This window comes from Trachemys scripta, chromosome 23 (assembly GCF_013100865.1).
Source record: "Trachemys scripta elegans isolate TJP31775 chromosome 23, CAS_Tse_1.0, whole genome shotgun sequence".
Taxonomy (NCBI): domain Eukaryota; kingdom Metazoa; phylum Chordata; order Testudines; family Emydidae; genus Trachemys; species Trachemys scripta.
The window spans coordinates 3,687,659-3,758,808 of record NC_048320.1 but is presented as its reverse complement, the minus strand read 5'-3'; the positions used below and the strand labels follow the sequence as shown (position 1 = coordinate 3,758,808).

The 71,150-nt window shown below is 48.1% G+C and overlaps 2 protein-coding genes across 7 annotated transcripts in view; both read right to left on the bottom strand.

Moving 5' to 3' along the window:
• The window catches only part of LOC117869360 (zinc finger protein 773-like), a 12,229-nt gene extending 2,287 nt beyond the window's left edge, over positions 1-9,942 (bottom strand). For 2 of the 4 annotated variants that reach the window (XM_034756155.1, XM_034756157.1), the window contains exons 1-6: positions 9,860-9,942; positions 7,453-7,521; positions 6,090-6,302; positions 5,451-5,473; positions 3,874-3,989; positions 3,565-3,597 (exon numbers count right to left, since the gene is read on the bottom strand). In XM_034756155.1, coding sequence (XP_034612046.1) covers positions 3,565-3,597; positions 3,874-3,989; positions 5,451-5,473; positions 6,090-6,302; positions 7,453-7,521; positions 9,860-9,922 — 517 coding nt within the window. In that variant the 5' untranslated portion in view covers positions 9,923-9,942. Of the gene's footprint in view, positions 1-3,564; positions 3,598-3,873; positions 3,990-5,450; positions 5,474-6,089; positions 6,303-7,452; positions 7,522-9,589; positions 9,738-9,859 lie in introns of those variants that run through there. The other 2 variants (XM_034756156.1, XM_034756158.1) reach the window with 2 other exon arrangements.
• An 18,115-nt stretch (positions 9,943-28,057) lies between these two features.
• On the bottom strand, positions 28,058-54,969 carry GOSR2 (golgi SNAP receptor complex member 2). Of its 3 annotated transcripts, none has more exons than XM_034755918.1 (6): positions 54,825-54,969; positions 48,578-48,642; positions 45,939-46,047; positions 37,711-37,843; positions 33,300-33,440; positions 28,058-28,699 (listed from the first exon to the last, which is right to left on the bottom strand). In XM_034755918.1, the coding sequence occupies exons 1-6, from the start codon at positions 54,851-54,853 to the stop codon at positions 28,538-28,540; spliced, it is 639 nt and encodes a 212-aa protein (XP_034611809.1). In that variant the 5' UTR covers positions 54,854-54,969; the 3' UTR covers positions 28,058-28,537. The 3 variants fall into 3 exon arrangements, with proteins under 3 accessions (XP_034611809.1, XP_034611810.1, XP_034611811.1); XM_034755919.1 differs by lacking the exon at positions 54,825-54,969 and adding an exon at positions 50,399-50,568; XM_034755920.1 differs by lacking the exon at positions 33,300-33,440.
• Between the last annotated feature and the right edge of the window lie 16,181 nt (positions 54,970-71,150).

The window sequence follows — 71,150 nt, the reverse complement described above, 5'->3', positions numbered from 1 at the left end:
GTTCCGTGTAATGGGAGAGAGTATGAAAATCCCCCAGGGAGGGGAGAGGGAATTAGAATTTGGGAGAAACAGACTGTAATTCTTCTGGAAAAGGAGAACGCGAGAAATAAGACTCAGATCACGTGACCTAAAGAGGAACCAGCTCAAAGATCCAGGGAGCCTGCAGGGAAGAGAGATTGTGGCTGCTGCAGATGGGGAGGGGGAAGCAAGATCCTCTGAGTTCCCTGAAGTCTTGCTACCATCCTGTGACATCACCAAGAAAGTGCCCCTTTATGCCGGGGAAGGGGTTGTCCCGTGGCAGGGATGAAATGCAGGAAGTGTCCAGGGTTTCAGTGAGTAGGGATGAGGTGGGCAGGGGGAGGAGCGAGCAGTGGAGGGAGGACACGAGTTATAACAATATAAAAAATACGTAAAAGAAAGTGAAAGTGGACTAAAAAAATGGAGGGTAGGTTCCAAAGCAACGGAGCCTGGGTAGAGATTCTGTGTTCATGGGCTGGGACTCCCCCAACCCCAGATCCCCCCAACCTGCCCTCCCTCCCTGGTGGCCATTAGTCTTCTTCCTCCACAGTCCTCTCCCCCCGCCCTCCTCACATCCTGGGACCACAGCACCTACTCCTTGTGTTCTCCTCCCCCGGCCCCAACCCCCTTCGCTTCCAGGTCCTCGACCGCTTTCTATCCCACCCTCCCACTATTCCAAGCCTTCCCCAATCCCACTTCCCAGGAGCTCCTTCCCCACAAAAATTTCCTTGCCTCCCACCAGCACCACCACTGCTTGCACTGCACCCTCCCTTTGTTCACACCACCACCAGCCTGCCACCTCCTCAGAGCTCCTGTCCTGAATGCCTCCCATTGTCCAGCCCTCCTCGACACCGCGACTCTCCAGAGCACCTGCTCTACGGTAACCCCCTCCCCACAGTCCTTCCAGCTCCCAGGAGCTCTTCGCCCCAAACCTTCCCCTCCCCAGCCTACCAGTGCCCAGCCCCGGACCCTTCCAGAACATAGAGTTCAGCCAAGCCCAACTCGTGAAAACCAGCAAATACAGAGTTATGGTACCTGCCCACACAGCCGAACATTGAGTGATGGCCCCGTGCACCCTTCACGCATTCTGCCTTGGCCCTGTACGGGCCAGGAGCTCCCTACACTTAGCCTGCCCCACAGGAGAGCACCACAGCTACTCAGTGATACAACTCCTTCAGCCCCTTTAGGGCCCTGGTGCGCACAATACCATTTACTTCCCCTCCATTAAACCCACACCGCACACATCTCCCCCATAGCTGCTGACACACCCCTTGGCAAGATGGCCCCTATGTCCTGCTAGTGACAGTGCAGTGCTGAAATCAGGCATGCTGGATTGTTCCAGGTCCACACGCACCTCTTTCCTCATATCCCACAGGTTGGGGAGAGAGACTCACACACACCCCGACCCCAGAGAGCCACAGCTCCCCAGATCACCTCATAGCACAATCACTGTGCTGCCAAACTCCTCCACACACTTCCACTCAGTACTGCGACACTGTATGGAACTGAGAGACATTTGATATTATTATTAATACCAATATTATAAAGTTGCAATGAATCGTGCCAGATATGCCGTGTAAGGTGTCAGTGATTTGCCAGGCAATAATGTTGTTTGTATGTTTGTATCACCTTTGTATACTGTGAGTTCTAGATATGCGTGGTACATCTGTATTTCAAAACTCATGCCGTGGTTCTGGGTGACACCCCCAGACAGATTGGCATCAGAACTAAGCCTGCTTGATGGGCCATCGAGGGACATCAGCTGTACAATGAACCCATTAAAAAAGCCAGGGACTACACCTTATGAGTCAGCAAGACATGTAGGGGCAGGCCTATGGACAGAACTCTAAGGCTTTTCCATGCCACGTGCTGTGAAGTTTGTGTTTGGGACAAAGGAAGTACCAACCACATGGCAAAAGGAATATAAAGGGCAGCTGCATCTTCTCCATTTTGTCTTTATTCCTGCTTCTTACCTCTGGAGTAACTTTTCTACAAACGAAGCTCTGAACAAAGGACTGAACGACCCATCCAAGCTGAGGATCTGTTCCAGAGGGACTTTCAAGCCGCCAAACTCACCAGTACTGGTAGGAACCTGATATATGGACCTTGTAGTCTTGTATATATCCGATTGCTTTACCACTTAACAACTCTCTTCTTCTTTTATAATAAACCTTTAGTTTCAGACACTAAAGGACTGGCTGGCAGCGTGGTATTTTGGGTAAGATCCAAACTAATATTGGCCTGGTGATGTGGCTGACCCTTTGGGGTCAGAAGAACATTTTGTATAGTGAGCAGAGGTTTTAAATGACTTCTCACTGTACTGGACCTAGATGCTGATTGGAGGCCAGAGAACTGGAATGCAGTAAAGGGGGCTGTGTGATTTCTTTTTTAGCTTCTAGATAACCAGAGTGGGGAATCAGGAGCAGTTTGCAACTGGTTGGTGAGTCCAACTTCAGTGTGAACGACCAGTTTTGGGAGAATCTGCTCTTCTTTTTGCAGCCTGTCCTGACATTTCCAGTGAGGGCTGCCCCAGGCACACCGAGTCACAATTTCAGCTACTCCTAAAGCAATGAATACAGCTGGAGTACCGGCCGACAATAACAAAGGACCTGCCAGCTCCAGGGGCACAGAGATGGGTTGTGTGGACATTCACCCAAACTCTCCCTTTCCTGGGTTGCAGAAGTTTGAATTTGGCTGAATTCAGCATTCTGGAAGGGCAGGTGCTGTCATCGGGCCTCTGCATTAATGACGTTTTTTTCCATTTAATTTCTCCTTCAGTGTCTCTCTCCTATCGCCCTTTCTATCTCCTTCACCCTCTCCCCTTCCTCTGGTTGGACGACGGGGCCACCATCTATTCCTCGGTTCCTTCACTCGCCTGCAAATGCGAACAACAGCAAATGCCATTTTGGCTCCAAACTTTCTGTCTCATCCCCATCTCTACTAACCATTGCGATGGTTTCAGGCTCTCTGGCCGCGATAGGAACACCGCAGTGAAACGGTTACTGTGCACAGCTGCAACCTGCCCGAGTTCACAGTCGGGTTTCAGAAGGAAAAGATTATGAAATGTGGGTTTTATTGGAATTAATAGTTCCCAGGGTCAGTCCACATATGCTATAGTAGCCAGCTGCTCATCCAAACTTGGGCCATATACAATGCAGTGCTCTTCCCTTCACAGCCAGTCTGCACAACGTATAGCAGCCCCATTTCGCATTCAGGATCAGTCTAGACAAGGGTTCCAATCCCTCACTCCCGAGACTCTGCTGCCGCCCTGTGGCGACACCCATTAAAGCTGCAGGCTGCACCGTGTAAGGATGTTGCAGCCTCGTCTCCCCATTTCACACCACTCAGGTTCTTGTTCCTTCCCTCAAAGGGAAATGCACCCGTCAGCTCAGGATTCAGTCTGACCCCCACCAGACCTCACCGCAGGAGTGACCTGGGCAGTTGCTGTCCCACCGCTTTCAGGTTTATCTCGGGCTGGAGGCAGCAAGCCCCTGCCGCTAACATGGTTCTTGGTCTGAAACCTCCCCATGAGAGACAGAAACGTACCTGTGTTGTTCTCCAGCTCCAGTCGCAGAGTCTCTGGGGAAGGAGAGGATGGGAGAGGTGAGAATTCAGGCCCTCGCATTCATGGGCATATTCCTATTGGTTACTAACATACCTGCTTTTCATTATGAGATGGTGACCCAGAGCGCGGCTGATAACTCAGGCAGAGCCAGCCCCACAGGCTACTCGCATGGGGAAGGGAAACTCCCTGAGCTGGAGCCCAGGGTCAGCGACACACTATAGCCCCTGACTCCTTCCCAGGGCGAGGGGCCCTCTAACCAGAAGGGACATTGCTGCCAAACTCCAATTCACCTTTGAATCCCAGCAGCACCTCCTGCAGGATGGCACTTTTCAGAGAGAAATCGCTGAGTCTCTTCTCCAGCTCCGCAAACCCCAGCTCTGGCTTCTGAAACGGCCCGTCCTCCCTGCTGAGGAAAGCAGGAAGGATGAGACATGGGTCTGATCCCCAATCCCAGAAGCCCCCAAACTCTGGGAAACCTGCTTCTGAGCTTTATCGTCTGAGATGTCACCTGCCCACAGCCCTGTGCTCTCCATGGGCCCAGAGAGATGGGATGTGGGGAGCCTTTGGGGCCCGGAATGGAGACAGGTTCTGGTGCCCTCTCTGGGACACAGTGGGGTGCTGAGCCACCCTCCACTCTGGGTTATTCCAGTAACAAGGGGGCACCAGCATTGGGATATGTGGAAAGGGAGGAGACAGAGACCAGAGAGTGGGCGTGTCCCATGTGCTCACAGTGGCCACAGACAGAGTCCAGGTCTTCCCCAGGCATTGAACCTGGACCATTTAATGCCAAAAGCCCTGAGAACTTCAGCTAAAGCAGTGACCTCCGGGGTGTCAGCCCCATTGGTGGAGAGGCCTGTATCCCTTATCATTGTCCTTAGGCTAGGGCATAAACTGGGGACACCCAGGCACAAAGATCCAGGTGGGGAATCTGCCATTTATATAGAAAGCTTTTAATTACTGTTATTTATAAAGTACTTCATTGTCACAACTTTTTTCACTCACTGGGAAAACAGCCACTTCTCTATTTCTACCCTGTTTCCCTGCCTTCCCCCTGCTCCTCTCTCTCTCTCTCTCATCCGTGTCTGTGTGTCTCTCCTCTGTTCTTCCCTCCCTACAGCAACTCCCTATTCCTTCCACTCAAGGGCTTCACTCCTGTCCCCTCCCCATCCCCCGTGCTACAGAGATCAGCAGTGGACATTCAAGTGACATCATTTCAGCTACACACCAATGAGACTCCCAGGGGAGTTCACACATCTCTGAGCCGGGTTTCAGGCTGTTTCACAGACTCAGGCCTGGGCTGCACTAGAATATTAGGTTGTCTTAACTACATTGCTCAGGGGTGTGAAAAATCCACACCTCTGAGCAGCATAGATAAACCATGAGTGCCCCGGCAGACAGTGCTAGGTCGAACGAGGGTCTTCCATCGACCTAGCTCCTGCCTGTGGGGAGGTGAATCACCTACGCCAATGGGATGACCCCTCCCATTGCCATAGGGAGCGTCTCCACTGAAACGCTGTAGACAGGCCCTCAGGAAGGCACCATCACCTCCCTTTGCATTTCGGAAGGTTTCTTTGCAACCGCGAAGGCCAGAAACCTAAGCTGAGATTCTGCACACTGTGAACACGTGATGTGGCCACGTAAACACATGAGCCAGGCTGGGTCCGGCCCACAGGCCCTATGTTTGCCAGCCCCCATTAGCTGTCAGATAGCAAGAGGCTCTTCTCCTTCCTGAGGCAGCCACTAAGGAAAGACGTGATCTCGGGCACTCAGCCAGCGGGTCACAGCGGGGGAAGCGCCGCAGTCAGGAGAATTCCAATTCTAAACCATCGCTTTCCACACGAACGGTGCCATGGAGCCCAGGACGTACCTGCTCTCAGTGCGTCCAGCACCCTGCACAGGGGGAGAAAGGAGAGGCAGTCAGTGGGCCTGTCCCAGGCTGGGGTGGCCTCCTGCTCTGCAGGGGAGTCACCACTGGAGCCGCGGGTATTTGGGGAATTTCAGACACTTGGGTTCACGTTCAGAGAACAGCTGCCATCTCCCTTCCCCACTGCTGAGACACCTGCCCTCAGCAACCCCAGGAGTCCCTGCTAGGTCGCCATCGGGGAAAGTCTCTCCCCAGGCACTTGACAGGAAGAGAATATTCCCCCTAGTGCTGAGAGCCCCCCCAAGTCCCCTCACAACACTGAGCCCACTAGCCTGAGATGACATGAGACCTTGGGCCTGGTGGGGGGAGGGTGGGCTGGGAATTTCACCCTCAAAGTGCAAACGCAGATAGACATTTACAGGGCAGGAGAGACGGTCTTGGGGTTACAGCACCCAGGACTCCCAGGTCCCAGTCCTGGCTCTGCCACAGACTCACTGTGTGACTGGGGCAGGACTGCGCTCCGTCCTGTGCCTCACTTTCCCCTTTGTACAATAGGGACAATGTCCCTGACCCACCTTGTGAGGGGCGTTGGGGTCTAGGGCTGAGAAGCAGCGTATTAGCACTGCCATAAGCCAGTCTGACCTGTGGGGATTGGCTCCCTGGCTGCTGCTGCCCCTCCTCTCCGAGCAGGGAAATCTCCCCGGACGGTCTGGAGACGCCCTTGTCCCGTCTCCTGACGATGGCTCTGGCTAGCTCTTCCAGCTGGGACAGCAGGAGCTGCTCCTGCTCCTCCAGAAACCCTCGCAGCTCCTTCCACTCCGCAACGATCTTCTGCCTCTCGGCTTCCGTCTGTTTCTGCAACCCAGGGAGAGGGCGGCTCGGTAATGGGAGAATCAGACCTGTGCCCCCAGCAGATGGGGGTTATTTACCAGAACACAGCGTTGATGTGGCAGGTGATGGGAGCTCAGTTAGGCCAGGAAGGCTGCAGGAAGGAGGGTGGGGTGAGCTGCACATGGCTAACGGGGGGGGGGGGGGGTTTCCCCCCAAAACCCCACCAAATTGCCCTTAGCCAAACCCTTCATCTCCCCCCCCCCATTTCCCCCCCTCCCCCCCCCCCCCCCATCTCCCCTAGGCGCTAGAAAGGAACCCTGGTCACTATAATATCTGAGCAGCCCTTGGGCAGGGTCTCTCCAGGCCACAGACCGACACTGTCCTGCACAGCAGCCTCTTGGACCTAAACACATCATGTTGCTCCCAGGTCTGACCCTGCCCTCTCCCTGGGCTCCAGTGGGGATGTTTCCTGGCTGAGGCTGGCAGGACAGGCCCTGTATTTGCTGTGTCATAGAATCATAGAATAGCAGGGTTGGAAGGGACCTCAGGAGGTCATCTAGTCCAACCCCCTGCTCAAAGCAGGATCAACTTGTTCTGTCATCTGCCACCACTGAGAACAGCCAAGCTCCATCCTCTTTGGAACCCCCCTTCAGGTAGCTGAAGGCTGCTATCAAATCCGCCCCCATTCTTCTTTCCTACAGACTAAACAAGCCCAGTTCCCTCAGCCTCTCCTCATAAGTCATGTGCCCCAGCCCCCTCATCATTTTCGTTGCCCTCCGCTGGACTCTCTCTAATTTGTCCACATCCCTTCTGTAGTGGGGGGACCAAAACTGGACGCAATGGTCCAGATGTGGCCTCGCCAAATAGAGGGGAGTTATCAGTTCCCTCGATCTGCTGGCAATGCTCCTATTAATACAGCCCAATATGCCGCTAGGCTTCTTGGCAACAAGGGCACACTATTGACTCATATCCAGCTTCTCGTCCACTGTAACCCCTAGGCCCTTTTCTGCAGAACTGCTTCCTAGCCATTTGGTCCCTAGTCTGTACCAGTGCATGGGATTCTTCCATCCTAAGTGCAGGACTCTGCACTTGTCCTTGTTGAACCTCATCAGATGTCACTCAGGGCACTCTGATCCCAGGCAAACCTGAGGGGCAGGGGGCTCTGGGCACCTACCAGCAGCTCTGCACTTTGCCGCTCCTCCTCAGCTTTTCGCTCACAGGCGAGATGCTCTCCCGGTGCCTCCTGGAAGAAGCGGGGGCAGGGATGTTACAAACTGCTCGAACTGCCCTGTACATGCCTGTGCAGAGCCCCTGGGACTCAAACTTGCTTGGCAGATACAGTTCAGCCTCAGTGAGGAAGATCTCAGGGGGGCAGTGAGAGCGGAACCAGGTTTTCCAAGGAACACACAGGACACCCTGGCGAAGTGACAGGGCTGCAGCCCAAACCTGAGCCCCAAACATTCCCCAGCCCCACCCACATCCCAAACAACCAACTTCAGACATTTCCCAACTTCCCCAGCTCCAACCCCAACATACCCAAAGTGCTGGATCTGAATATGGACCCCCTCAAACCCAATATCTCCCAAACCACCCCCCCAATACCCCAGCTGTGACCCCTGCATACATACTGGCACACCCCCAAGCCCCAGCTTTAAACCTCCCCCACATCTACAGACCCCTCAGACCAACACATCCCAAAGTCTGGCTCTGACTCCCCCACTGACACACCCCAGAGCCCAGCTCCAAACAGCCCCCCAAACCCAAGCAGCCCCACGATCCCTGGCTCCAGTCGTTCCTTCTACATAAGAACATTAAAGGGCCAGACTGGGTCAGACCAATGGTCCACCTAGCCCAGTGTCCTGCCTCTGACAGTGGCCGGTGTCAGATGCTTCACAGGGAATGAACAGAACAGGGCGATTAGCACCAGATCCGCTCCCTGTCATCCAGTCCCAGCTTCTGGCAGAGTTTAGGGACACCTGGAGCTTGTGGGGGAGGGGGGAGGATAGGTGTCATAGACTCATAGAATATCAGGGATGGAAGAGCCCTCAGGAGGTATCTAGTCCAACCCCCCGTTCAAAGCAGGACCAACCCCAATCAAATCATCCCAGCCAGGGCTTTGTCAAGTCGGGCCTTAAAAACTTCTAAGGATGGAGATTCCACCACCTCCCTAGGTAACCCATTCCAGTGCTTCACCACCCTCCTAGTGAAATAGTGTTTCCTAATATCCAACCTAAACCTCCCCCACTGCAACTTGAGACCATTGCTCCTTGTTCTGTCATCTGCCACCACTGAGAACAGCCGAGCTCCATCCTCTTTGGAACCCCCCTTCAGGTAGTTGAAGGCTGCTATCAAATCCCCCCTCATTCTTCTCTTCTGCAGACTAAACAAGCCCAGTTCCCTCAGCCTCTCCTCGTAAGTCATGTACCACAGCCCCCTGATCATTTTTGTTGCTCTCCATTGGGATCTCCAATTTGTTCACATCATTCTTGTAGTGTGGGGCGCAGAACTGGACGCAATACTCCAGAGGTGGCCTCACCAGTGCCAAATAGAAGGTAATAATCACTTCCCTCGATCTGCTGGCAATGCTCTTACTAATGCAGCCAAATATCCTGTTAGCCTTCTTGGCAACATGGGCACACTTCTGACTCATATCCAGTTTTTCATTCCCAGGTCCCTTTCTGCAGAACTGCTGCCTAGCCACTCGGTCCCTAGTCTGTAGCAGTGCCTGGGATTCTTCTGTCTTAAGTGCAGGACTCTGCACTTGTCCTTGTTGAACCTCATCAGATTTCTTTTGGCCCAATCCTCCAATTTGTCTAGGTCCCTCTGGACCCGATCCCTACCCTCCAGCATATCTACCATTCCCCCCAGCTTAGTGTCATCCGTGAACTTGCTGAGGGTGCAATCAATCCCATCATCCAGATCACTAATGAAGATGTTGAACAAAACCAGCCCCAGGACCGACTCTTGGGGACTCCGCTTGATACCGGCTGCCAACTAGACATGGAGCCATTGATCACTACCCGTTGAGCCCGACGATCCAGCCAGCTTTCTATCCACCTTACAGTCCATTCATCCAGCCCATACTGCTTTAGCTTGTCGGCAAGAATACTGTGGAGCCCGTATCAAAAGGTTTGCTAAAGTCAAGCTAGTCTACGGTGACCAGACAGCAAGTGTGAAAATCGGGAGAGGGGATGGGGGGTAATAGGTACCTATATAAGAAAAAGCCCCCAAAATCGGGGCTGTCCCTACAAAGTCGGGACCGCTGGTCACCCTAAGCTAGTCCCGGACTAGCCTGGCTCAGAGCCACTCACCAGCCGGATCTGCAGCGCTCCCGGTGCGGGCGCAGCCCGGGTTTCGTGGCTCATTCCCCGGCGCTTCCCCACGGCCCCGACACCCCGATGCTTCCCCGGCTGCGGGGCGCGCGGAGCAGGTGTGTCCCCAGAGCCGCCCCCGGGACCCGCTCCGACCCCCGGCTCCGCCCGGGCTCCCCGCGCCGCCGGGTCCGGACCCTCCCGCCGCGCCCAGCCCGGACCCCCCACGGGCCCCCCCGGCCCGTGTCCCGGCCGCGCGGCCCCGCCCACCTCACCGCCCCGCTGCCGGCGGGGCCGGAGCAGCCGCCGCGCTGGGCCCCCGGCCCCGGCCATGGCTCCTCGGCTGGACAAAGGGCTGCGGGCGGGGCGGGGGGCGGGGCCGCCCCGGATTGGTCGGGCGGCGGGTGGGGCCCGCGCAGGGGGGTTCGTGACGCTCGGGACTCGAGCTCCCGAGAGAGGAGCCCGGAGCCCAGGCTCCGCGGGGCGGCGGGGGGGAGCTCGGGGGTCTCGGGCTGGAGCGGGGCCGGGTCTCGCTGGGGAAAGTCCCCGAGCTGCAGCCCGGCTGTGGGGCCGGGGCCGGAGCGGCTGGTGCTGGGGGAACATGGAGCAGAGCCGGAGCAGCGGTTACAGGCTGGTTTGGCTGCTGATCTCTGTGTCTGTGGACATCAATGCCCGCGGGAGGATAAACTACAGCGGAGCTGCTGCCTCCGCTCCAGCCTGGCTTGTAGGTGAGAAATCGAAGAAAACTGGTTCTTTCCTATTCCTACCAAAGCACAGAGTCCGAGATCCCCAGGGCAGAAAGGGATCATCTAGTCTGACCTCCTGCATCACACAGCCCGGAGAACTTCCCCGGAATAATTTCCAGGGCTCTGTTAGAAAAACAGCCACTACTGATTTAAACATGGTCAGTAACAGCGAATTCACCACCCTCCTTGGTAAATCGTTCCAATAGTTAATTACCCTCATTGTTAGCAATGCGCGCCTTATTCCAGTCTGGATTTGCCTAGCTTCAACTTCCAGCCATTGGCTCGTGTCACACCTGTCTCTGCTACATCAAAGAGCCCATTATTAAATATTTGTTCCCCATATAGATACTTATAGACTGTGATCAAATCACCCCATAACCTTACCTTTGTTAACCTAAGCAGATTGAGCTCTCCATGTCTATCACTACAAGGTATGTTTTCTAATCCTGTATTCATTCTCGTGGTTCTTCTCTGAGCCCTCTCCAATTTATCAACGTCCTTCTTGAATTGAGGGCACTAGAACTGGACACAGGATTCCAGCAGCAATTGCATCATTGTCAAATACAGAGGTAAAATAACCTCTCTACTCCCACTCAAGATTCCCCTATTTATGTCTCCCAGGATCGCATTAGTTCTTTTGGCCACAGTAGCATGTTGGAAGCCCATGTTCAGCTGATTATCTACCATGACCCCCAAATCTTTTTCAGAGTCATTCTTCCCAGGATAAAACCCCCCGTCCACCAGTAACCTGTCCTCTCCATTATTTACCACTCCTCCAATTTTTGTGTCATCTGCAAACTTTATCAGTGATAATTTTATGTCTTCTTCCAGGTCATTGATAAAAATGTTAAATAGCATATGCCTAGGGCCAAGAACCAATTCCTGTGGGACCCCACAGAAACTGACCTGCTTGACAATGATTCTTTGTTTACAGTTACATTTTGAGATCTATCAGTTAGCCAATTTTCAATCCATTTAATGTGTGCCATGTTACTTTTATATTGTTCTAGTTTTTTAATCAAAATGTTGAGCGGTACCAAGTCCAACACCTTTCAGAAGTCTAAGTGTATTGTATCAATGCTATTACCTTTTATCAACCAAATTTGTAATCTCATAAAAAAGATATCAAATTATTCTGACAGGATCTATTTCCATAAATCCATATTGATTTGCATTAGTTACATTACTCTCCTTTAATTCTCTATTAATTCAGTCCAAGAGCAGCCACTCCATTATCTTGCCCAGGATCGATATTAGATTGACAAGCCTGTAATTACCTGGGTTGTCCTGTTTATTATTTTTAAAAATTGGGACAATGTTAGCTTTCTTCTAGTCTTCTGGGACTTACCCCGTGCTGGAAGACTTCTTGAAAATCAATGTTAATGGTCCTGCGAGTTCCTTTTAAAACTCTAGGATACAAGTTATCTGGACCTTAGAAAAATAAACCATAAAAATTTCTAACTTCAGTAGTTTCTGTTCTCCAGCGACACTAGTAGAATGGAAAGAGTGTTATTACCATATGATGAGACTATATCTGTCTGTTCCCCAAATACAGAACAGAAATATTTATTGAACACTTCTGCATTACTATTCATAATTCTACCATCTCCATCCAGTAATAGACCAATACCACTGTCATGGGATTCTTTTTCTTCCAATTATATTTTAAAAATCCTTCTTATTGTGCTCAACTCTGCTGGCCATACATTTCTCCTTGTGTCTCTTTGTTTCCCTTATCCATTGTATACCTTTCCTAAATTCTGATTTATATTATTTTCTATCAATTTCCCTTTCTTTTGTTTGTTATATATTTTTTAAAGTGGCCTTCACTTTCCCTCTACACCAAGTCATTTTTTTAACCAGCACAGCCTTATTCCTTAATTGTGGGATTGTGGCTTTTGCAGTATCTGAAATAATTCTGTGACACTGTGTACCTCAAAGTAAGCACCCTGGAACCTGCATATTCACTGCTGCATATAATTATGATATGTTTTGTACAAAGTATACCCTGTAGGGTATCATTTTAAAAGTCTTGATCATAGAAGATTAGGGTTGCAAGAGACCTCAGGAGGTTATCTAGTCCAACCCCCTGCTCAAAGCAGGACCAATCCCCAGAGAGATTTTTACCCCAGATCCCTAAATGGCCCCCTCAAGGATTGAACTCACAACCCTGGGTTTAGCAGGCTAATACTCAAACCACCGAGCTATCCCTCCCCCATAAATGTTTTGTCAGTTTTTGCTGCTGCACATTCCTTTTATGTTACAGTAACTGACATTAACAAAAGGGAGAGTGAAGGAAATGGAAAAAAGAAAATGAAAATTGTAATATACTTTGATAAAGAAAAGATCAAGGTTAAGCCAAACAAGGCTGCATAATAATAATAATAATTAATAAATAGTTGAAATAAAATAAGCATGTTGAGGTCTCACTGACATTTGAACTCAAATGACTGGATTCAAAGGCCACAGTGAGACCATTACACCATGGGACCTGCTGCTGCCCTTCCTCTGAACAGCTGTGATGACCAGGACTGAGTTGGGACAATTTTTTGTTTCAGTCTTTGATTCCCTCTGTGGGTGCCCTGTCTCTTTCTCTATTTTCCCTATCTGGCATTATATGTGAAAGAAAGCAGAGTCAAATAGAGTAAAAATCTTAAATGAATCAAACTGTACCATAGAATCTCTATGGATAGAAATTCCACGCTTGAATAATAGGACTATAGTGGTAAGAATACACTACCAACCACCTGACCAGGATGGTGATGGTAATTGTGAAATGGTCGGGAGATTAGAGAGGCTATAAAAATAGCAACCTCAATAATGATAGGGGATTAAAACTATCCCCATATTGACTGGGTACATGTCATCTCAGGTGAGGAGGCAGAGAGAAAATTTCTAGACACCACGAATGACTCCTTGGAGCAGTTAGTCCTGGAACCCACAAGGGGAGCAGCAATTCTTGATTTAGTCCTAAGTGATGCACAGGATCTGGTCCAAGAGGTGAATATAGTTGAGCCGCTCAGTAATAGCGACTATAATGTCATTGAATATAACATCCTTGGGTGGGGGGAATACTAAAGAAACCCACCACAGTAGCATTTAACTCCAGAAAGGGGAACTACAGAAAAATGAAGAAGCTAGTTAAATGGAAATTAAGAGACACAATCACAAGAATGAAATTCCTAAAATCAGAAGCAAGAAGCCTGCCAAACAGTCAGTGAGGCCACTGGTCAATCTAGGTTCTAAAGGAGCACAAAAGGAAGACAAGGCCGTTTGCATCAGTCTTCGCTGCAGAGGATGTGAGAGAGATTTCCAAACCTGAGCCATTTATCACCTAAAAAGGTGAAAAATCTGAGGAACTGTCCTAGATTGAGGTGACAGGCTTTGGAACAACTTGATAAACATTAATAAGTCACCAGGACTAGATGGTATTCACCCATGAATTCTGAAGGAACTCAATTATGAGCTTGCAAAATTATGTAACCTATCACTTAAATCTGCCTCTGTACCAAATGACTGGAGGATAGCTAATGTAACACCAATTTTTAAAAAAGGCTTCAGAGGCGATCCTGGCAATTACAGGCTGACACGTCTAACTTTAGTACCAGGCAAATTGGTTGAAGCTATAATAAAGAACAGGATTATCAGACATATAGATGAACATAATATGTTGGGGAAGAGTGAAGACGACTTTTGTAAAGGGAAATCATGCCTCACTAATCTATTAGAATTTGTTTAGGAGGTGTGGGGTGAGGCTGGGGCTGAGGGGTTTGGGGTGTGAGAGAGGGCTCCAGGCTGGGGCAGGGGTGCGGCGGGGGGTATGGTCTCTGGGCTGAGGGTGCGGTCTCCGGGTGGGACCAGAAATTAGAGGTTTAGGGTGAAGGAGAGGACTCCGGGCTGGGGCAGGGGTTTGGGGTGCGGGGTCCTGGTGGCATTTACCCCCAGGTCCCAGCGGCCCCCAGACACATCGGTGGCCAGTGAGGCTCCATGCCCTGCCCTCGTGCCTGCAGGCGCCACCCCCGCAGCTCCCATTGGTCACAGTTCCCGACCAATGGGAGCTGCTTAGCCGGCACTCAGGACGGAGGCAGCGTGTGGAGCCTCCCTGGTTGTCGATGTGCCTATAGGCCACAGGGCCCTGGTGGCTGCTTCCGGGAGCTGCACGGAGCCAGGGCAGGCAGGGAGCCTGCCTTAGCCCTGGGCCCCCGCTGTGCTGCCAACCGGACTTTTAATGACCTGGTTGGTGGTGCCCAGGACTGGCTCTAGGCACCAGCAAACCAAGCACGTGCTTGGGGCGGCACAATTCCAGGGGCTGCACTTGTGCTCTTGGAGGTTTTTTTTTTTTTTGCTTGGGGCAGTAAAGAGCTGGCCCTGGTGGTGCCAACCGGAGCTGCCAGGGTCCCTTTTCGACCGGGCGTTCCAGTCGAAAACCGGATGCCTGGAAACCCTAATCAGCCACAGAAACAAAGTGAGTCAACCTACATACCCTTTCAGTGTCAATGCACACAGAAGAATTGTATGTCAGTGCCCTGCACAAGAACTCTGTGTGGCTCAAATGCTTCTCTCTCACCAACAGAAGTTGGTCCAATAAAAGATATTCCCTCCCCCACCTTTTCTCTCTAATATCCTGGGACTGACCCGACTACACAACACTGCATAAAGCCCTGCATGACCTTTACTGGGTCAGGATTTTGTTTTTTTCCTCATGTTTTGCATATAATGAACGTTGAACCTTGTCATTAATATTGCTATTTCCATCTTGGGGGTGTATTTAGATATGTGTTGTTCTGTTATATGCTTATATTTTACATAAAAAAAATAAAAATCAAGTTAAAAATCACATGGCTTTTCATTCCTTGGGTTCTGGTGCCATCATGTGGCCATTTTGTTCCACTCCTGCCAATTAAAAGCATTAGCATTTTGCAAAGAAATGTTAGTTCAGGGGTCGGCAACCTTTCAGAAGTGGTGGGCCGAGTCTTCATTTATTCACTCTAATTTAAGGTTTCGTGTGCCAGTAATACTTTGAACGTTTTTAGACGGTCTCTTTCTATAAGTCTGTAATATAGAACTGAACTATTGTTGTATGTAAAGTAAATAAGGTTTTTAAAATGTTTAAGAAGCTTCATTTAAAATTAAATTAAAATGCAGAGCCCCCCCGGACCGGTGGCCAGGACCCAGGCAGTGTGAGTGCCACTGAAAATCAGCTCGTGTGCTGCCTTCGGCACCCGTGTCATAGGTTGCCGACCCCTGCGTTAGTTCCTTGGGAGAGACCCTGCAGGGGAAGCTGCATTCATTTAATCTTAATAAATAAATAAATAAATAAAATAGAGTAAAGAGTGAAATATTCCCCTGGCACCTGAGTCCCAAGCGGCCTGCCATGCTTCTGCCCAGCTCGCAGCCCAGTAGTTGCTGATGCCCCTCAGCCCCAGGGTGTGAAGCCATGTCATGGTGCACTCCTTGCTCTTCCATGAACTTCTGCAACCTCATGGGCAAGGAATCACCCAGAGTCCACATGTTGGTAACCCGGCAGCACACACATTTCTTTCCCCTCAGCAGTCCAGGTACCTGTGCTGTCAGTGTCTTTGGAAACACCACGTTATCCTGCCCCAAGATTAGGAATAGCAACTCGCCCCCAAGAAGCTAGTAAATTACGGATTTTTTGTCAAGCAACTGGCCCCTCCCGAAAGGACAAGACCCCCCAGACCCTGGCTCAAGCAAAAGGGGTGGGGGAAGAGGCCCATGTAGATGGACATGGGCCACCCAGATCCTGGCGCACACATGGGGGGCAGCAAGAGGAGCCCAGACACCCCCCATATGCCAGTTTATAAGAGGGATGCTGGGAAGGGCAAGAGCCCCCCAGATCTGGGCACTCATGTGGGAGAGGAGAATGTGGGGCTGAGAAATGCCTCTGCCCCTATTCTCATCCAGTCGTCCTGCCACTGATCCTCGTCCTGTACTTAACCTACCTCCATCCCGAGCTTTAATCTTAACCCTAACACTGATTCTAACTTCAGTTCTACCAGAGGATGGAGGAATAGGACTAGGATTATCTTGAATATTTGTGTACCATCTGAAAACCTTTACCCTGCGCCTATATCTTACCCTACCCTAATCCTAACCCTACATGTACAATGAAACCTAATCATAACCCTACACCCAAACCCTAGAAGTGCCACAAACCTTAACCCTTACCATAGCCAACCCCAACCCTAGCCAAACACCAATCTCAGTCCTAACTAATGTTCCCTCTAAGTTTTTCCATCCATGTGCGGAATGAATTTTGTTATGTGCAGCAGTATCAAGGTAAAGTGTGAGTGTGCGCCACCAATAGAAATAAAAAACTAGATAGAATATATATATTTTAAAAGTTACCATAGGACTAATTACTCCAGCCAGGACAGGCATTTTAGAACTACTACTCAAAGAATTAAATTTAAGCATAAGAGAGAAATAAAATTATGAAGTGCACAGACCAGTTAAAAAACTAAAATAACAGCGCTGTGAAAGAATAAAATTACAGAGAATATATGTGCACTGCAGGAAGTACCAAGAAGTAACAACACCAACACAAGAATGTGTTGGGAGGTGAGTGTGAAAGAGCCAAAGTGTGTGTGTCAGAGACAGTGTGTGTGGTGTGTGAGAGAGACAGTATGTATATGTGTGTGTGTGTGTGTGTGTGTGTGTGTGTGTGTGTGTGTGTGAGAGAGACAGAGACAGAGACTGTGTGTGTGTGACAGACTGTGTGTATGTGTGTGTGTATGTGAGACACAGAAACAGTATGTACGTGTATGCGTGAGACACAGCATGTAAAAGTGTGAGTGTGTGTATGTATGTGAGACAGTGTGTGTGTGTGTGACAGACACAGTGTGTGTGTGTGTGTGTGTGACAGTGTGTGAGAGAGACACACACACACACAGAGCATGTATATGTGTGAGAGACTGTGTGTATGTGTGAAAGACACAGAGACAGTGTGTGTGTGTGTTGTGTGTGAGAGATAAACACAAAACAAAAGACTATCTATGGCAGGGGTGAGTAAACTTTTTGGCCCGAGGGCCACATATGGGTATGGAAATTGTATGGTGGGCCATGAATGCTCATAAAATTGGGGGGTGGGATGCGAGTGGGGGGTGAGGACTCTGGGTTGCAGGAGGGTGGGACCGAGGGGTTCAGAGGGCGGGAGGGGGATCAGGGCTGGGGCAGGGGGTTGGGGCATGGGAGGGGGTCAGGAGTGCAGGCTCTGGGTGGCACTTATCTCAAGCAGCTCCTGGAAGCAGCGGCATGTCCCCCTCCGGCTCCTACGCGGAGGCGCAGCCAGTGGCTCTGCGCACTGTCCCATCTGCAGGCACTGCCCCTGCACCTCCCATTGGCCCTGTTTCCTGGCCAATGGGAGCTGTGGAAGCAGCGCTTGTGGTGGGGGCAGCATGCGGAGCCCCCTGGCTGCCCTTACGCGTAGGAGCCGGAGGGGGGATGTGCCGCTGCTTCCAGGAGCTGTGCGGAGCAAGCCCCTGACCCCGCTCCCCGGCAGGAGCTCGAGGGCCAGATTAAAATGTCTGAAGGGCCAGATGCGGCCCCCGGGCTGTAGTTTGCCCATCCCTCATCTATGGAGCCTAATCAGCTCTGTCTTTAAACAGTGGAGAGGGGCAGGTCAAATAGTACTTGTGACTCAGGCAGACCATCAAGCAAAACACCCGTTCCCACCCTCTCTCTCGATGCCCTCAATCAGCACAGGCTAAGTACAGTTCTACTGCCCTTTACTCGTACAATAAGAATAACAACATTTCATTCCCTCCCCCCCACGGCACTTGATTCACTCCTGGGCGGCCACGCAGCTTAGAAGGACCACAGGCTCTAACCCTACATTATTCTTCCCACATAACTGAAACCAGGGGCGGCTCCAGGCACCAGCGCAGCAAGCGCAAGCCTGGGGCGGCAAGCCGCGGGGGGCGCCCTGCTGGTCGCTGTGAGGGCGGCAGGCAGGCGTCTTTTGGCGGCGCGCCTGCGGGAGGTCCGCTGGTCCCGCGGCTTCAGCAGCAATTCGGCGGCGGGGACACCAATGGCGTGGCACCGGCGGACCTCCCGCAGGCATGCCACTGAATCCGTGTGAGCAGCAGATCTCCCGCAGGTGTGCCGCCGAAAGCCGCCTGCCTGCCGTGCTTGGGGCAGCAAAAAACATAGAGCCGCCCCTGACTCAAACCCTAGCCTTAGTCTTCTCCTTCTCTCTAACCTTAGCCCTGTACTGGGACCTGTGCTGTTCAACACTCTCAATGATCTGGACAAGGGAGTGAACAGTGGAGTGCTGAGGTTTGCAGATGATACAAAATTACTCCAGATTAAGCTAGTCCCATTTTTTGAGCCTAACCCTATCCCAGTCCTAACCCTAACTTTAGCCAGTCCCAGCAGTACCATGTAAGCCTAGCCCCAACCCTAACCCTAGAACCATCCTTAACCTCTCAAACTCCATTCCTAACCCTCTCCCTTCACTTAACCCTAATCCAACCCCAGACATAGCAGTGATCCTCGAACTACCTCCAACTCTGACCCTCCCCCTAACCCTAACCATATCCCTTTCCCAATCTAGAACCTTAAATCATAGAATATCATAGCATGACCTCTCCACAAATCTAAGCCTAGCGCTAACCCTAGCTCACCCCTTCCCCCCCCGCCCAATTTGGCTGTGTGAAGCCTAGCTATTCCAGCCAGTAATCACACCCAGTGTGAAGAAACTGTGGAAACGTTGTGCAGCTGGACACAGAGCAGCTCAAGCAGGAAGAATCCAGCGCTGTGAGGCACACACAGGATCCCTGACACCCAATCCCACAGTCTCAGCCCAGGGTTTGGGCTGCCTGGTTGGAACCTTTGTCAGTACTAAACTCACATACAGCCCTATCAACCATCCAATCTGACTGTTCAGTGCAGTTTAGAAACACTCAGCACCGTAATTTCCAAGTGCCTTCCAGGAGTGTGTCAAGTGATGTGGCTAACATCGGTCACCTTTGTTCTTTCATCCTCAAACCAAATGTGATTTTTCCCTCAGTGAAGACAAGGTGTAACAGCTTATCCTACAGTGCTTTATACCCTCTGGAGGGTTGAGTCTAAGAGGTCAGCCAGGGCGGAGTGTAGGGTCACTCAGAGGGGGCAAAGTAAGACATACACTTTAACTCAGTAATTGCTGGTTTTGATAGGCTTAAGCTTAGCTGCCTCCAAGTTCTGGAAGAGCATGAAATAGCACCGAGCAACCTTAACTCTAAGTTAACAAAGTTTTCTGGCAGTGAATATACATGTGGCGCTTTACACTTCCAAAGCACTACACACACAGGACTCATTCGCCATACCACCTACCATCTACCACCATAACAGGGTTCAAAGAAGAACTAGATAAGTTCATGGAGGATAGGTCCATCAATGCTTATTAGCCAGGATGAGCAGAGATGGTGTCCCTAGCCTCTGTTTGCCAGAAGCTGGGAATGGGTAACAGTGGATGGATCACTTGATGATACCTGTTCTGTTCATTCCCCCTGAGGCACTGACACTGGCCACTGTTGGAAGACTGGATACTGGGCTCCATGGACCCTTGGTCTGACCCAGTCTGGCCATTCTTATGTTCACCTTCGTCAGGCCCTACTTTGCACATGGGGAAACTGAAACAGCCAGAAATGTGAAATGCTCTATTCCAAGTCCGCTCAGCCTCCGAGCGGCATTGCCCGGGTAAGCAGTCAGCGCAATGCTCTGGGCCACACCGCTTCTCTTTCTAATCCTTGCTTATGGGGAGCAGCTCAGCTGGTGTTCTGAAGAGTTCTTAAGGACCATCAGCCAACCCAATTATGGCCAAGGTTACAAACTCGAGGCTAATTTTACCCTCTCTATTCAGCGGCCCAGCTCTTTAATAGCTATTCATTTTGTTTTCCATATGTCAGGAATGCAGCGTAGCCTAGTGGTTAGAGAAGGGGACTGGCGTTAACTACTCTGTTGGGTTTAGTGGGCAGGTGCTGGAAGCCGATGCTATGCAGATGGACTAGAGGATCTGGTGCTCCTTCCTGGCCTTGTGCTCTATGACTCGATCCCATCCATTTTTTTCATGATCCAAACTTGTAGCACAGCATATGACTCTTTACACTTAAAAACAGGATTTTGATGTGACCCAGTGCTTCACAGGAGCATCTTATTGGCCAGTTCCAATACTATCCTATCTGGTCAGCCACAAGAGGCAGATCTCCCTCTTGCCCAGATGACCTATCTGTCTCACAGGTTGGTCTCCACTTGTTCTTTGTGAGAGGAGCAGGCAGCAACTGAACAGAAGCCAGCCCTGAGAGGCACAGTGCAGATCCTCTGCTGTGCCTGCCCCACCACTGCCCCTACATGCTTATCCTGCAGGCCCAACGGGCTGCCCCCCAAAGTCAGTTCATCAGTCTGGCTGTAACAGTCTGGGGGTGGGGCTGGCAGAGCCACCACGTCAAGCATCTTGAATGAGCCACGTGCACCTCCACAGCCCAGGCTAAAAGCCACACGTCCGGCTGCGTGCAGGAGTGGCTGCACTTGCAGTTCATAGCCGCCTGAGGCAGCTGTTCCTACTGTGTAGTTTGCTAGAACCCTACCTCTGGACCCCTTCAATCACCCAGCCCCTCCGACAGCTCCCGCCACCCCCACCCCATTCACCACCTATTCAGCTACAGGTGCCAGGTTCTGTGCAGTTCCATGTCCTTCCTCTGCCACTGCTTGGGTCGTGCATTGACCTATTCACTATTATGCACAGAACGTCACACATGCAGCTGCACAAAACATAGAATCTCAGGGTTGGAAGGGACCTCAGGAGGTCATCTAGTTCAACCCCCTGCTCAAAGCAGGACCAATCCCCAACTAAATCATCCCAGCCAGGGCTTTGTCAAGCTAGGCCTTAAAAACCTCTAAGGATGGAGATTCCACCACCTCCCTAGGGAACCCATTCCAGTGCTTCACCACCCTCCTAGTGAAATAATGTTTCCTAATATCCAACCTAAACCTCCCCCACTGCAACTTGAGACCATTGCTTTTTGTTCTGTTATCTGCCACCACTGAGAACAGCCGAGCTACATCCTCTTTGGAACCCCCCTTCAGGTAGTTGAAGGCTGCTATCGAATCCCCCCCACTCCTCTCTTCTGCAGACTAAATAAGCCCAGTTCCCTCAGCCTCTCCTCAAAAGTCATGTGCCCCAGCCCCCTAATCATTTTTCTTGCCCTCTGCTGGACTCTCTCCAATTTGTCCACATCCTTTCTGTAGTGGGGGGACCAAAACTGGATGCAATACTCCACGTGGCCTCACCAGTGCTGAATAGAGGGGAATAATCACTTCCCTCGATCTGCTGGCAATGCTCCTACTAATACAGCCCAATATGCCGTTGGCCTCTTTGGCAACAAGGGCACACTGCTGCCTCATATCCAGCTTCTCGTCCACTGTAATCCCCAGGTCCTTTTCTGCAGAACTGCTGCTTAGCCAGTCGGTCCCCAGCCTGTAGCAGTGCATGGGATTCTTCTGTCCTAAGTGCAGGACTCTGCACTTGTCCTTGTTGAACCTCATCAGATTTCTTTTGGCCCAATCCAACAATGTGGAGGCAGTGGCTGCTGGCGACAGCCCACCCTCCATCCAGAGAGAGGGGTGGTTTTGCAGTCGAGTTTGGCTCCCATGCAGTCCACAACCAAGCCCCTTGCATTGGGATGCTCGCCCTTCAGTTTGCTGTGCTTTGCACACTGGAGAAGTCACAATAGAATTGATGAGACAATGCCTTAAATCAGTGGTTTTCAAACTTTTTTTCTGGAGACGCAGTTGAAGAAAATTGTTGTCTGTGACCCAATGGAGCTGGGTCTGAGGGTTTTGGGATGTGGAAGGGGCTCAGGGCTGGGGCTGAAGGTTGGGTTGCGGGGGTGAGGGTTGCAGGGTGGGGCCAGGAATGAGGGGTTCAGGATGTGGGTGGGGGCTCTGCGCTGGGGCATGGGGTTGGGGTGCAGGAGGGGTCAGGGCTCTGGGTGCAGGTTCAGGGATGAGGGGTTTGGGGTGCAGGAGGGAGCTCCTGGTTTGGGGGAACTCAGGGCTGGGGGTTGAGGTGTGGGCTTACCGTGGGTGGCTCCCGGTCAGCGGTGCAGCGGGGGTGCTGAGGCAGGCTTCCTGTCTGTCCTGCTACCGCTACATCCTGGAAGTGGCCAGCAGCAGGTCCAACTCCTAGGTGGAGGTGTGCAAGTAGCTTCGCGTGGCTCTTCCCTGCAGGCACCGCAGCCCCCCACCCCCCGGTTCCTGGCCAATGGGAGTGTGGAGCTAGTGCTCAGGGCAGGGGCAGCGCGTGGAGCTCTGTGGCCCACACCCCTAGGAGCCGGATCTGCTGCTGGCCGCTTCCGAGGTGCAGTGCGGTGTGAGAACAGGTAGGGACGAGCCTGCCTTAGTCAGGCAGCACCGCTGACGGGACTTTTAATAGCCCAGTCAGCAGTGCTGACCAGAGCCAGAACCAAAGCAGTGCCTTCCATTCCGTGACCCAGGAGTGGGTTACGACCCGCAGTTTGAAAACCACTGCCTTAAATGATAAACCCTCCCTAGCTAATGGCAGGGCCTTTTCACTAGTGGATCTTCAGCTACTGGGATTCTCCCACTGGCAATGCAGCAGAGGCAACATTTGGCACGCTTCAGTAGCCAGAGGAAGGGCCATGGGGACCCCGTAGGATTTACAGACCTGGGCACCTGGCAGTTTACTAACACAAAATAACTAGGGCTGTCAAGCAATTAAAAAAAATTATTGCGATTAATCACACAATTAAACAATAATAGAATCCCATTTATTTAAATATTTTTGGATGTTTTCTAACATTTTCAAATATATTGATTTCAATTACAACACAATACAAAGTGTACACTGCTCACTTTATATTTCTTTTTTATTACAAATATTTGCACTGTAAAGACAAAATAGTATTTTTCAATTCACCTCATACAAGTACTGTAGTGCAATCTCTGTATTGTTAAAGTTGATCTTACAAATGTAGAATTATGTACAAAAAAAATAACTGCATTCAAAAATAAAACAATGTAAAACTTAGAGCCTACAAGTCCACTCAGTCCTATTTCTTGTTCAGTCAAACACTCAGACAAACAAGTTTGTTTACATTTGCAAGAGATAATGCTGCCCTGAAAGTGAGAACAGGCATTTGCATGGCACTGTTGTAGCTGGCGTTGCAAGATATTTACGTGCCAGATGCGCTAAAGATTCATATGTCCCTTCATGCTTCAACCACCATTCCAGAGGACATGCGTCCATGCTGATGACGGGTTCTGCTCGATAACAATCCAAAGCAGTGTGGACCGACGAATGTTCATTTTCATCATCTGAGTCAGATGCCACCAGCAGGTTGATTTTCTTTTTTGGTGGTTCGGGTTCTGTAGTTTCCGCATCGGAGTACTGCTCTTTTAGGACTTCTGAAAACATGCTCCACACCTCATCCCTCAGATTTTGAAAGGCACTTCAGATTCCTGGGTCGAGTGCTGTAGCTATCTTTAGAAATCTCACCTTGGTACCTTTTTTTGCCTTTTGTCAAATCTGCAGCGAAAGTGTTCTTAAAATGAACATGTGCTGAGTCATCATCCGAGACTACTAGAACATGAAATATATGGCAGAATGCAGGTAAAACAGAGCTGGAGACATACAATTCTCCCCCAAGGAGTCATGAATTTAATTAACATTTTTTAAATGAGCGTCAGCATGGAAGCATGTCCTTTGGAATGGTGGCTGAAGCATAAAGGGGCATACAAATATTTAGCATATCTGGCATGTAAATACCATGGGAATGCCTTGTTTTTGAGTGAAGTTAAGTAACAAAACAAAAGAAAATCTACTTTGTAAGTTGCACTTTCAGGATAAAGAGATTGCACTACGGTACTTGTATGAGGTGAACTGAAAAATACTATTTTTTAAATAATTTTTACAATGCAAATATTTGCAATAAAAAATAATATAAAGTGAGCACTGTACACTTTGTATTCTGTGTTGTAATTGAAATCAATATATTTGAATATGTAGAAAAACATCCAAAAATATTCATGAAATTTCAATTGGTATTCTATTGTTTAGCAGTGTGATTAAAACTGTGATTAATCACAATTTTTTTGAGTTAACTGTGATTGACAGCCCTAAAAATAACCATCCAATCCTCCACATTGTATTGCTTTGCAAAACCTATATTATTCACACACGAGTCACATGAACAAGTAGGATGGCTACGTTTCCTTTTGCTAAGCAGGCAGCGCTGGTCAGAAAAGGGGACAGCAGGACTTTCTTCAAAAGCAATAAAACTTTCATAACTGGAACATTAGCAAGTCCATGGAACTGGCTCAGAAGCAAGACGACATTTCTGCTGGTTAGACTGAATCCTGGGCAAGGAGGAGGGGAATTTTACACACAGCACATGTACAATAACCGCTGTTTCAGGCCAATCCTGGTTTATGTTCTGACCAGGGCACAGGAGGTGGTTGGTAAGAGGGCCAACAGGACTGAAACTGCCAGGTCTAGAGCAGCTAACATCGCGAAAGCTGGCTAGATAACATTTTTCAAGCACAATACAGGAGAGAAAAAGCTTTAGCTATTATTCTCCTCCTCCTTTAGTGACTGTTTAAACAAGCCCCAGGAAGTTCCACAGGCGGCTGCTGAAAGAGGAGTGACTAAGGCACCAGGGAACGGAACAGTATTTTCACCCTCACTCCCCCGGGAGAAAAAAGGAGATTGACAAGGAGGTAGGCAGTAAGAGGAGCCTGGAGTCCAGTTTTGTTTTCAAAAGAAACTGCTACCTAGATGATCTAGAAGTAGCACTTGTTGACCTGCAGAGAGCACACTCCAGGTTGTGCCTAGAAGAAGGGCATTAGCACCCAGACCATGATGGGGATTTATTGCAGGGATTCTTGCCTCCACCAAAAGGGGAAAGTCTCTTTAGTAAAATAGAAGGACTCTTAACCAAGCATATTTTGAGATCAGAGAACTTCTGTTCCAAAGGATTTTATTTCCATAGCTGCTGCTTCAACCCAAAGTAGAACAGAACAGATTAAAACTAAAGTAAAAATGGCATCTTTGTCCATCTCCACTCTCAGCTTCCATCCCATAGGGCTGGATGGCAGTTGTATGAGCAGTTGGACTAAAAACCAGAAACCGGAGCAAGCCAGTGTGCCTGAATGTACAGTAATGATCTAAATGACAGCGAATGTGTAGCTTGCTGGGGAAGGGTCCTGCCTCATTATATGAAGAACGCTGCCATTTCAGGTGCAGCACTGCAAATTTCATGGCCAAATGGTGCCCATACAAGCACAAAGTCCATGAAGATTCGAGCTGTAGTTCTCTTTCTACAGACACTTTCTTCTCAGCGACAGACCTGGTTCTGCCACCAGTCAGATCCAAGGAGCCACAGAACTTCAGCTCATACGCTGGCAGAAACCTCCCCTGTGATGCTGTAGTTTGGCCAGGCGAGCTCTACTGCAGCCCCATGCTCAAGGGCACACAGGGAAGGGCTGAACCAATGTTTCATTTTCTCGGCTGCTCGGAAGTTTTCCTGATTTGATAACATTTTTCAAGCAGATGAAAGAAAGGACTAGAAATCTAGAGTGCTCACAAGCATAAACAATGCTTGAGAAGCATGGAGCATTCTGACATATACAGCTCAGGGACTGTGGGGTTTTTTCACCTTCCTCTGCGGGGTGGATAGCCTAATGGGATCATCTGAGCACGTCTCACCTAATCAATTCCCTGCCATTGCAGGGGCAGCGGTGGCACCTCAGTTTCTTCTGTTTTCTGCCTGGGGCACACAATGGTTCAGTCTCTCCCCACTGAAATCATTTAGTCAACTCATTAAGCACAATACGGATGAAATGTAATAGCCTGTGAAATACAGCAGGTCAGACTAGATCCCTGGGGTAGTTCATACTTTAGTTCAGCCCGTTTTCTTGCCCACAGTAACTAGACATTTATGTTTAGATGAAAAATGCATCCCTCGTCTCCAATTTTCAACAGGCTATCTACCGCTGCAGTGTACAGAATGCAATGCACAGAAATACACCCAGTGCATTGGGCGAGAGGAATGTTGTGCTTATTAGTGATTCGTTTTGTTTTTTTTTAAACAAGATATCGTTGCATCAGTTACAGAACACTGAACTGGTTCCCAGAAAGACACAAAACGTGTGTACATTATGGCAGATCGGCAGCATGACGACCAGACCCCTGGAAATCCGGGAATGCTTTAGACTGCTACAGGAAGCTGGGGGCAGGAGCGCTAGTGAAGGTTGTTGAAAGTGGACTCCTCCCAAGTTCCAGAGATAACTATTCTGTGACAGAAACCTGTCCACTGGCGGGAAAAAAACGGTGATGTTACAATGAGACACTGCTTTCCTTATTCCACACATTTAAAAGTGGGTAAAGTTCTGTGGCTAAGTCGTCATCATGTCTCATTCAGCTGTTTCCTCTAACTGTCCTTCAGGTGCAAAGATGCTTTTCAGAGTTGACAGGCAGCAGGGGTATATATAAAGGATATCCCTTCCTCCAAGGCTGCAGGCCAGGAATTTCCTTTCATTTCTGGGCAGAAAGCTTTAGGAACACCACTCCTCCCCTTTCCTCCACCCCAGTGGCTGTAAGTTTGAGGTTTGCTGCGCTGGTTCCATCCATCTCTGTGATGTGTTGTGTGAGGTGCATGTTATTAGCCAGGATGGGCAGGGATGGTGTCCCTAGCCTCTGTTTGCCAGAAGCTGGGAATGGGCAACAGGAGATGGATCACTTGATGATTCCCTGTTCTGTTCATTCCCTCTGGGGCACCTGGCATTAGCTAGTCGGAAGACAGGATACTGGGCTAGATGGACCTTTGGTCTGACTCAGTATGGCCGTTCTTATGTTCTTATCCCAATGCTAAAAAACCACCTGTCCCACACAGGAACTGGCCAGGCTGCATTTCAATTTCCTTCTAGAAACCTTGTCAAAGTACCAGCTACAGAGCACCAACGGGGAGGGAGACTGAAACCAGCTTGCCAGGACAGACTGGCCGTGCAAGCAAAGTCTTATGGTTTTTCGAGGTTGGACCTGTCAGAGAGACTACTCGGATAAAGCACAGAACGTCTTCTACAGATACAGATCTACCGAGGTATATCCCTGCTCCCCAACTGAAGGCAAGGGGATGAGAGAGTGGTTCCTAAAAAGTGGTAGAAAGAGGAAGAAAAGTGGAGGTTAAACTAGATATTTAAAAGCTTTCTACTGAACAGTATTTCTCTGCTTCTGGGGTGCAGCACTCAGCATTCACTGGGAAAAGTCAGCAAGGGAAAGGGAAAGGCCTTTCAAAGACATGCAGGAGGTGTGGAACCAGACTCGGAAACAAGGGAGCAGCAGCAGCAGCCGAGCCTGAGGCAGGAAGAGCCACGTTGGGTTAAAACTGTCGTTACCTTAAAAAAGGAACTTGGCAGCGGCGATCGTGCCCTTCCCTGTGAGAGCTACGCCCCACCTCTGCAGAGGGGTCAGTTTCCATTTGGGAACAACAAAGAGTCTGGTGGCACCTTAAAGACTAACAGATTTATCTCTATGCATCCGAAGAAGTGAGGTTTTTACTCACGAAAGCTTATGCCCAAATAAATCTGTTAGTCTTTAAGGTGCCACCAGACTCTTTGTTGTTTTTGTAGATACAGACTAACACGGCTACCCCCTGATACTTTCCATTTGGGGACCACTCAACTCACACTGCACCCCTCTCCATGCGTGTATGTTCTGCAGGGCAGGCCCCTGTAGGGTTTATTACTTTCCTCACAAGGCTTCTGCATGTGGAAAATAACACAGAGAGACCCCCAGCACAGGGAAGGCACATCACATTTTTCCTTACAGTTCTTATCTCCTCCATCCCCTCCCTCCCCAATAAAAAAACCGAGGTTATCACAACCATTCCTAGTAGTAGAGCTGATCAGAAATATTCATTGCGCCTGGCTCCTGTGTAACTAGAGTCTGCAGTATACAGGCAACGGGCTAACCACATCAAAGGCTGGGCTTCTATTTCCAATTATGGCATCCTCGGCCACATTTGCTCTCCTCTGCATGGCCCATACATCTGAGTGTCACTTGGCGCACGCTGCAGTTTACAGAGCAGGACTAACCCAAAGGTCACAATGAACTAGGCAGTACATTTGGGGAGGGCAGTCTGTCTTCATCCAACCGGTTTTCTCCTCTGGTTCGAATTACAGCTCACGTCAGGTACTGCACCACAAGGAACATGATCACACAGCTCAAGAGCATTCCGCCGATCATGAAGTATTTGTCCTGGAAAGCCCGCTTCTCAATCAGTCGCATCACGGTGTTCGATAAGCCCAGCATGTTGGCAACATCTAGGATTTTTTTGTGAGTGCCCTGAGAGTGACAAGGAGTAAAAAAAAAAAAAAAAAAAAAAAAAAACCATTAGCTTTGTGTCTCAGCACTTCTCATATCATGTTAAGGATGTTTTAGCTCTGGAGGCAGGTGCCGGCCTAATTGATCTCCACATAGGAGATGGAGCTCCCCACGGACCAACAGTTCTCACCACTCAAGAGGGAACAGGACACTTGGGAATCAACTGAGACACAAAGATCAAGAACAGGAGTGAGATCAAAGGTCCAGAATGAAGGATCCAGAAGGGGACACCACACTGAGGACCTCAGACAGTGTCTGCTGCTCCAAGATGATGTTAAGGGAACCATGTCAGAGAACTTCTGGGTGGTGACCCAGATACGCGATCTAACAAATACATGCAAGCTTTTACAGTCAGACATGCCTCCCTCATCCAGCTCCTTCCTCCTAGATTATGGATGGCCAACGCCAGGAGGCTGACAAGGTCTCAAGACTTATGGGGCCATTGACAAGGTGTGTAAAAATGAAAAGGTGTGTGAGAAATGCACCCAGAATCTCAATAAGAGGATCGGGAGGAGACAGAAGAGGGCCTGCAACCTGCTGCACCATGCCTGGCATGTCCCATGGACTCCCTCTTGCTGCTAAAGGGGGTTGGACTAGATGACCTCCTGAGGTCTCTTCCAACCCATATCGTCTATGATTCTAAAGGGGCAGGTGTGGGGGTATCTGAACTGCACCAGCCACACCCCCATACTCACAGCTACATGAAAGAGCCACCAATTTAAACTCTTGGAGAGCCCTGGAACCAGGGGGGAGTAGTAACTGGCCCACTGGGGATCATCACCATTGCATGATGGCAGTATGCTCTGCGGGACTGAAGGGTGAGGAAGTGTAAAGGGAATAAAGGGTGACAATTACTGACAATGGTGATAGCAGCTTTGGATTTGAACTGGACAGACTGAAACAGCCATCTGATAGTAACCAATCTAGCCAGGTTTGAACCGGCCACCGTTACTACTCCCCACCATCTGTGTAATAAACAGAACTGCATATTGCAACAGATACCAACGTTATCACTTGTGTACACAGCAGCACTGGTATTTGCCCAATTTGTTGAAATTAGTTTCTTCTTCCCAGCTGCTGAGACCAGTAAAATTCCCCCTCCCCACCTCATGAGACTCATTACAATTTGGGAACACTTCACTTTCAAATTCAACCTTCCGTCTGCCTCTGCAGCAGCCTAGAACACTTCAGCCTCTTTCAAAGAATCCTTGCTGCATCAGAAAAAACAGAAGCAGCAGAACCCAGAGACGTATATAGTTTTGCCTTGCTTGGAAAAAGTGAGCCCATTGGTGGTCGTTCTTGTTAGACCGGCCAGAAAAGGCTGTAGGTAGGCTAGCTGAGACTACCATGTTCCCAGGGCCACTCCTATTCATGAGTCCAACCCACTTCCTGCCATCCGCAGCACAGACAGGAAAAGGGCTGAGACCAAAACAAAAGACACTAGATATTTATGTACAGTAACTCCTCACTTAAAGTCGTCCCGGTTAACGTTGTTTCATTGCTGATCAATCAGGGAACATGCTCGTTTAAAGTTGTGCAATGCTCCCTTCTAATGTCGTTGGACAGCCGCCTGCTTTGTCTACTGCTTGCAGGAAGAGCAGCCCGTTGCAGCTAGCTGGTGGGGGCTTGGAACCACGGTGGACCGGCAGCCCCCTATCAGCTCCCCTAAGTTCCCTGTGCAGCAGCTGCCTGCAGTTCAGCTGTGTCCCTCCCCCACTGCCATGTGCTGCTCCTGCCCTCTGCCTTGCAGCTGTTTCCTGAGACTCCTGCTTGCTGTGCTGGGGGGGGGGGAGGGAAGGAAGAGGGAGGCTAATGTCAGGGTGTCCCCCTCCCCCCTGCTCCTGCACCCCGCTTACCCCATCTTCCATAGAGCAGGGCTCAGGACGGAGGGAGCTTGCAACAGCTGCTGTCTCAGAAAGCTGATCTAATTAGCAAGGCAGTGCACTTAAGGGAAATGTGCATATCTCCCTCCATTCCTGCTGCCTTGCAGAGTGAGAGAGTTAACCCTTGAGGGCTCAGCCAATTGCTAGTTCATCATTTAGCAATAAGGGAAATATCCCACCCTCTGACTCCTCCACCTCAACCAAGCTTCACAATCATCATCATTGTGTACCAGTATTAAATTGTTTGTTTAAAACTTATACTCTGTGTGTGTGTGTGTGTATATGTGTGTGTGTATAAATAAAATAAAATAAAATAAATTAATGGAGATATCCTATCTCCTAGAATTGGAAGGGACCTTGAAAGGTCATTGAATCCAGCCCCCTGCCTTCACTAGCAGGACCAAGTACTGATTTTGCCCCAGATCCCTAAGTGGCCCCCTCAAGGATTGAACTCACAACCCTGGGTTTAGCAGGCCAATGCTCAAACCACTGAGTTATCCCCCCCTACATATATATATATATAATACAGTCTTTTGTCTGGTGAAAATTTTTTTCCCTGGAACCTAACCCCCTCATTTACATTAATTCTTATGGGGAAATGGGATTTGCTTAACATCGTTTCGCTTAAAGTCGCACTTTTCAGGAACCTAACTACAATGTTAAGTGAGGAGTTACTGTAAACTGCTCCCAAGCACTTTCACCCTTTGCAAATTTGAGATGTGGCACTTCCTCAGCCGGTAAGCACATTATGGCTAGACTCCTTCAAAGCCAGGATGGGAACTTTCAAGGTTTGGCCACAAAACCAGTCTTATTTACAACTGTGAGTGCAAGAATTCAAGCCTAATAAAAAAGTTTAGTACCAACACCCTTTGAGTCCTCTGGTCTGCCAGAGAAAAAGCCTAGTATAGCTAGCAGCAATGTGAGCTTTCCGAACATGTCTCTGTGTCAATATGCCTCAGTCCTGGAGAGAGCATGTCTCTCAGGGTGAGAAGAGCTATATCACCGTGGCTCATTCAGTTCTTGGTAGAGTGACCAGATGTCCTGATTTTATAAGGACAGTCCCGATTTTGGGTTTTTTTTCTTATATAGGCTCCTATTGCCCCCCACCCCCGTCCCGATTTTTCACACTTGCTGTCTGGTCACTCTAGTTCTTGGTTTATCTGAGCAGAATGCCAGCAAGAGGGCCAATTCATGACAAAGTCTGATGGTGTTTTTGGTGATGTGAACACTGGTTCCTGGAAATCAGATAGACCATGAGCACTGCACAGCCATCAGATAGTAACAATTTTAGGTTCTTACTGACCTGGGCTGGATGTGACTCAGTGATGTAGAGGTGAATGGTAATTCAATAGACAGCCTGAGGCACACAGTCCCCCCAAAGGAAGCAATGTCAAAACATTTAAGAAGGCAATTAAGCAGTTCTCCCCACATTTAGCTGGGACTTTTGAAAGCTGTCACAATATAAGTTTGTACATGTAAAAGCTTAAAATGTTAACCCAGAAATACCATGCTGATGCCTTCTGGATTCAAATGAGACATTTGAGCGCCCCCGCTCTGCACCGGCACCGGCCCAGGTTCCTCTGGTCATTCACAGAATCATAGAATATCAGGGTTGAAAGGGACTTCAGGAGGTATCTAGTCCAACCCTCTGCTCAAAGCAGGACCAATTCCCAACTAAATCATCCCAGCCAGGGCTTTGTCAAGCCTGACCTTAAAAACCTCTAAGGAACGAGATTCCACCACCACCCTAGGTAACACATTCTCTCTCATGTCCCATGAAAGAGTTAATTCTGTATCTTTGAGCTGCTGACTGTCACATTTGAACAGAGCCTGAAACAATCTTTAAAATAAGGGCAAAATGCCCTACTGATCAAGGGACATCAAGAGATACGGCTCCTTTCCATACAGAAATTCAGACAGGGATACATGTTTACATGTGCTGGCTCTTTGAGACAGCGTCTTTATCAGAGATCTCAAAAAAAAAAAAAAGACAATTACATTATAGCAACCTTAATATAAGTAGCTGAAAGATCTTTCCAGACATTAAGGCCTGGTCTATACATAAAACATATACCGACATAGCTATGTTCATTGGGGAGAGGGGGGGTGTTAAACCTCCAAACATAGCTATGCCAGAATAAGTTATAATGTAGACGCACTTATATTGGCATTAAAGTGCTTTTGCCGGTATAGCTTATGTCTCTCATGGAACAGGTATAAAAGCTACACAGGCAAATAAGCTGCATCTATCCTAGAAGGGTTTACTGCTGTAGCTATACCAGCAAAACTTTTCTGGTGTAGACAAGGCCTTAGTCTCAGAATCCATCTATAAGGTATGCATTATTTCCCCCATTTTACAGATGGGTAGACAAGATAGAAAGAGCAAGTGACTTGATCAACGCCCCATAGTTAGTCAACAGCACAGCTTCAGAGTAGCACCTAGGGGCCTGATTCCTCGTGTCGCATCCTATCTCAAAAAGCTATTTCAAGTTATTGTCTGTTGCTGCCTAAAACAAATTTCAAGATTTGAACTTGCAGGTCAGTTGAAGTGCAGGACTGTTGTTGCCCGGCACTCTGAACCTGAAGTGCTGGGTTTAAACAAACCAAGGGGTGTCTATTATGCCTGGTCACCATAAATGAAGAAACTTGGGGTCTTTTTGGTAAAAGGGATGCCCCACCTTTAGTGTCATTCTCTGGTCCCTCAGCCCATACAGGATGCTGGTCCCACTGCCAATAAGATCATCCATGCCACGATGGGCATTCTGGAGGGATTCATTAAACTGTAATGTTTCGTCGATCGGTATGGTGGTGTCAGAGTCCTGTGGGGAAATGCAGTTTCGTGGTTACCTCTCCAGCTTGCTGAGTCACGCTCCCCCTCCCCCAACCCCCTAGGCGACTGTTTGATCCAGAATGGAGAGACAAAAAATGAGCAGGGTGTGGGGGGGAAATCTTGGGGGAAGTTGTTTTCTTTGGAAGAGAATGAACTATACAAATATGATGGCATCAACACTAAGAAATTGGTTCAGATGAGCCTAAGCTGACAGTGCTTGAGGGAAGGGTTGTCCAAAGAGATCAGAGTCGGTCTAACTGCTCTCTGACCAAAAGGGAGCAGAATCAGGCTAAAGTTGGGTGCTTTTGAAACCTCCACTTTAAGGCCACGTAGAGTAGGGCACTACAATAAGGAGCACTGAATTTACCACTAAGAGCAGAAAGGGGATTTACAAGGGAGTCATTTGATCATGGTCTGTAAGTATCCACGTGGGGAAGATTTCTGATAGCAGAGGGCTCTTTAAAAAAAACAAAGACATAAGATGTAATGACTGAAAACTGAAGCTGACATTCAGTCTAGAACAGGGGTGGGCAAACTATGGCCCGCGGGCCGCATCTGGCCCGCCAGCCATCTTAATCTGGCCCTCGAGCTCCTGCTGGAGAGTGGAGTCTGGGGCTTGCCCCGCTCCGACGCTTCAGCCGGGGAGCAGGGTCAGGGACTGCTTAGAGCAACTCCACACACTGCTCCTGCCCCAAGCACCGCCCCCGCAGCTCCCATAGGCTGGGAACCACAGCCAATGGGAGCTGCGAGGGAGGCGCCTGTAGACATGGCAGCGCATAGCAAAGCCGCCTGGCCACACCTCCGCATAGGAGCTGGAGGGGGAATATGCTGCTGCTTCTAGGAGCTGCTTGAGGTAAGCACTGCCCAGAGCCTGCACCCCTGAGCCACCCCTTGTGCCCCACCCCCTTACCCCAGGCCTGATCCCCCTCCCACCCTCCGAATCCCACAGTCCCAGCCCAGAGCACCCTCCTACACACCCCAAACCCCTCATCCCCAGCCCCACCCCAGAGCCTACACCCCCAGCCGGAGCCCTCACCACCCCCCAACCCCCTCCTGCACTCTGAACTCCTCATTTCTGGCTTCACCCCAGAGCCCGCACCCCCTCCCACACCCCAACCCCAATTTCATGAGCATTCATGATCCGCCATACAATTTCTGTACCCAGATGTGGCCCTTGGGCCAAAAGGTTTGTCTACCCTGGTCTAGAACAAAGGCACAAATTTTTAGCAGCAACGATAATGAACCATTGGAACACACTGCTCTAGGACTCATCGATTAAGTCTGAGCTAGAACAGCTCTTTTAGCAAGAAACATCCAACCAGAAAGTTCTGGGCTTGACACAAGAATAACTTGGTGAAATTCTAGGGCCTGTTGTGGGAAAGGTCAGAGTAGGTGATCACAACAGTTCCTTCTGACCCCTTAAAAAATATATTAAAAAAAAAAAAATCTATGAATCCTATCTTCTCTGGACATAGGGCAGATTAAAATCAAGCCAGGCAATAGGCAGTGAGCCATGACAGAGATCATGCACTCCCATCCTTTTTTATAAACAGTATCCCTTGTGGCACAGTAAAAAGTGGGAATGGGAAGAATGTTTCCACTACATGCATCCGACGAAGTGGGTATTCACTCAAGAAAGCTCATGCTCCGATACATCTGTTAGTCTATAAGGTTCCACAGGACTCTTTGCTGCTTTTACAGATCCAGACTAACACGGCTACCCCTTTGATATAAAATCACATTATTTCTACAGGATGGTGCAGTAGAAGCTTTAACATAAAGATGAAATTTAAATATCTGGGAATCAAACAATATTATAGTTTTCAAGAGTCCCATTTTCCATCCTAAAGAGCTTGATTCAGTTTGGTTATATACTTATCTCACACATTTTTGCGTAACACAACTGCATAAGATACTATGGGTAACAGAAAAATGCAGAATTATGTAGATCATAAGCTATCAAATGTTCAGGGACTTTAAAGTCCCAAAGGGTAAGTGCTGTGGCAGCAGCTGAAGTAAGAATTTTATCTATTTGTGAATTAAAGGGACAGGCCAAAGCTTTAAAAGGTGACACCTTGAATTTTGTTTTTTAAAATTTGTTGTTAAAAGTCTCACTGAACATGTAACTGAAAAAGTTTAGAGGAAAATAATCTCTCCATATTCCAGTTTACATTTTGCATCTGACAGCCCTTTGTACAGATAGTGTTAGTGTTACTCTTTGTCAGTTTCCTCGTCTGCAGATTTTTCACAAAACCAGGGAGAGAAAAACCAATGTTAGGAAAATACAATTGTAACGATACAAGAATTTGCAGGGGAACTCAATGGAAGTCATAGCACCCAAAACTGTAACTTTTAAAAACAGACTACATTACAGGTTGGCATTCTTCAATGGGACAACCATCTATAACTTTGGGGTGGCCAATCAAAAAGCTAAATCCTCGAGAGGTGCATTTACATTGGCCTTGGCACAACTGTCATGAAAATTTAACGGCTCAGGCCTATTTTGCTTGACCTCCCTTTACAATAGTGAATGAGGACAAGAAAATCAACGGTATTTTATTTGTCTGAAAAAAGTTACTGGCCCTGGGCTAGAAGAAGCAGAAAACTGGAAGCTTGATCTAACTATGTTGCTCAGAGCAGAATTTCTCTGTGTGTTCACACGGTGGTAGATTCTCACCATGTAGCAGCTAAGAACTAAACTGTATTTAACGTTCAAAGCAGCATTTGAGACTCTAAAGGGCAGCTGCCATCTTGCAAGAAAGTTATGCTTACGGCAGAGGCAGGTAGGGGACCCCAGAGTCAAACTTAAGCCTGTTTCCACCTAATTCTTGTTTGAATCAGAAAAGCTTCTGCACTAAAACTACGCAGAAAGGCTCTTCCAACTGCACGATCTTACCCCAGACAGATGAGAAATAACTGGCAGTCCCTGGCACTGAGGTGAGTAAAATGCTGTTAAATGATACCACTTTCCAAGGATACTGCGGCTCAAATGCTGTTCTTAAAGGACATTTCAAAGCCTGTCTGGGTGGCTGTTGTGGAGTGCTTACGTAAACTCTCATATTCCTGAACTGGAAATAACCTGTACATTTTTCACAGGGAGGAACAATTTACCAAGGTTTACGGTGGGTTCTCCATCACTGGAAACTGTTCAATGAGGATTGGATGATTTTCTAAACGATTTGCTCTAGTTCAAACAGGAATTATTTGGGGAAAGCTCTCTGGCTCATGTTATGCAAGAGGTCAGGTTAGATCACAGTGATCTATGAATCCCCACTACAAAAAGCACAACAGGGGAGCTTCTTTCTAGAGAAATTCTCTCTCTTTTGTGGTTGCCATTTAACACTTTTGGCTTTGCTTTTAAAATATTGCCCTACATCCAAACCCAGTGTTTTCCTTTTCTACATTCACAAACATTTGTGTCATCTCACAGCAGACACTTTATGGCAGGGGTGGGCAAACTTTTTGGCTCAAGGGCCACATCTGGGAATAAAAATTGTATGGCGGGCCATGAATGCTCACAAAATTGGGGTTAGGGTGCGGGAGGGGGTGCAGGCTCCGGTTGGGGGTGTGGGCTCCGGGATGGGCTCAGAAATGAGGAGTTCAGGGTGCGGAGGGGGCTCTGGGCTGGGGAGTGCGGGCTCTGGGGTGGGGCTGGGGATGAGGGATTTGGGGTGCAGGAGGGTGCTCCGGGCTGGGATCGAGGGGTTTGGAGGGCGGGAGGGGGATCAGGGCTGGAGCAGAGGATTGGGGCACGGGGAAAGGCTCGGGGGGGCAGGCTCCGGGTGGCGCTTACCTCAAGCAGCTCCCGGAAGCAGAGGCATGTCCCTTCTCCAGCTCCTACATGGAGGCGCAGCCAGATGGCTCTGCACGCTGCCCCATCCGCAGGCACCATCCCTGCAGTTCCCATTTGCTGCGGTTCCCAGGCAATGGGAGCTGCGGGGGCGACACTTGGGGTGGGGGCAGCGTGGGGCCCCCTGGCTACTCCTACGTGTAGGAGTCAGAGGGGGGCCATGCCGCTGCTTCTGGGAGCTGCATGGAACGGCCCCCGACCCTGCTCCTCGGCTGGAGTGGGACAAGCCCCATACCCCGCTCCCCAGCGGGAGATCGAGGGCCTGATTAAAAGGGCCCGTGGACCATAGTTTGCCCATGCCTGCTTTATGGTCTAATCCTATATCCTCCACTCCATCTCCTCCCCAAACCTTGATATAAAGGAGGCTTAATGTTTGGCTGCCCCCGGTTCTAGAGCAAGGGATATTTACATTAGCTGTGAAAGTGCGTGCCAGGAGCTCCTCTCGCTGTTTCTCCTGCTGCTCCCGATTGTAACGGCGATGCTGGAAGTTCCTCAGTGCTGACTGCAGGTGTTGGACATCATATTTCAGCTGGTCAACTCGGCTGGAAAGAATCAATGAGAGGAAGACAATAACCCCAAGGAAAATTCATTGACAAAAAACATTGTTAATGCAGAGTAAAAGTTACCCAGAGGTGTCTCATGCCCTTCCAGAATATCAAATTCAGCAAACATGGGAAAACCAAGAAATACAATCTGCTTAAGTTACACACCCACACAACCTACACTCTGCCCTCTTTGAGCAATGCTTCAATATGCTCATAACACATACTTGCACGCTGCCTTTGCACTGTATTTAACAGGAGCTGCCTACACCTGCTCTACACACTGCTAAATTTTATACTTCCAACCCTTTTACAATCTCCATTTTTATGCATATGACACCATCTAACAGGATACTTTCACTTGCCTTTCATTAAAACTATAGACCGCACTCATCTCCCATCTAACTGCTGAGAATCTCACTAAACCACCCCTTGCCCTGCTACCGACACCCATAAGAACGGCCATACTGGGTCAGACCAAATTTAGCCCAGTATCCTGTCTTCTGATCAAGTGATCCATCCCCCATCGCCCATTCCCAGCTTCTGGCAAACAGAGGCTAGGGACACCATCCCTGCCCACCCTGGCTAATAGCCATCGATGGACCTGTGCTCCATGAATTTATCTAGTTCTTTTTTGAACCCTGTTATAGTCTTGGCCTTCACAACATCCTCTGGCAAAGAGTTCCACAGGTTGACTGTGCATGGTGTGAAGAAATACTTCCTTTTGTTTGTTTTAAACCTGCTGCCTATTAATTTCATTTGGTGACTCCTAATTCTTGTGTTAGGAGAAGGAGTAAATAACAACACTTCCTTATTTAATTTCTCCACACCAGTCATGAGTTTATAGACCTCTATCCTATCCCCCCTTAGTTGTCTCTTTTCCAAGCTGAAAAGTCCCAGTCCTATTAATCTCTCCTCAGACGGAAGCTGTTCCATACCCCTAATAATTTTTGTTGCTCTTTTCTGAACCTTTTCCAATTCCAATATATCTTTTTTGAGATGGGGCAACCACATCTGCATGCAGTATTCAAGATGTGGGCGTATCATGGATTTATATAGAGGCAATATGATATCATCATCTATCCCTTTCTAAGTCCTTATAACGCTTCTGTTGTCCACCCACGTTACGGTACCCTTCTTTCAGCTGACAGAACAGGACCTGTTTTGGGAGGCGATTATCTGGCATCCGGACAACGTGACCAGTCCAGCGGAATTGCTGACGGATGATAATTGCCTCGATACTGGTGGTCTTTGCCTCTTCCAGGACACTAATCTTGGTGCGCCTGTCTTCCCATTTGATCTTCAGAATCTTACGAAGGCAGGGTTGATGGTGCCTCTCAAGGACTTTCAAGTGGTGTCTATAGGTTGTCCAAGTTTCGGACCCACACAACAGTGTTGGGAGAATAACGGCTTGATAAATAAGAAGCTTGGTGTTTGTTCAAATGTCGTGATCTTCAAAAACCCTGGGCCCGTAAACAAGAAAAAACTACACTGGCATAGCTCAGGCGATGATGAATTTCTGCATCAATATCTGCCTTGGATGAAAGATGACTTCCAAGGTAATGATTGACATTCTCCAGTGCCACTCCATTGATTTTGATAGATGGGGCATGTAATACCTCATTTGGAGAGGGCTGATAGAGCACTTTAGTCTTCTTGATATTAAGAGTGAGACCAAGACATGCCTAAGCATCGGCAAACACATTCAAGATAGTTTGAAGATCTTTCTCAGAGTGGGCAAAGATTGCGTTGTCATCAGCATACTGAAGTTCCACAGTAGATGTTGTGGAGATCTTACTCTTGGCTTTTAGCCTGCTAAGACTGAACAACTTTCCGTCCATTCCGTAAATGATTTCAATGCCAGCTGTAAACTTCCCAGCAACTAGGTAAAGAATGACGGCAATAAAAACCGCAAACATGGTTGGAGCGATGATACAGCCCTGTTTGTACTTTGAAAGGTTCACTCTGAGAGCCAGTGCTGCTCAGAACAGTCACTTTCATGTTGTGAAGCAATTTTAGGACATGGATGTATTTATCAGAACATCCAATTGTAGAGAGTACAGTCTAGAGGACACGGCAATTCACTGAATCAAAGGCTTTAGTTAGATTAGGGGTCGCAACCTTTCAGAAGTGGTGCCCCGAATCTTCATTTATTCACTCTAATTTAAGGTTTCGCGTGCCAGTAATACATTTTAACGTTTTTAGAAGGTCTCTATAAGTCTATAATATATAACTAAACTATTGTTGTATGTAAAGTAAATAAGGGTTTTTAAAACGTTTAACAAGCTTCATTTAAAATTAAATTAAAATGCAGAGCCCCTCGGACCGGTGGCCAGGACCCAGGCAGTGAGAGTACCATTGAAAATCAGCTCGCGTGCCGTCTTCAGCACGCATGCCATAAGTTGCCTACCCCTGAGTTAGATCAATAAAAGCCATGTATAGTGGCTGGTTTTGCTCCCAACACTTTTCTTGCAGCTGCCGTGCTGTGAAAATCATATCCACAGTTCCACGACATGGTGTCACTCCAGTAAAATTTCTTCTGATGGGGCAGAAGGCAAGTTGCAAGGATCCGTGCCAGAACTTTGCCTCCAATGGCTAGGAGGGAGATACCACGATAATTTCCACAATCCACTTTATCCCCTTTCTTGAAGAGGGTGACAATCAGGGCATCCCTCATTTCACTGGGTATCTCCTCCTTTATCCAGATTTTAAGGATAAGCAGGTAAAGCTGCCGAATTAGCTCTGGTCCACTGTCTTTAAAGATTTCAGTGGGGATCCCATCTAGACCTGCTGCCTTATTGTTCTTCGTCTGCTTGGTGGCACTGTGTACCTCATACAAATTAGGAGGGTCTCCGAGCTCATCCCTAGCTGGTCGTTGAGGGATTTGCTCAAGGACTTCATCTGCAACCTTAGAATTACGGTTAAGGAGATCTTCAAAATGTTCTTTCCAGCGAGAATTGATGGCTTCGTTGTCCTTCAGCAGTGTAGTTCCATCCTTAGAGCAAAGAGGATTCATACCATGGCAAATTGGCCCATAAACAGCCTTGGTGGCACTAAAGAAACCAGATGTATTGTGGATGTCTGCGAGATGTTGGAGTTCTTGCGCTTTCTCAGTCCACCATTTGTTCTTGAGTTGTTCCGTCTCCATGGATCACCACCTTATAGTGGTGGAGAGGCTTGCGTGTCTCAATGACCCTGAGAGGGTTGTTGCCTGGAGTCATGTACTCCCTTAGGGTCACCCATGGCAGAACAGTCAAGGGCGAGGTTCCAGAAAAAGTGTGATCCAAGAAGTCCCTAACGGCAGAGCAGACGGAGGATAACTGCACAATGGAGGTGAAACTTGTGTAATGTTACAACGGCTGTGAAGGTGAATGAAGGCTGCAGCAAATAGAGGATCTCCAATCGTCATGGTGCCCCTGCCATTGGTTTCAAGCCCTCTATCTGTCAAGGGTAGTGTGGTGACTGTTGTGCACCAGTCTCCCCACTTTAAAAGAAGTCCCGCACAGGCATCTTCCAGTTTTTGGAAAAAAATAACATTGCACAAGTCAAAAGTCCGAGGGCAATTGGCGAGTGGTGACGGGAACAGGACAGTGAAATCTGGAAGTTCCTAGTTACAGACCGACACACACGCAGTGGGTGTGTGATACAGTCGTCTTGCTCGAGGATTGAGGCGGGTCGAGCATCTCGGCAGCTGCACCCATGACTGAGCAGTCCTTTTTAGGATCCACCCTGCTCACCCTACATGGGAAGGGGTTAGAAAAGGTACCCTAAAAATAGCCTTGCCTCTGTTTTTCCTCGCTGGATAGTTGCATCCAGCAGCATCACCACCTCAGCAGTCGAAAATGTAAGAAACTTTTCAACTTTGAAACTTGGAACGTATGTACCCTGATGGACAACTCAAACAGCAACCGACCAGAGCAACGTACAGCCATTATTGCTCGTGAATTGAGTCGGTTTAACATTGATATTGCTGCTTTGTCCGAAACTAGAAGAGCTGATGAAGGACAGGTGAGGGAGGAGAAAGGAGAATACACCTATTTCTGGAAGGGAAAAATCTATAGATGAACCCCGATTGCATGGAGTGGGCTTCGCTATAAAGAACAAGCTCGTAAGGTGCCTCTCCGAGGTACCAGTTGGCATCAATGAGCGGTTGATGACACTCAGATTGAGGTTCACCAAAAATCAACAGGCAACTATTGTGAGCGCCTATGCACCAACACTGGATGCTGCTGAGAATGTAAAGGAAGATTTTTATTCTCAGTTGGAAACCATTTTATTGGAGACCCCTACAGAAGACAAGATCATCCTTCTGGGAGATTTCAATGCACGTGTGGGACGAGACTCAGACCTGTGGAAGGGAACAATCGGGAAAGAAGGAGTTGGCAAAAGCAATTCAAATGGAATTCTGCTCCTGACCAAGCGTGCTGAACCTGAACTACTTATTACGAACACTCTCTTCCGACAAAAGGAAAAGTTGAAAACATCTTGGAGACACCCACCGTCAAAGCACTGGCATCTCCTCGACTACGTTATAGTTTGTGCCCGAGATCATAGTGACGTAATTCTCACAAGAGCACTGACAAGTGCATCCGAAGAAGTGAGGTTTTTACCCACGAAAGCTTATGCCCAAATAAATCTGTTAGTCTTTAAGGTGCCACCAGACTCCTTGTTGTTTTTGTAGATACAGACTAACACGGCTACCCCCTGATACTTGACAAGTGCTGATGACTGTTGGACTGATCCTCAGTTGTGCAGCAAAACAGAGAAGTGATTTAGACATGGTCAGTGGCAAAATCAGAAGTAGACCCCTGAACTGTCTCAGGCATGCTCCTTGACTAGACTGCCTTCAGACTAGCATTTAAAACCAAAAATCTATCTGAAATTAGAAGGTAGGAATTGAACAGTTTTTCTTGTTTACTTCTCGGCCCATGACTCCAGATGCATCATTGGACTATAAGGTGGATAGAAAGCTGGCTAGATCGTCGGGTTCAACGGGTAGTGATCAATGGCTCCATGTCTAGTTGGCAGCCGGTTTCAAGTGGAGTGCCCCAAGGGTCGGTCCTGGGACCGGTTTTGTTCAATATCTTCATTAATGATCTGGAGGATGGCGTGGACTGCACTCTCAGCAAGTTTGCAGATGATACTAAACTGGGAGGAGTGGTAGATACACTGGAGGGTAGGGATAGGATACAGAGGGACCTAGACACATTAGAGGATTGGGCCAAAAGAAACCTGATGAGGTTCAACAAGGACAAGTGCAGAGTCCTGCACTTAGGACGGAAGAATCCTATGCACTGTTACAGACTACGGACCGAATGGCTAGGAAGCAATTCGGGAGAAAGGGACCTAGGGGTTACAGTGGACGAGAAGCTGGATATGAGTCAACGGTGTGCTCTTGTAGCCAAGAAGGCTAATGGCATTTTGGGCTGTATAAGTAGGGGCATTGCCAGCAGATTGAGGGATGTGATCATTCCCCTCTATTCGACATTGGTGAGGCCTCATCTGGAGTACGGTGTCCAGTTTTGGGCCCCACACTACAAGAAGGATGTGAAAAAATTGGAAAGAGTCCAGCGGAGGGCAACAAAAATGATTAGGGGGATGGAGCACATGACTTATGAAGAGAGGCTGAGGGAACTGGGATTGTTTAGTCTGCAGAAGAGAAGAATGAGGGGGGGATTTGATAGCTGCTTTGAACTACCTGAAAGGGGGTTCCAAAGAGGATGGATCTAGACTGTTCTCAGTGATACCTGATGACAGAACAAGGAGTAACGGTCTCAAGTTGCAGTGGGGGAGGTTTAGGTTGGATATTAGGAAAAACTTTTTCACTAGGAAGGTGGTGAAGCACTGGAATGCGTTACCTAGGGAGGTGGTGGAATCTCCTTCCTTAGAGGTTTTTAAGGTCAGGCTTGACAAAGCCCTGGCTGGGATGATTTAGTTGGGGATTGGTCCTGCTTTGAGCAGGGGGTTGGACTAGATACCTCCTGAGGTCCCTTCCAACCCTGATAGTCTATGATTCTATGATTTCACAATTAGTGAAATGGAACAGGGTTCTGAAAATGCCTAACTTTTATTAAAGCCCTCTCCCTAAGGCTAGGGTTTTCAAAGTTCCCTACCGGTTGAAGAGCAGCACTGGAGTGAAGTGTGAGGCAAGGTTTATAGAACATAAATTTTCTGACTAGAATCAGACATGAAATATGCTTCTCATTACCATTATACGAGCAGAAAAATTAAGAACAAGAGTAACTCTTTCAAATTAAAAACTTGAGAGACCACAAATCACAGGAAAGCCACCAAATCAACTGGGTAAGAACAGAGGCCTTTGAATTGGAGGAGAATTTCTTACAGAAGTCTTCCACATTTAGGTTATATCTCAGAAAAATACTGATCTCAGGGTAACAGTAAGAGGAAGGTTAACAACCAGCCTGTTTTGAAACATACCATTTGGACAGCATTCTGAAGAAGGTGCCTCCCTTAAGACCATTTGTTGCATGACTCTTAGGGAGTGAGGAGAAAGATTTAAGTGGGGAAAAAAGTCTCTCTTTCATATCAGCACTGACCTAAAGGCAGGACCCCAAAGTGTTCCTCACCATTTATAAACTCACCTAAATTTTAAGACATATGGATAGCACACTTTTCAAATTGGTCTGCCTACAATGAGGCAGCCAGCCAAACTAGCACATAATTCGCATTATGGTGTCTAAAACAAGTGTTTGGGACCTAAATGCCAATATGACCAACAGTTTTGGTGCCTAAGTTTGAAAACTGGGCAATAAAGTAATATGAATTCGAAGCGTTAAGTCATTCTCTTCCCCAACCCCACGAAGGTCATTTAAATCTCTCATGGAAGAACACAGATCTTTTTAAGCATGACAGGATTGTGGAGTACAGAACAGAACAGAGACAGGAGTCCTAGGTTCTATTGCTGTCTTTGATACCAACTTGGTGTATGGCCTTGGGCAAGTCGGTTCACCTCTATACCTAATTTCCACCATCTATAAGATAGAGATCATCTGCGAAATCCCGTTCTTCAAGGGATGAGAAGGGTGTCCATCTGATGCCTCTTGGCATATCTTCTGTTGTACACCACATTATCCAGTTGATGGCAATGTTGAAGAGGATTGCAGACATGATACACCCTGATGTACTCCTGTTTTGATTTCAAAACTGTGATCTCCACTGCATGTAAAGTTGGAATAGAAGCTTTTGATGATGTTGATTATACAGAGCGGGATTCCATATGCCTGCAGAATGCACTATAGGCTAGTCCTGTGAATGCTGTCAAAAGCTTATCACATACCCAACATCATATACAAGAAAAACAACAACCCGACAACACATTCAGCCAGCAAATCGGACTGAAAATCAACCGAGCCTCACCATCGCCAGTCCAGATAGAGGATCACGTTCTCACCAACGTAGAAACATTCACAGACTTGGGCAGCCGCCGCAGTCAGGATGATGGAACAAACCAGGACATCAGAAACAGAATCAATAAAGCCAGGAACATCTTTAGGAGCTTAAATGCAGTCTGGGAATGATCAAAATACAACACCAAAACCAGACTCAAGATTTATCAGAACCGAGTACTTTCAACACTACTTTATAGTGCAGAACATTGGGAATGACAAAATATGACATGTCCAAACTGTCTTCATTCCATACAACCTGCCTCAGAAAAATCCTCCGCATCTTTTGGCTCAGAACAATCTCAAACCAAGACCATTCACACAGTGCAGTCAAGTAGATATGAGCATCATCGTTACCAGAAGGCATTGGAGATGGATTAGCCATGTGCTTTGGATGGAAACTGATTCCATCACCAGAACAGCAATCAGATGGACACCTGAAGGCAAGCGAAAATGAGGCCGCCTAAAAACAACATGGTCAAGAGCTGTAGAAGCTGAGCTGAAAAACCTGGGGCACAGCTGGTGAACCATTGAAACAGACAGGAGTGGGCGAGCTTCGTTGCTGCCCTAAACGCCAGAGGCATAATGGGTACTATAACGATAAGACAGAGATAAGGAGGCTCAATATTGCAAAGTTGAGATCCTCTGTTGAAAGGTGCTATGGAAGGCAAAGGAAAGCGCGCACTTACAGTTTGGCATTCTGCCGTTTGTTGGCAGGTTCTTTGCTGGACAGAATCTCCAGGCGTTCCAGGTTGCTGAATATCCTGTCTATTCTTGCCTGAATCTCATTTTCTACCACTGTAAGAAAAAAAGAGGAAACAAGTTGTTGGAAGAGACTAAATATACAATGCACTGTCTGAAGGAACTGGAGACACATTAGTCCAGATTTTGAAAGATATTTAGGTGCCTAACTCCCTAACCCTAACTCATTGAAAACAATGAGAGTTAGACATCTAGATACCTTTAAAAATCTGGTCCATTGTATACTACAGCCTCAAAACATCTGAAATTAAACAGAGAGCACACTAAGACAAAGAAAATGAGCCTGCATGTTCGGCTCAGTGAACCCTGTGTCAATTGTTCAATAAAATGTGCACTTCTGTACCCAAGGATCTCAAAGACTCAGACCATTCCTGGAAGATATTAGGTTAATTAACCTAATATCTCATTTTACAAAAGCAGAAATGGAGGCTCAGAGGGAGATCTGCCTAAGAGTATACAGAGAGAACAGAGAATAAGACCAGATCTCTCAGCTTCCAGACCTGCTCTTCAGCCAAAAGACCAGAATTCCTCAAGTTCACAACAATGTGTGCTGTATGCTTCACTGGATTTATGGAGCAGTGTATTTATTGTTTTACAAATAGAAAAATCCTGGCCCCACATCAACCTAATTTAATTATATAATTACTGGCGTAATGATGATACTACTATCATTTAAAAAAATAGCAACAAACCCTGGATTTTTCCTCTCCTCCACAAACTTGGAACAGATTAAATTCTGAAAAGCAAACAGGACCTGAATTTGCGTAATTTCTCCTGAGAACAAGTTCTCAAGTACAAGTTTGTATGTTTGTGCATGCTCACCTGCAGAGGCAGAAATCAACTCTATACATTTATTTCTGAAATCTGTAACACCAGTGTAATAGTCAGGAAATTCACCTCCATCATCAAGATGTAAGAGAAGAGGTTTTTGGCAGCTAAGTTTACAGTTTCTAAGGCCAGATGGGACATATGTGATCATCTAGACTGACCTCTTGTATAACACAGGTCATAGGCCTTCCCTGAATTAATTCCTTAAATTGAGACTACTAGGGAGAAGGCTTAGGTCCAGGGCTTCTGTGGTAGATCTCTCTGAAATGCTTCCAATTTCACATGCGGGTTCAGCTAGGCAAAGGGAATATCAGATCTCAATGTGTGATTGAGACGATGGTGCAGAGAAAAGGGGTTTCAATTTCTTAGGCAGAGGGTGCTTCTGGGGAAAGGAAGAGATTATACATTTTGGAATGGGGCCCCTCCTTTAATCAAAATGGAAGCAGACGGTGGCACATAAAATAAAAAAGGTGTTGACTGAGGTTTAAACTAGCAGCCAGAGGAAAGCTGACAGGGAGCCTGCCTTATCCCCGCTGCGCCGCCGCCCGGGAACTGCCTCAGGTAAGTGCCGCCCGGCTGGACCTCACATCCTGAACCCCCTCCCCCAGGTCAGAACCCCCTTCTGCACCCTAACTCCCTCCCAGACCTCCCACTCGCACCCCAGCCTTAAGCCCCCTCCCACACCCAAACTCCCTCCCAGAGCCTGCACCCCCCCGTACTCCAACCCCCTGCCCCAGGTTTGAAACCCCCTTCCCGCACCCTAACTCCCTCCCAGAGCCCACACTCTGACCCGGAACCCCCCCTTCTTCATCCTAACTCCCTACCAGACCCCACATCCCCACCTACACCCCAACCCTCTGCCCCAGCCCTGAGCTCCTCCCGCACTTCAAATCCCTTAGCCCCAGCCCGGAGCTCCCTCCTGCACCCCAAACTCCTCATCCTCAGCCCCACCCCAGAGCCCGCACCCCCAGCCAGATCCCTCACCCCCTCCCACACCTCAACTCCCTGCCCCAGCCCAGAGCCTGCTCCTGCACTCTGAACCCCTCATTTCTGGCCCCACCCTGGAGCCTAGGGTAAGCCCTGAGCCTCCACACCCCCCTGTGGGGCTGTGTGTGGCCTGTGACTGATTTATTCTGTGGGTCAATGGCCCCTGACAGAAAACTAGATGAACGATGGGTCTGATCCACTTTGGCAATTCTTATGTTCTATTTCAGAAAAGCAAAATTACATACATCTATCAGCCTGTGTCAGATCTTACTATTTTAAAAAGCTATTACAAGGGATTAACAATCCAATATAAAATGTAAACAATTTGAAACTTGACGCAATCCCATTCACATAAATATTTGGCATCCTCTGTTCCAGATTTTTGCAGCGTCAGATCTGGACAACCATACCAAACATCAACTCTCCCTTATGAGGATTTTGATAGTGGGAAAGCTGCTGTATGCAGGATAACTTAACTGAAAAAATACTAGTGTTCGTGTCTTTTTCTGACCCACCCTTCGGAAAGTCCTGGCCTTATTTAAATCCAACATAAAACCGAACTGGGTAATTAGATTTTAGTTTTGTGATGTGGACCATTGCTTCATTCCCAGACTGCAAAGACTGAACTCCTTTCACTAAGAACAGCTAATGGACTCTTAAAGCATCTGAGTTTAAATGCTAATAGGAAACCCAACCCAAGAGCATTAGATCACACCAATAGTTGCGTTGCCGTATTTAGTTGTTAACTTACAGTGCACTGACTGCTTGTCGGAGGTCTCCAGATGCCCCATGTAAGATTGAACCTCATGGACTTGCCTATCAAAGGAAGAGAGGGAAGAAATGGGAATTAGAGTCAATCAACAGCTACTGAATCAGGAAAGATTTTTTTTTTCCAGTACAAACAAGTGGCAGACTTGAAATACTAAACATATAGTGTAATGTAACATTCAAAACTAGTAACCATTCAGAAAGGGAACTAGATTTCCATATTCTAATGCAAACACCATACAGCATTTCCTAAGAGTGTGAGGGCACAAAGAAGACCTTAAGTGTCCAGAAGCCAAAGTTCCCTCTCAATATGTACCTGTCACTGCAGTTTTTAAGGTGTAAAGACCAGAGTAAAAATCCAATTGAATTGACAAAGGTTTTTCCGAACATTTTCTCAAAGTTAATAGAGCAGGGATCGGCAAACTTTGGCATGCGGCCCACCAGGGTAAGCCCCATGGCGGGCAGGGTCGGTTTGTTTATCTGCCGCGTCCGCAGGTTCAACCAATCACAGCTCCCACTGGATGCGGTTCACCGCTCCAGGCCAACGGGGCTGCGGGAAGCAGCGCGGGCCAAGGAATGTGCTGGCCGCCCCTTCCCGCAGCCCCCATTGGCCTGGGACAGCAAACCACGGCCAGTGGGAGCTGCGATCGGCCAAACCTGCAGATGCAGCAGGTAAACAAACCGGCCCGGCCCGCCAGGGGGCTTACCCTGTTGGGCCACGTGCCAAAGGTTGCTGATCCCTGTAACAGAGTAAAACGAGACCCCATTCAGATTCCACTCACTTTATACATTCCATAAAGTGAGCCAATACAGTTACCTTGTATGTGTCAAGAACCACATCCAAAACAAACAATGTGAGTGGTATGGTGGGAACCACTAGTTTTGCCAACAGCAAGACCTGTTTTGGAAAGACTCAGAATGTTAGGCCAGAGGATCACAAAGGGCAAAAACAGGACAAGAAAGCTCTAGCTGTCAAAGGAGAGAATTGCTGCTCTGCCATTCAGCACCGCTGGAAAAAACATATATAATGGAGCCCAGATTGTACCCACTAAGAGGAAAACAAATTTTCAAATCAAGATTGGATGTTTTCTGGTCTGTTATACAGGTCAGACCAGATGATCGCAGTGATCCCCTCCAGCCTTGGAATCTATGAATCTAAGAAAGTGTCCCATTGTGACCATCTGACCTCCTGTATAACACAGGTCAGAGAACAGCCTCAAAATAGTTCCTAGAGGAGATGTTTTAGACAATCATCCAATCCTGATTTATATTTGTTACTATCAACATTCCCAATCTTCCATTTGTTATATATTCTTTTCATTGCTTCCTTCACTTCCTCTCGAAACCAGGTCTTTTTTTAACCAATAAGACCTTCTTCCTTGATTGTGGACTGTGGCTTTATGGACGTTGAAAAGTGTTCTTAAACATTCGGAGAATTGAATCAGTAGATCTAGTCCTCGTTCAGCTGTTGGTTTCATGGGAACACTCTGGAGCTAGGGGAAGAAGAAATTATCTGGAATACTGAGTTCCACGGGCTGGGGGTTAACCGGTAAAACTAATGCTTACCAGTTAATCGTTTACTATTTTACATCCCTAAATTCCAACGTTGCTCAGAGTAACTGTGTCCAAAGTCCTAGCTTGCTTATGGAACCAGTTAGGAGCATCACAGATCAGCTATTTCAGGAATATGGAAGAACATATAATATGATGCCAAAGGTCAGTGTGTCTTTTAGTAGTTTAGCCTCCAGAGATAGACAGATTAGACATTTATTAGCAGTAAAATGGAGTAGGGAGATTACACTACCTCTGTATTGCATAGGTGCAACTGCTACTGGAATACTGTTTACAGTTCTGGTATTCACAATCCAATGGAGAGGGTTCAGAGAAGAGCCACGAGAATGATTAAAGAATTAGAAAGCAGGCCTTACAGTGATTCAGCCCCTCCTATCTAGTTAGTTTGAAAAACAGAAGGTTAAGGGATGACTTGATCACAATGTATAAGGACCCACATGTGGAACAAAACTTTCATAACGGTCTCTTCAATCTAGCAAAGAAAGGTATAACACAATCCAATGGCTTGAAGTTGAAGCTAGCCAAATTCAGATTAGAAATAAGGTGTAATTAACAATGAGGGTAATTAACCATTGGAATAATTTACCTAGAATTGTGATGGATTCTCCAGCATTGGCTATTTTAAAATACAGATTGGATATTTCCCTAAAATATATGCTACAGCTCAATCAGGAATTATTTTGGAGAAACTCTATGGCCTGTGCTATACACGTGAAACTAAATTATCACACTGTCACCTTCTGGCCTCAGAATATATGAAAATTTTGCCTAAGGGATATTGGACATAGTAACTGGTCTCAGGCAATTAAGACGCCACACAACATCAGAGCTTCTTCAAGTCTCTCCTTAAAAACACCTTGTTCTAAAGGGCCTAATAATTGTTTTTATTAGTTAAATAAAACTACCTTAAATGTGCTGAATGCATAAAAAAGTAAGTTTATCATAATATGTTTTGCATTTAAAACCAATGCCTTATTAAACAAAGAAAGTATTATCAGTAGTTAGTGACCTGAACTGATTGCTTCTGACTACCATGTACTTCAAGATTTTAGAAGCAGACCTCACCCCCTTCTCACCTCATTTTATTAATAGATTGGAAAAGAAAAACTAGCTTTCCTGCTTTTTTCATCTCCCAAATGGTTTCTCAATTCTGAATAAACTAGTCATTGAAATGAACTGAAGAAAGTGAAATGAAGAATCCTCTCTCTGCATCTGCAGAAGAGGCAACTGGGTGTCAAAAGCCTCTTTAGCACAAACTCTGCAGTTCAGTTGTTTCACTTTCTTTAAAACTTCACCAGCAAACATATTACTTCATATATGATTTTATTTTAATAGAGTAGAGTAAATTTAGGCCTTAACATAGGTTGTCATAAGGTTATTTAAAATTTAATTTGAAATTTTGCAAAATTTGCAGATAACTATCTTGAATAATTTTGCATTGAGTCCAAAGCTGAGTGCAAAGAGTTACAAAGGGGTCTCAGAAAACTGGGCGACTGGGCAACAAAATGACAGATGACATTCAGCGTTGATAAATGTGCGTTACTATTAACGCACACTGGAAAACATAATCCCAACTATACATACAAAATGATGCGTCTAAATTAGCTGATTACACTCAAGAAAGATCTTGGCATCATTGTGGATAGTTTCCTGAAAGCATCTGCTTTCAGCGGCAGTCAAAAAAGCTAAGAGCGTATTATGAGCCAGGAGGAGAGGGAATATATCATAATGTCACTATGCCCACACCTGGAATACTACATGCAGGTCTGGTCACTCCATCTAAAAACAGATATATTAGAATGGGAAAAAGTACAAAGAAGGGCAACAAAATTGATTAGGGATATAGAACAGATTCCATATGAGGACAGATTAAAAAGACTGGGACTGTTCAGTTTAGAAAAGAGACAACTAAGAGGGGATATGACAGAGGTCTATAAAATCATGAGTGGTGTGGACAAAGCGAACAAGGAAGTGTTATTTATCCTTTCACATAACACAAGAACCAGTGGTCATCTAATGAAATTAATAGCCAGCAGGTTTAAAACAAATATAAGGAAGTACTTCTTCACACAATGCACAGTCAACCTGGGGAACTTGCTGCCAGGGGATGTTGTGAAGGCCAAAAGTATAATTGGGTCAAAAAAAAGAATTAGATACCTTCATGGAGGATAAGTCCATCAATGGCTATTAGGCAAGATGGCCAGTGATGCAAACAATGTTCTGTATGTCCCTAAACCTCTGACTGCCAAAAGTTGGGACTGGACAATGGGCTGGATCTCTTGATAATTACCCTGTTCTGTTTATTCCCTCTGAATTAATTAGCACCAGCCACTGTCAGAAGACAGGATACTGGTCTAGACGGACAACTGTTCTAAACCTGTAAGACCAGTCTTAAATTTTTATTTATTTATATAAACCCAATTTTTGATTAATAAAAATAACCAATTTTTATCTGCATTCCTGCCAATTTATATTCACCAAACTTCTCTCTCCTCCAAAATACTTCCGAACATCCACCTGGTTTCTGTAAACTGCTTTAGTAATAACTCCACTCTGTTTTGTGTTGTATCCATTAGGGCTTTCCAACAGTAAAATCTTGAGACAGATACACTTATACTCTACACATTATGGTATCATCCAGAGGCCCCAGTTGGGAAAGGGGTTCCTTTGTGCTAGGGATTGGTTCCTGGGTGTTTCAATCCCTGTAGCAAACCTCGTTGCCTACTCTGTCCCCATATCTACTCTGGCGACACCATCAGAGGACCGAACCACATCAGCCATACCATCAAGGGCTCATTCACCTGCACATCTACTAATGTTATATATGCCATCATGTGCCAGCAATGCCCCTCTGCCATGTATATTGGCCAAACCGGACAGTCCCTCCGCAAAAGAATAAATGGACACAAATCGGACATCAGGAATGGTAACATACAAAAGCCAGTAAGTGAACACTTCAATCTCCCTGGTCATTCTATTACAGATTTAAAAGTCACTATCATTGAACAAAAAAACTTCAGAAACAGACTTCAAAGAGAAACAGCAGAACTAAAATTCATTTGCAAATTTAACACCATTAATCTGGGCTTGAATAGGGACTGGGAGTGGCTGGCTCATTACAGAAGCAGCTTTTCCTCTCCTGGAATTGACACCTCCTCATCTATTATTGGGAGTGAACTACATCCACCCTGATTGAATTGGCCCTGTCAACACTGGTTCTCCACTTACGAAGTAACTCCCTGCTCTCCATGTGTCAGTATATAATGCCTGCATCTGTAACTTTCACTCTATCCATGTGAAGAAGTGAGGTTTTTACCCACGAAAGCTTATGCCCAAATAAATCTGTTAGTCTTTAAGGTGCCACCAGACTCGTTGTTGTTTTTAAACAGATAAATAGACACTGTTCCTTCCTTAAAAGAGCTACATAAATATCAGCAAGTCCTGTGTATTTCAAGGACATGGATGCTCGTTGATAAGGGAAAGAGGATACACAAGATTAAAACCAATCTTTCTTATCTACCCTTGCTCCCATTTCCAAAAGGAATATAATAATGCAACCAGAAAGCCATGGATTTTACAAAGAGAAAGACAACACTACTGTAAAACTACTATTTAAATTTTGACACTACAGTTAAATTATTATGTATAGATACTAAAAACACTAACACAATACCATGGGCAGCAAATTAGCTCACATCTGCCCACTACAAGTTTTCTTGCACCTTCCTCTGAAACATCTGGTGCTGGTCTCTGTTGGGAGACAGAATACCAGACTACATAGACTTCAGGTAATTCCTGTGTTGTCCTCTTCCTCCTAAACTTTCTGAGTTATGCCAATTCCAAGACAAGCTATTCATTTGTTGGCACTTATTCCTAGGACACCATTCATTAGCGTTCCAGAGTCATTGTGCTGATACCACTTATGCCATAAACACCAACCACTAGAACACGTCAGCTGAAATGCTGCACCCTGGACGTGGTGTGGTGGGCAATGTATTCACTCTAAAATAACTAGCCTAACATCCTTTTAACGCTTCCTGCGCGACTTCATTTTGTCCCTTGCTGCAAATCAGGAGATAGAAATTCTGGAGGAAAAGTAAAAAATGAGGTTCCGGACACTAGAGAGCCCAGGGCACTTCCCATGTCCTTCATATTGATGGGTTTCAGAGTAGCAGCCGTGTTAGTCTGTATCCACAAAGAGAACAGGAGTCCTTGTGGCACCTTAGAGACTAACACATTTATTTGAGCATAAGCTTTCGTGGGCTACAGCTGATGCTCAAATAAATGTGTTAGTCTCCAAGGTGCCCCCAGTGCTCCTGTTCTCTTTTTAATATTGATGGGCACCCACCCACTTCCCGCCTGGGGAAGTCTCCTTCGCCTGCTTCCCCTCCCACCCCGCGAAGCTCACATCCTCGCAGCGGGCCGGGGCTGAGCCGCGACACGCTCCGCGCCAGAGGTGGCTGCCCGCCGGCGGTGGGGGCGGGGATTCCCGCACGGCCGGGGCGGGCTCGGGCTCTGAACGCGGCTCCGGAGACGGGACTGGGACTCCGGCCCCACAGACGCCTCAGCCCGGCCCCGGGCTCCCCCTCACCCGCCGCCCGCCGCGGAACCACCCTCGCCCGCCACGGGGCCTCGTGCCGGCCCGGCCCCTCCCTCACTTGTTGGTCTGGTGATAAAGCGCCTCCATCGCGGCCGCACAGCCCGGCCCGGCTCCCTTCCTCCCGGCGCCGCGCGACACGTCAGCACCCGCCACTTCCGGCTGCCGCACGCGCGAGGCCCGGCTCGCTTCCGGCGGGAGAGGCTGCCCGCGCTGCTGCCTGACGGCGGGAGGGGCGCGCGGGGCAGCCAGCCCGGCGGGGGCCCGGCAGCGCGAGGAGCGTCCTGCGCCACTAGGGGGCGCCGCGGGGCTGCGGCCTGGACACGGCCCGAGCTCGCACCGGCCCCCTTGGCCGCCTCTCAGGGCGGTGCTGGCAGCCCGGCTTGTCTCCCCCCACTCGCCCCCCACCACACGTGTTAACCTGCGGCCCCTGCCCAGCCTGGCTGGGGGCCTGGCCTCCGCCGCACCCCGCAGGGAAGTGGAGGTGCCGGCACTGGTGAAGCCAGAGGCATAAAGACTGGCCCCGTGCGGGGAGATGCTGCCCCCGCCCCCCAAGTTGCAGAAGGGCCCTGGCCTGGTCCCTGTAGATATAATCTCGGGGCTGGGCTCCCCACCCCCATTGCACCCAGACACAGATACATGTAAGAAGTATCGCGTCCAGTTTGGGTCCCCCCACTATAGAAGGGATGTGGACAAATTTAGGGTAACCAGATGTCCTGATTTTATAGGGACAGTCCCGATTTTTGGGTCTTTTTCTTATATAGGCTCCTATTACCCCCCCCATCCTCTGTCCTGATTTTTCATACTTGCTGTCTGGTCACCCTAGACAAATTGGAGAGAGTCCAGCAGATGGCAATGGAAATGATCAGGGGTCTGGGGCACATGACTTACAAGGAGAGGATGAGAAAAAAGGGTTTGGTTAGTCTCCAGAAGAGAAGAATGAGGGGGGATTTGATAGCAGCCTTCAACTACCTGAAGGGGGGTTCCAAAGAGGATGGAGCTCGGCTGTTCTCAGTGGTGGCAGATGACAGAACAAGAAGCAATGATCTCAAGTTGCATTGGGGAGGTTTAGGTTGGATATTAGGAAACACTATTTCACTAGGAGGGTGATGAAGCACTGGAATGGGTTCCCTAGGGAGGTGGTGGAATCTCCTTCCTTAGAGGTTTTTAAGGTCAGGCTTGACAAAGCCCTGGCTGGGATGATTTAGTTGGGGATTGGTCCTGCTTTGAGCAGGGGGTTGGATTAGATGACCTCCTGAGGTCCCTTCCAACCCTAATATATTCTAAGATGATAAGAGCAGCCAGACTGGGTCAGACCAAAGGTCCTTCTAGTCCAGTATCCTGTCTTCTGATAGTAGCGAATGCCAGGTGCCCCTGGGGGAATGAACAGAACAGGTAATCACCAAGTGATCCATCTCCTGTCGCCCATTCCCAGCTTCTGGCAAACAGAGGCTAGGAACACCGTCCCTGCCCATCCTGGCTAATAGTTATTGATGGCTCTATCCTCCATGAACTTATCTAGCTCTTTTTTAAACCCTGTTATTGTCAGATGATTCTGCTGATAATCAGCTTGTGGGGTCCTTGGCAGGGGAGATGACAGCGGAAGAGGGAGAGTGACCTCTTGTGCGGGGAGATGTGCCCCTTGCTGGCAGATTCCCTCTCACCTGCTGACTCTGATGGCTCTGCTTGGGACATAGCCTTGGGGGCAGGCGCAGAGCTAAAGAGAAGCATATGGCAGAGGCACAGCTGCTTCCCTTCAGTTCTGGATCAGATTTCCTCGGGGGGAGGGGGGGGCGACAGTGCTGCTGCTCTGCCACGTTTACTGCCTCCCAGGAAAGTTCAGTGGGAGGAGCTGGCTGAGGAGGAAGGGTATTTTTGGGGGGAGGCGGGGGTGTTATTGATACTGCCCCCCGCCCCCACATACACTAGAGGACCCCATTGTGGAGGACTCTGCCTGTGTCCGTAACATCTGTCCCCGCAGTTGGTGCCAAGGTTGAGATTTCTTCCTTGTTTGTGAGTGGGGCAGACTCTGAGTAGGGACCTCTCAGAGTGTTTGGGGGCGATCAGGGCTCTGGGTCCAGCTGACCCTGGTGAGGATGACCATCTCCCTAGTCTGGGCGCTGAAGCTATTATGGTGCCACCTCTCCTCCTCCTCTTGCCCTTGACCTTGCCCCACTCTGGAGGTGCCCCTCAACCCTGGTCTCTGCCCAGTAAATGACAGCGCAGGCCTTTCAGCCATTGAGCCCGTTGTAGTGGCATTGGCTGGCACCAAGCAGTGAGGTGCCAGACATTCTGAGGTGTCCATCTCTAAGGCAGAGCAGCTCGGTCCCAAGCCCATTCAAGATCTAGGGTCCAGGGCCTTCCAAGGGGATTGGTAATGCTGCGTTCATGGGCTCTGGGCCTGTTGAGGTGGCACCAGCTCCCAGCCCTGAGCCCCTTTAACTCAGCACTTGGGGCAAGAATGAAGGGTCTGTTAGTTCTGTTGAGCATGGTGGTGTTGCTGACACTACAGGTCTGAGAGGGGATCTAGACATATGCCCTCTATCAATGACCTGTAGCTGACCTGAGGAGCAGTGCCGGGGACTGGAGGTAATTAGACCCAGACAGGACCCCAGGAGTGAAGTCAACACCTACAAGGAAGAGTGAGCCTGCCTTGGAGTTGGGACTCATATATGGGACCAAGGGGCAAAGGACTGGAAGACACTACAGCCGAGGCCAGGCTGAGGGTCGACTGACTCCTAGCCACCACTAACATCCTCAGAGGGATTCTTGACCATCATGCCTTGGTGGGTGTTTGGCACGACCAGCACCCAAACAACCTTTGTCTTCTTCACAACTCTTCTTCACCTTTGTCTGGGTGAAATTGCGCCAATCACAGTTGGACAGAATTTACATTTCATGCTTTAACATGGGCCTGTTCCTCTGATATTCGGCTGGCCCCCTACTCAGACTATCATTTAATTTTAGTGAAGGTTGCTCTTATACCTGAGTGGTTGGGGCTGGCTTATTGGCATTTTAATAACAGCCTGTTGGAGGATATGGGCTCTGCGGAGTCCTTGTAGGAATTTTAGCTGGCCTGGCAAGAGCAGAGATATGCCTTTTCCTCAGCATCGACAGGCTCCAGGCCCTTGATGGCCATTTGGCCCATGGTACTTTTGTCTGGTTGTGTATCCAACTCCATCAGGAGATGGATCACAGCTCCCACTTCTGTGCCCTGGAGAAGAGGATGGGTGCTAAAAAACATCACCTGTCTTCTGACAGAGGACCGTACCTCTCTTACAGATCTGGAGAAGATGCAAGAAAGGGCTAGGGCTTTCTATGCTGACCTTTTATGTCTGGATCCAAAGGCAGTGCTTGTGAGTCCTGCCAGATAAACTCTCAATGGTGAGCATGGGTGACTGGGACTGGCTGGAGTGTCCTCTCACTCTGTCTGAGTTCTCAGAAGCCCTCCGTCTGCTGCCCACTCACAAATCCTTGGGCATCGACAGGCTGACTGGAGTTCTACCGCACGTTCTGGGAGGTCCCTAGCCTGGACCTTGCTACCGTTTGGGCTGAGTCCCTGGAAGTTGGTCTCCACTATCATGTAGGCAGGCTGTGTTCAATCAGCTACCAAAAAGGGGGGACCTTTGCAACTTGAATTGGCACCCAGTATCACTCTCCAGCACAGATTATAAGGTTGTAGCTAAAGCCATCTTGCTGCAGCTGAAGTCTCTTCAGGCAGATATGATCCACCCCAACCAGCCATACACTCTCCTGGGCTGGACTATTTTTGACGACCTTTATCTGATCTGGGACCTTTTCTGTCTAGTATATAGAGTTGGTCTGTCTCTTGCCTTCCTGTGCCTTGATTAGGAAAAAGCATTTGCCAAGGTGGATCACTGTTCTCTCATGGGAATCCTGCTGTTAAACCCCCAATGGGTTGAAAGAGAAGCCAGGAAATAATTCCCCCTCCCTGCTTACTACAAGTACCCCTTGGTCCGTATCTGATCACCAGTAGCAATCCCCTTCCTCACCCCCAGACCTCCACACCAAAGGAAGAGCACTGGGCAATTACTGGAGTGCAAACAACAATAAGATTTATTAAAAATAACTCGGTGGTTAACACACAAATTGGCATAAAGCCAGGACCTCAAAACTATAAGTGGGTTAACAAGATAAACAGGTAAAACTGTATATCGCCATTTCACAGGGATACCAGGAGGGGAACAGGGACACCACAACAGGATCGGGACCACGCCTGGAAAAGGAACAGAGGAGGACAACAACCGGGAACACCACGGACTGGACGATGAGGATCAGGAACAGAAACAGAAGAGGACAACAACCAGTAACACCACAGACTGGACAATTAGGATCAGGACCACACTTGGGAACCGGTGAGTTGATCTTCTTTCTTCATGTTATTTTGCAGACACTGGGCTGCCTCCGGGAGGAACAACACGCTTCACAGGGTGTGCTGGGCTTTTATGTTCTCCTGTTACTAGGCATGCTAGGACCTTACTCGACCTGTCAGCTTTGGTCAGAGAGTATGTCAGGGCTGCCCTCTGACCAGTTATATGCCATTGCCATCAAGTCCTTCCTTATCATCTTTTCAGTCAGTTGATGAGATAGATGCTTGGTGACCTGGCCTTGAGGATAGGCCTGTTGGCGTATGCTGATGATGTGCTCCTCATGGCCCAGGACCCGGAAGACCTGCTGCACGTAGTCTTTCCAAACAGTCCACTCAGCGGCCTCTTCTGCCCATGTCAGCTGGGTCAAGAGTTCTGACCTGATGGTCGGGGATGATTGGCAGGTGGCTTCCCTCCCACCTGCTCTCCACACTATCCATTGGGGCATGGGTTTGCTGCTCTATCTGGGCATCTACCTGTTTGCCATCAATCTCTCCCCACTGTATAATTAGGCCAACTTGAAGGCCATGGTAATTGACCAGTTGCGGGCATGGGTGGGGCTTCGGTGCCTTTCCCTTTGGAGGAGGGCATTGGTCATCAGCGAGTTGGTCCTGTCTATGCTCTGGCACTGGTTCAACAACCTGAGCCTGCCCCCAGGTATCCTGGCCAACCTCCAGAGGAGGGTCCTGGAGTTTTTTTAGCTGGGGAAGCACTGGGTCTCTGCAAGTGTCCTGAGCCTCCCTCTTAAAGAGGGAGGGCAGGGCCTAGTTTGCATTCACAGCCTTACATTCCACCTTCAGCCCTTACAGAGGCTCCTTTATAGTGCCTGTAGTCCATAATGGAGCCGGTTAGGGGATGCCTTCCTCCGCCACCTCTGAAGGCTCCAGTATGACTGGCAGCTCTTTTATCTTCATCCGAGACATCTCCCTTAAGACCTTTCTCAGCTGCCAGTCCTTTACCAGGACCTCCACAGTACCGGGAAGTTGGCCTCCACAGTCAGGTTTGTTGCAGCCGCTGAGGGCACAGATGTTTTTGAACCCTGCTGCATAATCCACATCTTGCGGCACAGATGGTGAAGATCCCCTTGGTGCACTGGATGCTGATTCTGACTCGTGTCATCAAAGTTGGAGACCTCTTAGACTACAGTTGGCGGAACTGGGGACACTTGCTTAACGCATGGGGTTGCCCACTCCACTTGTTCCCCACCAGGTGTTCCAGGAAGTAAAGGCTGCCCTGCTCCCTGCCTTAGTTGATTATCTCAAGCAAGTCCTGCAGGAGGGTATTCCTCACCTACTCTTATTCCTTGGTGCTCCGGAGCCGGATGTCAGGCCGCTGCCCTGTCCACCTTGAACCTTCCATCTGTGCCAGCTTACTGAGAGCTAGGCAATCTGCCTCCGAACTGCATCACAAAATACTGATTTTGCCCCAGATCCCTAAGTGGCCCCCTCAAGGATTGAACTCACAACCCTGGGTTTAGCAGGCCAATGCTCAAACCACTGAGCTATCCCTCCCCGCTTCTCTGGGTTTGCCAGCCTCCCAATCACAGGTGCCGACTCCATGGGTGCTCCGGGGCTTCCTGGCCCCCAGCCTGAGGGAGAGAACTGGCAGGCTCCCAGACCGGGCTCTAAAGGAGGTAGAATCATAGAATCAGTATTTTTTTTCTATTTTGGGGGGGAGGGATAGCTCAGTGGTTTGAGGATTGGCCTGCTAAACCCAGGGTTGTGAGTTCAATCCTTGAGGGGACTATTTAGGGATTTGGGGCCAAAATCTGTCTGGAGATTGGCCTTGCTTTGAGCAGGGGGTTGGACTAGATGACCTCCTGAGGTCCCTTCCAACCTTGACATTCTATGAAAAGAAGCTGTACACATTTGTGCTCCACATTATTCATTTCCTCATCCTCGTGTCCTACCCTGATATTAAATGGCAGGACCTTTTACCACTCATTGAGGGCAAGGAGCCCCCACCTTTGTTCCATGGCCCACTGGGGGACATAAGTTGGCAGCTTCTTCGCAGAGCAATGAGCCGAGGTAGGTTCCTGATATAGTTTACAGAATTCCCCTGACACTTGTTCCTTCTTTGTCAAGAGGGAGATCCTCGTGCATGTTTATCAGCAGTTTACTAGGTTGCGGCCCCTTTTCTTCTTCCTCCAGACCTCTTGTTAAGATTCTGGCTGTGCTTTTCCCTGCATCTTTTTTATTTTCAAAGGGGAATAAGGACAACCCAGGAAATTATTGATTGTCAGGTTAACTTGGGTGCCCAGAAAGACAATGGAGCAAAGAACCAAATAATTAATTTGTAAGCACTTAGCAGATAATAATGTGATAAGTAACAGTCAACATGGATTTGTCAAGAACAAATCATGTTAATCCAACCTAATATCCTTCTTTTATAGGGTAACAAGCTTTGTGGATGGGGGGAAGCAGTAGATGTGCTATTTATCAACTCTAGTGAGGGTTTTGACACTCTCACATGACCTTCTCATAAGCAAACTAGAGAAATATAGCCTAGGCAAACCTATTATAAGGTGGGTTCTGTACTCATAGAGTAGTTATCAGTGTTTCACAGTCAAGCTAGAAGGGTACATCGAATGGGTTCCTGCAGGGATCTGTCCTGGGTCCAGTTTTATTTAATATCTTCATAAAATATTTGGATAATGGCATAGAGAGTACACTTGTAAAGTTTGCAGCCAATACCAAGCACTTTTGAGGACAGGAATAGAATTCAAAATAATCTTGACAAACTGGAGAAATAAATACGATGAAATTCAATAAGGACAAGTGCAAAGTACTACGCTTAGGAAGGAACAATCAGTTGTATAAATATAAAATGGGAAGTGACTGCCTAGGAAAGAGTGGATCACAAACTAAATATGAGTCAACGAGTAATAAGTTTCCAATAAAAGCAAATATAATTCTGGGATGTATTAGCAGGAGTGCTGGAAGCAAGACTTGAGAAGTAATTCTTCAGCTCTACTCAGCACTGATAAGGCCTCAACTGGAGTATTGTGTCGAGTTCTGGGCACCACACTTCAGGAAAGATATGGATCAATTGGAGAAAGTACAGAGGAGAGCAACAAAAATGATTAAAGGTCTAGAAAACATGACATATGAAGAAAGACTGAAAAAATTGGGTTTGTTTTGTCTGGAGAAGAAGACTGTTATGTCCCACCTCAGTCTTCTCAATTATGTAAAAGGTTGTTATAAACGGAGGGTGAGAAATTGTTCTCCTTAACCTCTGAGGATAAGACAAGAAGTAATGGGCTTAAATTGCAGCAAGGGAGATTTAGGTTAGACATTAGAAAAAACTTCCTGACTATAAGGGGGTTGCGGGGCCAGTGCATCCCGTCCCTTCTTGGGATGGGGTGGGAGTAATGATGGCGCCGTGGTTGAGTCTATACAACCGTCACTTGTCTTGGGATAGCTTGACCTAGGAGAAGAAGTCTATATGTCTGCCCTCTCTCAGGGCTGTTTCGCCTAGCAGTCAGAGCCAATAGGGCTGCCCTGTTCAGCAGGGCTGTGTGGCCTAGCAGCGGTGGCAACCTTCTCAAATGTTACTAGAAAGGCCTCTGGGTCATCAGCAGGTTCCATCTTAGTCAGTCGGATGGGGAACCCTGTGAGGCCGCTCACGGCTCCACTGACATGAGGGTCCGGCAAGGGAGCGGGCTGCAATAGTGTTGCCATTGGTTGCATCAGGCACTCTTGGCGGACCTGGTGCAAGGCTGACATCTCCCGCAGCTATTGCCGCTGCTGTTCCTGCTGCTGGGCCAGTTGCTGCTGTTGCTGGACCACCAATTGCTGTAGTAACTGCGTCTGCTGCTGTTGCTGGTCCGCCTGTTGTTGCTGGCTCTCCAGCAGCCATTTTAGGTCCTTCTCAGCTTCCATCTTCCTAGGTTACACAGAAACAATCGCAACCCCCCCCCCCAAAAAAAAAACCTACAACAGAAAAGAAAGGGAAGGGGGCTGTCACAGCCCATCCCCCCAGTGGACCTCTCAGCAGGCACTGGACGTTGCCCATGTTCTCCACAAGTTGTTGCGGGGCAAGTGCACCCCGACGGGGTGGGGATAATGATGGCCCTGCGGCTGAGTCTATACAACCATCCCTTGTCTTGGTATAGCTTGCCCCAGGAATAAAAGTTGATATGGCTGCTCTCTCTCAGGGATGTATGGCCTAGCGGTCAGAGCCAATAGGGCTGCCCTGTTCAGCAGGGCTGTGTGGCCTAGCAGCCGGAGTCAGTCTAACAGCCCTCTCTCAGGGCTGCGTGGCCCAGTGGCCAGGGTCAGTATAATGGCCTTCTTCAGTAGGGCTGTTTGGCCTGGCAGCCGGTCTGGGCATTGGGCAGCTGGGTAGGGGGGCCCAGGCCTTCCCTTCTCCACGGGGTCCCAGCTCAGGGCCCTCTCAGTGGCAAGTATGCTCGCCACTGGGTCAGCGGGGAATCCGCCCGAAACACACTGGCCACATGGCACAATAACTAGTCCCCATGAGCTACTTCCTACCATGTTCCTGATGCAGCGTCCCTGGGGTCTCTGGGCTCCTCGGTCAGTGCGACTCCCAGCTCCGAAACCCCTTGGGCATCCTCCGGAGTCTCAGTGTCTCTTGCTTCCACCGTCTGGGGCTTCCGTGGTTCCCGGGCTGGAGCTTGCTGCGTGCGTGCGTGTGTGCGTCCTCCCTCTTCGGCAGTCAGCTCTGAATGAGCTGAGCTGCTCCCTTTTGTATCTAGTGTGACAGACCCAGACCAGTGGGGTACAGGAGTTTGGTAGAGGGCAAATATACTGGTCACTGGATGAGTAGTTTTCTGTTCCCTGAATGACCAGAGCAGGGGCTGCACTAGAGTAATCAGGAACCTGCTAGAACCAGTTAAGGCAGGCAGGTTAATTAGGACACTTGGAGCCAATTAAGAAGAAGCGTCTAGAATCAATTAAGGCAGGCTAATCAGGGCACCTGGGTTTTTAAAAAGGCGCTCACTTCAGTTTGTGGTGCAAGGGTGAGGAGCTGGGAGCAAGAGGTGCAAGGAGCTGAGAGGGTGTGCTGCTGGAGGACTGAGGAGCACAAGCGTTATCAGACACCAGGAGGAAGGTCCTGTGGTGAGAATAAGGAAGGTGTTTGGAGGAGGCCATGAGGAAGTAGCCCAGGGAGTTGTAGCTGTCATGCAGCTGTTACAGGAGGCACTATAGACTAGGGTTACCATATTTAAAAAATAAAAAAAGAGGACACTCCATGGGGCCCAGGCCCTGCCCCTTTCCCACCCCCGGCTCTGCCCCAACTCTGCCCCTTCCCCAAAGTCCCTGCCCTAATTCCCCCTCCTCCCTCCCAGCCACGCAAAAATGGCTGCCCAAGGGCTACCGGCTTCACGGTTTGCCGGGCAGCCTCCAGACCCTGCGCCCCTGGCCGGCGCTTCCCCAGCACAGCTGGAACCCGGGAGGGGAAGCGCCTAGCCGGGGGCGCAGGGTCTGGAGGCTGCCCGGCAAACCTGTGAAGCCGGTAGCGCTCGGGCTTCGGGCAGCCCCTATGCCTCTGGACCCTGCGTCACCGGAGCAGAGCAATTGGAGCCTGGGAGGGGAAGTGCCCGGCCGGGGGCGCGGGGTCTGGAGGCTGCCTGACAAACCATGAAGCCGGTAGTGCTCGGGCTTCGGGCAGCCCCTATGCCTCCGGACTCTGCGCCCCCAGCCGGACGCGCCCCCAGCCGGACACTTCCCCTCCCGGGCTCCAGCTGCTGTGCTCCTCCCCTGACTCTTCGGCTCTGTTTAAGAGCCAAGCTGCACGAGCCAGCGCTACGGGCTTCAGGCAGCCCCTGTGCATCCGGGACCCCAGCCGCCGGAGCAGAGCAGCTGGAGCCGGGGAGGAGAAGTGTCCGGCTGGGGTCCAGAGGCAAGGGGGCTGCCCGAAGCCGGTAGCACTGGCTCGGGCAGCTTGGCTTTTCAACAGAGCCGAAGTCTGAGTCCGGGGAGGAACAGGGTTTGATTGCCGAAAAGCCAGACATGTCTGGGAAAAAACAGACGTATGGTAACCCTACTATAGACAGCTGCAGTCCACAGGGCCCTGGGCTGGAACCTGGAGTAGAGGGTGGGCCTGGGTTCCCCCCAAGCCTCCCAATTGACCTGGACTGTGGGTTCTTCCAGAGGGGGAGGTCTCTGGGCTGTTCCCCAACCCACATGGTGAATCTCTGAGGCAAGAAAATCCGCCAATAAGTGCAGGACCCACCAAGATAGAGGAGGAACTTTGTCACACTAGTCTCCAGCTGGAGAATGCCTGGCTGCAGGGGCGTGGCCTCCTCAGCTCAGAGAGTAGAGTTAACCCTCACGGTACCAATGCGGGGCAAGTGCGCCCTGTCACAAAGGGTAGTTAAGCACTGGAAAAATTTTCTAGGGAGGTTTTTAAGAACAGATTAGACAAACACCTGTCAGTGATCGTCTAGATAATACTTAGTTCTGCCTTTGTGTGCGGGACTGGATTAGATGACCTATCAAGGTCCCTTCCAGTCCTACATTTCTATGATTCTGTGATTAATGGTCCAGCCAGCTCCTCATCCTACTCTTTTAAAACTCTTGGATGCAAGTTATCTGGACCTGCTGATTTAAAAATGTCTAACTTTCCTAGCTTCTGTTTAACGTAGCAGAGTCCTTGGTGGGAGAACTTGATCACACCCAGTTATCTAGACAGAGTGGTTGCAACATAGGCCCCACTTCCTTACTGTTTGCAAGGGAGGCTCTCCCATTTATGGGTCTCCTTAAGTCTCTGCAGGTGGGGAGTGAAATGAAAGTCACAAATCCCAATGCATTCAGGGATACCCCCTGTCACAAACATCCACCAGAGATACTAGTGGAATGGAAACTATTAACATTACCATATGATGAGACTGTATCATCATTTCTCCCCCAAATATAGAACAATATTTATTAAATACTTCTGCCTTTTCTGCATTATTATTGATAATTCTACCATTTCCATTTAGCAATGTACAAATACCATGACAGCATTCTTTGTGTTCCTTATATATTTAAAAAATTCTTCTTAACTGTCTTTAACTCTGCTGGCCATAGATTTTGCTTTGTGTCCCTTGGCTCCCCTTATCAATTTTCCACATTTCCTAACTTCTGATTTTTATTCATTGCTGTGAACTTCTCCTTTCTTCCATTTATTGTATATATCTTTTTATTTTTTATAGCTGCCTTCATTTCACCTCTAAACCAGGTCAGTTTTTTAACCCACACGGCCTTCTTCCTTAGCTGTGGCATTGTGGCTTTTGGGGCATCTAGTAAGATGTTCTTAAGCTATTCCCACTTATCATTCACATTTTTTCTGGTTAAATTCTTCCTTCCAGCTGATCTGGCTCATAATTGGTTTTAGCTTTATGAAATTGGCCCCATTAAAGCAACAAGTATATATATTACAGGTCTGGACTTTGTTTTGCTTGCACATTATAAATTTGATCAAATCATGATCACTTGTACCTAAGCTACCATTAATTTTTAGTTCTGTGATCATTTTCTTTGTATCTGTTATTCTAATAAAGAATTCCCACATGTTGGCTTCAGTGCGTTTTGAGTTAGGAAATTATCATCTATAATATTTGATCATTCTAAGAATGTTTTAATATTGGCAGCATGACACCTCCAGTATATGTCACTTAAATTAAAGTTCCCCATGCTCATGCAGCATTTTTTCCTACATATAGGTAGGTGCATAAGGAGCCGGTCATCCTGTTCCCTAGTGTGATTTGGTTGTCTGTAGCAGACACCAACTAATACCCCCTCTTGTGCTTTATCTGTTAGAATCTATTATATTCTTCCAAGTTATCAGTGACTTGGAAACAGGTAATGCCATTTTTGACATAGAGTGCACCTTGCCCTCCTCTTTTGCCCATTCTGTCATTCCTAAATAGATTATAATAATCAGTTCCAGTCGTGCGAATCATCCCACCAAGTAATATCAACTAGGTCGAATTTATGCTCATATATGAACAATTCCAAATCCTCTTGTATGTTACCCAGTCTCCTAACATTGGTGTACAGTCAATTAAATAATTTCTTCTCATCAAGTCCTTTGGGTCCTTGCTTAATTTTGTTCTCAACATCTCGATCTTGTGCTCAGTGCTCATATCTTCCCTCTTTTTACCCTCCCATTTTGCAATTAGTTTAATTCTCTCCTGTCCATTTTAGCCACCCTTCTACCAAGGTGGACCCCATGCAAACTATACAGCACCCTCTCCCCATAGAAGGTGGACAAACCACAAAATCAAAATCCTCCTCTGTACACTACTTACCTAGCCAACTGTTCGCTTCCAGAATCGTCTGCCTATGTTTTCCTTTGCTCATAGTCCAGGAAGGATCTCAGAGAAGATTGTGTGGACTTTCTTTTTCTTCAATATGTTTCTAAGTTCCATGACATCTAATTTCAGTGGGGTATCCCACAATGCAGTGTCATTAGGGCTGATAAGAACCATCATCAATGGATCCTTGCCCGTCGACTTCAGAAGCTTATGCAATCATAGAATGATGTGTCATGTTTTAGCTCCAGCACATCAGACTGTTGTCTGTCTGGACCTTGTAGAATATTCTTTCAATTCTTCTGAGTATTGAGTCTCCAACAAGGATTGCCTGTTTTCCTAGGGTGGTTGGAGAACTCTTTGCAGGAAAGGTTGATTTTCTTACAGGTTGGGATAAACTGCCATCCATGTGTGTTTCCCCTACATCTCTCTGTTCCCTTGGGGCTGCTGGATATTGACAGGTATTTTCTAAAGTTTCCTCATTGAGGACCTGGTATTGATTGGAAACTTCTAGCTGTGTGGAATTCCTTCCAGTCCTCTTCTCTCTGCTGCCCACAGCCTGCCCATCCTCATCTGTCTGCAGTCATGCAGAATGGCATCGTGAACTCTTTCCTCTGGTGCTTACAAACCACCAGCCCTCCTCTCTGATTTCCATTCTCTCTGATTCCTTGGTGGCCAGTTCCATTCTTACTCGAATGTGGGGTACTTACTGGGGTACTGATGTTTCCTGAACCTGTCTGTCTAGGAACTTCTAAAGCTTCTTTGTTTCTCAGCAGTGTCTCTACTTGCCCCTCAACTCCAAGAATCTTCTCCTTAAGCACAGCCACCAATTTGCACTTCATGCATGTGACATCCTGACTGTTTTCAGGCAGGAAAGAGAACATGGTTCATCCATTGGAGCTCACCACTATTGGCCATCTTGGTATCACACACAGTGCTGAACCTGGAAGGAAAGCCTTTCGCGTTCCCACTCTCAGCTCCCTCCAAAACTCCACTGTTGGCTGCCTCTGTTTGCAGCTTTTGAATTTGCCTAGCAAGTGACTTTTTATACCAATTCTTCCCTGTGTCACGCAGCTCAGTTCTGCCCCTCACCACCAGGGAGGGATTAACCACTCAGCAACTCAAACAGCTGGGCTGATCAGAACTCCAAGAGTTAGAGCCTCGTGGCCTTTAGCGAGGCACCCTGCTTACTCAGCCCATACCCAGAGTACAAACAGTCAACCAAACTGCACTACGTCCTGCTACCTCCATGCACAGTCTGCAGCTACTGCCTCTGAAACTCCCATTAGCAGCTCTTAAGGGTACATCTACACTACAGGGGGGAGTCGATTTAAGATACGCAAATTCAGCTACGTGAATAGCGTAGCTGAATTCGACGTATCGCAGCCGACTTACCCCGTTGTGAGGACGGCGGCAAAATCGACTTCTGCCGCTTTCTGTCGGCGGCGCTTACTCCCACCTCCGCTGGTGGAGTAAGAGCGCCGATTCGGGGATCGATTGTCGCGTCCCAATGGGACGCGATAAATCAATCCCCGAGAGGTCGATTTCTACCTGCCGATTCAGGCGGGTAGTATAGACCTAGCCTAAGTTCACTTAGCAAATGACTTTTTATACCAAATACTAATGAATGGATACACAGCGCTTCTTCCTCCTCTGCGTTATACTGAAAACAGCCTTTTGTTTCTATTCATAGACAGGAAGAACCTGTCTGTTGTAAAGTTCCTTTTTTACCTTCAAATGGGTTTGACTGTTTGCATTTGCCTCTGACGGTTTTCCACGGAAAGTCTTGGTATTGAGCAAGGCAAAACCAGGCAGGGTGACAACTCCCTCCTGCCATCACTGAGATGTATTATCCCCTGGTGACTAACAGCATATTTTAAATATAATTACATTGTTTCTTACATACACCACTATCTTGATATAATGTGACCCGATATAACACGAATTCGGATATAACGCGGTAAAGCAGTGCTCTGGGGGGCTGGGCTGTGCACTCCGGCGGATCAAAGCAAGTTCAATATAATGCGGTTTCACCTATAACGCAGTAAGATTTTTTTTTTTGGTTCCTGAGGACAGCGTTATATCAAGGTAGAGATGTATTACCCATACATACATCTCGCAATGGTTCTGAATCGTGAAAAGTTACGAGCTTTCTGTAGATGCCTTACATTGTTATTCTTTATGGATAAATATCCCATAAGACATGTTTGGTATGGTGAGTTTGTCAGCTATGGGTACCTGCATGGCCCCACAGTATGCCAACATTTTTATGGCTGACTTAGAACAATGCTTCCTTAGCTCTTGTCCCCTAATGCCCCTACTCTACTTGTGCTACATTGATGACATCTTCATCATCTGGACCCATGGAAAAGAAGCCCTTGAGGAATTCCACCATGATTTCAATAATTTCCATCCCACCATCAACCTCAGCCTAGATCAATCCACACAAGCGGTCCATTTCCTGGACACTACTGTGCTAATAAGCGATGGTCACATAAATACCACCCTATACCAGAAACCTACTGACCTCTACACTTACCTACATGCCTCCAGCTTCCTTCCAGGACACACCACACGATCCATTGTCTACAGCCAAGCTCTAAGATACAACCGCATTTGCTCCAATCCCTCAGATAGAGACAAGCACCTACAAGATCTCTATCAAGCATTCTTAATACTACAGTACCCACCTGCTGAAGTGAAAAAACAGATTGACAGAGCCAGATGAGTACCCAGAAGTCACCTCCTACAAGACAGGCCCAACAAAGAAAATAACAGAACACCACTAGCTGTCACCTTCAGCCCCCAACTAAAACCTCTCCAGCGCATCATCAGAGATCTACAACCTATCCTGAAAGATGATCCTTTACTCTCACAGATCTTGGGAGACAGACCTGTCCTTGCTTACAGACAACCCCCCAACCTAAAGCAAATACTCACCAGCAACCACACATCACTGAACAAAAACACTGACCCAGGAACCTATCCTTGCCCGATGCCAACTCTGTCCACATATCTATTCAAGTGACATCATCATAGGACCTAATCACATCAGCCATACCATCAGGGGCTCGTTCACCTGCACATCTACCAATGTGATATATGCCATCAGGTGCCAGCAATGCCCCTCTGCCATGTACATTGGCCAAACCGGACAGTCTCTACGCAAAAGAATTAATGGACACAAATCTGACATCAGGAATCCTAATACTCAAAAACCAGTGGGAGAACACTTTAACCTGTCTGGTCATTCAATGACAGACCTGCGGGTGGCTATCTTACAACAGAAAAACTTCAAAAACAGACTCCAGCGAGAGACTGCTGAGCTGGAATTGATATGCAAACTAGATACAATCAACTCAGGATTGAATAAGGACTGGGAATGGCTGAGCCATTACAAACATTGAATCTATCTCCCCTTGTAAGTATTCTCACACTTCTTATCCCACCTGTTCATGCTGTATGTGTGTATGTATAATTCTCAATATATGTTCCACTCTATATGCATCCGAAGAAGTGGGCAGTAGCCCATGAAAGCTTATGCTCTAATAAATTTGTTAGTCTCTGAGGTGCCACAAGTACTCCTGTTCTTTTTGCGGATACAGACTAACACGGCTGCTACTCTGAAGTCTGAGGTGAGAGTTATTTGCAAAGAACAGGGGACCCTTTGCCAAGGAGCCTCTGTGTCACACAGTGAAGTTAAGGTTTAAAGCAGGGATCGGCAACCTTTGGCACG

Excerpts from the sequence above, each read along its gene's own strand:
- GOSR2 (XM_034755918.1), bottom strand. The coding sequence starts at position 54,853 with ATGGAGGCGCTTTATCACCAGACCAACAA. Across the intron at positions 48,643-54,824 it reads CTTTATCACCAGACCAACAA|GCAAGTCCATGAGGTTCAAT; the intron begins GTGAGGGAGGGG and ends TTCCTTTGATAG. Across the intron at positions 33,441-37,710 it reads CACGCACTTTCACAGCTAAT|GACTCTGACACCACCATACC; the intron begins GTAAATATCCCT and ends ATTTCCCCACAG.